This window comes from Dicentrarchus labrax, unplaced genomic scaffold (genome assembly GCF_905237075.1).
Source record: "Dicentrarchus labrax unplaced genomic scaffold, dlabrax2021, whole genome shotgun sequence".
NCBI classification, from domain to species: Eukaryota; Metazoa; Chordata; class Actinopteri; family Moronidae; genus Dicentrarchus; species Dicentrarchus labrax.
The window spans coordinates 3,824,183-3,885,130 of record NW_026136718.1 but is presented as its reverse complement, the minus strand read 5'-3'; the positions used below and the strand labels follow the sequence as shown (position 1 = coordinate 3,885,130).

General features: G+C 41.4%; 2 protein-coding genes and 1 pseudogene across 2 annotated transcripts; all 3 read right to left on the bottom strand.

The window, feature by feature from the left end:
- Positions 1–384: 384 nt before the first annotated feature.
- Positions 385–2,597, bottom strand: LOC127350856 (forkhead box C1-A-like; annotated as a pseudogene).
- Positions 2,598–14,902: 12,305 nt separating this feature from the next.
- On the bottom strand, positions 14,903–19,389 carry LOC127350858 (forkhead box protein F2-like). The gene is made up of 2 exons (XM_051377882.1): positions 17,923–19,389; positions 14,903–16,039 (listed from the first exon to the last, which is right to left on the bottom strand). Exons 1-2 carry the CDS (start codon positions 18,896–18,898, stop codon positions 15,867–15,869), a joined length of 1,149 nt encoding a protein of 382 aa, XP_051233842.1. The 5' UTR covers positions 18,899–19,389; the 3' UTR covers positions 14,903–15,866.
- Positions 19,390–24,016: 4,627 nt separating this feature from the next.
- foxq1b (forkhead box Q1b) lies at positions 24,017–25,724 on the bottom strand. Its single transcript, XM_051377884.1, has one exon. The coding sequence runs from the start codon at positions 25,515–25,517 to the stop codon at positions 24,621–24,623; it is 897 nt and encodes a 298-aa protein (XP_051233844.1). The 5' UTR covers positions 25,518–25,724; the 3' UTR covers positions 24,017–24,620.
- Between the last annotated feature and the right edge of the window lie 35,224 nt (positions 25,725–60,948).

The following is a 60,948-nucleotide window of genomic DNA, read 5'->3' as shown; positions in this document are numbered from 1 at the left end:
GGCAGCCTCGGCTGTGCAGCTGAGTGTGGCCTCTGCAGCGCAAAGCAGGGCCGCAGACCTCCTGCTGACTTTTAATAAAATATCCCTTTAATCAAACAGATAATCTGTTTCATTGGGCCTATTTTTCTTCTTTCATATGTGAGAAAATCCAAATTAATGTGGCTTCACTGAAACGCACAACAAATCTACACACTCCCTGGATATTTTCTTTTTTTTTTTTTTTTAAATCCTATTTTTTAGTGGCCACCATTTTAGAGCATTTAGCAAATTGAAATAAAATATTTTACACCCCAAACACAGTTTGACCTCAACCTGCTCCTCTAGCTCTTGATTTAAAAAATGCTCTCACCCATTAGCATTACCACCGCTAATAAATCACTCAAGTTAAAATCAAATAGACGGCACTTTATTAAACAAACAAAATGTAATGCCTTCAAAATAGTTTTTAACAAATAAGACAAAATGAATAAAATAATCAGTATAGACTACAAAGTCCCCCCTCTATTTCTATACAAGAAATGGGACAAATAAAGGCAGCAATAAGAAAACTGGAAAAACTTTTAAGTGTTTGGTCCTCGATAATCCATCCACTCCCTTTTCCTAAAAAATAAATTACTATATTAGGCTATAATTTACAGTCTACACTCATAAAAGCTGGTACTTGAGCCATCTTTATAAACAATTCTCAAAGTGAGAGGGAAGGAAACTTACGTGTTTTTGGTGTTACACACGCCTCGACAAAAAAAAAAGTCTCTGAATCTCTCATGTCCATTCGGAGTGTGAATAAAAGACCAAAAGTACAAAAAAATATAGAAAACATATATTAGAGTTATTAATTTAAATGGCACACTTTGGCTTTCAGAACTTGCTGCAGTCATAAACAAAAGCTCCTGAGGTGCGGTAGATGGACTGGCCGGATGGGAAAGCCATCTGACAGCTATTATTCCCGTTGACCGGGGAGCCGTTCAGCCCGATCCGCTGGGACTCGAACATCTCCCGCACAGAGTGGAAGTTCTGCTGCTGCGCCGGGTAACCCGGGCTCAAGTGGCTCAGGTCCCCGTACCAGGACGCGATCCGTCCCTGGTGCGCGTGGTGGCCGTCCTGGCCCGCCTGGCTCAGGTTGCCGTGTCCGAGCGGGGACGCGGTGGTCGTGGTGATGCAATAGTCGGGCAGAGCCTCCTCCACCGTGGTGGACGGCGCCAGGTGGCCCCCGGATGATCTGTCCCCCGCGTACAGGCTCATGGCTTGCATGTTGCAGTGATAGGTCGCGTTGGAGTTCGTGGAGATGACGTTCTGGTTGCAGGTCGGTGAGCTGTACGCGGGTGTCTGGTTGGGGGAGTAGTTGAGCGACAGTGAAGGGGTGATACCTGTCCGAGAGGAGGCGATGAGTGGCGGGGACAGCTCGGCCTGCGGAGACCCCCGCAGGGTGGTCATGATGTTATCCACGCTGAAGCCCTGCGCCGGGGCCTGGCCGTGGTGGTGGTGCTCGGGTCCATCCATGCTGAGTGACCGGGTGGAGGGCACGCTGTGTGGGCTGCCTGTTGACATGCTGCTGCTGCTGTCGGGGCTCTCGATCTTAGGTACGGCGCTCAGGGCCGGGGACGCGGCCTGCGGCGGCGTTGCGGTCCCATTCTCCGTCTTTATATCCTGGATCCGCACCGGCTGAGAGCCCTGCACCGGCGGGTCCTGATCCCTGCCCGGGGTGCGTTCAGAGGGGTCCTTGCCCTGCCTGTCCCGATCATCCTTGTCCCTCTGCACGTCCTTCTTTTTGAACCTCCTCCGGCGCCGTAGGAAGCTGCCGTTTTCAAACATGTTGTAGGAATCTGGGTCCAGAGTCCAGTAGCTGCCCTTACCGGGCTTCTTATCGTCCCGGGGCACTTTAACAAAGCACTCGTTGAGAGACAGATTGTGCCTGATGCTGTTCTGCCAGCCCTGCTTGTTGTCCCGGTAGAAGGGGAACCTCTCCATGATAAACTGATAAATCCCGTTCAGGGTGATCTTTTTCTCCGGTGAATTCTGGATGGCCATGGTGATGAGAGCGATGTAGCTGTAAGGGAGGTTTGACCATGTCCTTCGGCTGGTGCTGAGGGGTGTACGGTCCGTACGCCCTGGCCATAGTAGCCGGGTACTGGTCGTGGGCCGCATGAGAGTACATGCTCATGGGCGCAGGCATCCCGGTGTATCCACCACCGGCCCGGTAGTAGCTCTGGTCACTGCTGATGTACGGTACAACTCCCAAAGAGTTGGGGCTGGAGACGGAGTAGCGCGCCTGCATCCTGCGCAATGCGTAAAAACTCCCCAAACTGCTTCCCCCCAGAAACTCTCCCAACTGCGGCGTGTGCTCCGATTCTGTTGCTGTTTCCTCTTCTTTCTGTGTCGCCTGGAAGTCCTTCTTCTAAGCCACAGCTCGCCACGGTGAACCGGAGAGAGCGCACGCTGCTGCAGTGAACATTTGGGAGACTGAGAAGGCTAAAAGGAAGGCTGGAGGAGCATGAGCCTAAAGAAGTTTTTTTTTTTACCCGTCACATTTTTTCCTCCCTTTTGGCTACTCAGGCTGCTCCTCCCCGAATGTGTGCTCCATCATCCAATTGGAGGACGAAATGAACCTGTGGAAAAGCTGCTTGGCGACAAAAGTTACTACCCCCCTCCCCCTCCCCCTCTCCCTCCTTCCCTCTCTCCTCAGCTCAGACATGGAGTTATTAAAATGCTGTTAAGGGTGTGCCCAAAATGTTGAAAAATTCACTTAATGACCCAAATTGCGAGACATTTATATTTTTTCATTAATTTATCATATTGCGAACCATAAAATAACTTCTTATTATTCTATTTTGAAAAAGAGAAAGTGGGGTTATTGTGGGGAAACGAGCCTTAAAGCTTCTGAGCAAATTGGCTCACCCTCCTCTTCATCTCCGAAATATCAAAACTCTGCGTAAAAGTGGAAATGATCCACAATAGAGCTCCCGAAATGTACCAAAACCGCCATCCACAAGTATATTCTGTGTTAATTAGCCCATTAGGCCCGGAAATGACAGGCCTTCTCCTAAATGAACAGTTCACACTTATATTAGCCGATTTTAAGATATTTTTGGATGCGTAAACCTCCAATTAGAGCGAAGGTATCAGCGATTAAGAACGCAAAATGAGCGACTACTCATCAGCTGCCGTGTGTGAGAAACTCTCTATCAGCTGCGGCTGAGCCTCTGAATAAACACACGGACATGAAAGAGTGTGGATGCCTGCCTCCTGCTCCCCGACAGCGCCGGTGGGCGGTGTGTGGAAACTAATTAAAGGTTAAATGAAGATCATTTGGTCGGGATGGGTGAGAAAAGGTCCCCTGGGTGCGAGCGGCTGCTCAGACTGAGGTGGGATTTTTAAGACCGAGACCTCCAAATGTCATTCACACTGAACGGGTGTTAACAGAGCCATCAAAATGCCCCCACGACCCCCAGAAAGTTATGCTTCGTTGTGTGGATTGCAAAGGGATAAAAATAACACGAGTGTGTTTTCAGCCTGATGGAAATAATCGATTGAAAACATCACAAAGATGGAAGGAGTGAATCCCTCGTTTTAGGCGGGCAGAGAATATAAATTAATATTCTATAATCGAAGTCTGTTATCAGTTTATTATCAAACTGAGAAAATTCGCATAAAATGTCAGAATTAAAAGTCCTAAAATCTGTTTTGTCTGATTGTTTTGAAGATGATTTTTCATCAGGAGGACGTTTACTGCTCATATTTTTTTAAGATAAATGTATTTTTACACATATTCTGTTAATTCCTAACAGCATTTGTTGAGAAACATGTCTTCATATTTGTTTTAAATTTACATTATTGTGTGTAAAATGTTTTAGAGGCTCATGTGCTCTTAGTGGAGCACTGAGTGTGTAAATGAAATCCTTTAAATGGTGTGAAGCAGCCCTGCGAGCGGAATAAAGGGCTTTAATTTCTGCTTTTGAATTCAGGCTCATACAGCTGCTGTCAGCCAGGATTTATAGTCTATTATAATTGATGATGATAAAATAGTATAATGTTTTTCTGTGCATTCAACACAGTGTAAGCAAGTTAAACAAATAAACCTGAATATTCCTCAAATTCCATAAATGTATCCAAAACGAAAATATTTCCTAAATCTCTTTATTTGCAGATTGGAGCCGAGCTGAAGATGGTTGGAGTCTCATTGTCTGAAGCTGTGAGGGCTTCACTGTGCATATTATGGAGAGTTCAAACTTTTCTTTTTAACCTAACATCCTGTTTGGAAATTTAGTTTTAAATTAATGAGAAATAGCAAAGGCCATTTAATCAGAGAGTACAATCAGCTCCTTTATCTCATCTTTATCTTTGGATCTGACCTGACTGACACATTTTCAGAGAACAACTCTTTCAGAGTTTTCATTTAACTTACAACAGAAGAGAAAACAGAAAAAACAGCAAACTGTTAAAACGGTGATAATCTCTGAGAGGAGTTCATTTCTCACTTGTGTGTTTTCATTGGTTCTTTGTTCTGTGATTAGCATGTGTTGTCTCATAGGGAAGCAAATGCAGAGCGGACTGTCACCTGCGGGGTCCAGGCGGCGGTGCGTCCTCTGTGCCGGCCGTGACTGACCAGTGACCCCTGCTGACAACACCGAGGGTCGGCCGCCCTCCGCAGCCCCTGTCGGCCTGTGTGGATGGAAAACCCGGCCTGCAGGCATCTGCACCAGCAGCCCACAGACAGGTGGATGCATGGCCAGGGCTGCAGCTGTGGACTCCCAGTGGGTAAAATACTTGTGCAACGTTAAATAGACTTTATTCTATTAATCAGTCATTGTTAGGAATTGTTATTAACAGGATAAATCCGTTCATATCTGCAGCACAAATCCCTCCATCTGTCACCACTGAGACCTCAATGAAAACCAACCACATCCGGAGATAACATTAAACATTTCTGACCTAAAATGTAAAAGTCTTCATAGCCTATGTAAACATTCTGGGAATATTAGTGATTTTGTTAGCTATAAATTAATTAAGAGAAATTCCTGCTGAGAGAAATCTGAAGGCTTCTGTATATTGTAGTAATTGTTCTCTTAATAGACGACACACCCCTGCCCCCCAGTGGTCAGTATGTGGAAGTGCATGATGGCTGAGTTTTTACCAGAGCTTGAAGAAGTACTACTGAGATCTTTAAACTCATCCTGACTATATTTAGTATGTTAAGGAAAATCCTCACAGAATATGTTTTGTTAGAGGTGGAAACACAGAATCTACACATGACTAAATCCAAATGTTTGACTCCACATCAAACTTTAACTGGTAGACAAAGCTGATTTTCTTTTAAAAAGCAAAAACCAACAGCACAAAAATAAGTTTAACATTAATTTGATATTTGATATTTTAATGTTAAATATCAGATTTACACTGGGTCAAACCACATATTATTGAAATTAAAGTTGTTCTGAGTCCAATGGTACCAAACATCCTCAATGTTTCTTAGGTCTGCAAAAGGCAATAGTGGACCAAGAAAAAGCAGCACTATCTAATCTATATTGAAACCATCCACAATATGTGTATATCAGAAATGATGAAGATCAACACATTGTTCTAGAGGTATTTTCCTGGAAAAGGAAAAAAGAAAGAAAAGGAAAAGACGCAGCCCCTTGTGACTACGAAAAGTAATTTGTTGAGCTCAATTTTACTAAGGACATTAATTGGTCAAGTAGAAGTAGAAATACTGTTAAAAGTTACACATTCAACATTTTACTTAAGTACAAAACTGTTAACATCGAAATATATGCTGACTCATCATGCAGAATGTCCCATATCAGAATAATCCACATTGTTATAATTATTGATGAATTAATACTTTATTGTTGCAGTTGGTGATGTTAGAGCTCATTTTACTGACTTTATATATTGATGGGTATCTTGTGAATTCCCCCTGTGGATCAATAAAGTCTTAGAATAATAGATTCTAATTTATTTGTTGACTATATTTTCAGATATGAATCTGCAAAGAAAGTAAAGTTATGAATGTAATATGTATAAAATATATAATTTTTTATACATATATATAATTTATATTAAAAACTAAGTAAAAAGTACAAGTACAAGTACCTCAAAATTGTAGTTAAGTACAGTACTTGACTAAATGTACTAAGTTACTAAGTTCCACAATTTGTTTTTGCCAAAGATAATTCTATGTTCATGCTTTACCAGCTGTGTGACAGAACATCTGGATTTCATATGTAATTTATTTCAACAGTGACAGTTTCCTCAGTTTGTGGAACGGGTTGTATTATTACAACTTATGCATGGTGAACAATACAATCCTGTTATTTTCTATTATGAACAGAGAATCTGACACTCTATTGATGATGTGACGGAGCATTTTAAGTTTCTTATAGATGCTTTTGGGACTCCAGATACAACAAATGAGTTGAGTTTCACCACCTAAAGACTGATGACGACTGGCTGTTCATCAGGTGGGACGAAGAGAGTGAATACAGGATCTGTGCAGTAAAGGTTTATGAATATTCCCCACGATGCACAGACTTTTATTTTGATGCTTTTATTGTTGTCAGGTTGAACATATTTGTGGACATTTGTATCAAAAGACATGTTGATGAAGCCTATATTGTCCTTTCTACTCACATAGGAATAGGATGGTGAACTTTGTTTTAGCTCAGACACTGATTTATGGGTTACAGATACCTTGGTTAAAGCACACATAACTAACAACTTGCAGTAGATTGTATGCATGCACACAGTTTAATGCATGCTTTCCCTTCAGTCTAGTGGCTGTGACAGGTTTACTGACCTTAAAATATTCAGTTAAATATATATATAACTAAATAAATACATACTGGCTTTATTTCTAGTTTCCAAACACCACCATCATTATCTTCACTGAGTGTTTGAGTTGCCACTGGTCTCCAACCTTGGAAGTCATGTTATGGCACACAAACTGATATTAAGTAGTAGCACAGCGCCCCCTGCTGCCACATTGATGCACATGCACAATCAGCAGTACAAACATGAAAGTAAAAGAAGGCACCCTTGATTTTATGGGCAAATTTTAGTTCATTAAGCTCCACAATCCTGTAATGTCCAGTGTAAAAAGAAGATTTTAATTCTGTATTTTCACTGGTGACCTTGCATCAGTTTGTGGTCCTTTCATAAGAAGTCTCCCTCCTGAGGGACTGAGTATGAAGCTTCACCATGTCATCGACAGTGTTTATATTAAGTGCCTAATTAAACACAGACAGATTTCCAAAATATCCCAGGACCTCAAAGTCGTGCACCCAAAGAGCACATTGGAATTGGTTTTCAAATAAATAGCTGCCAATCATCCATGTGCAAAACATTAATCTTCTGTTTGGTGCTCCGGCTGTGACTGGTTTGACGAGGGTAAAGCTGCTCTCAAGGCCACAAAGCGCCTCACAGTATGGCAGATTTTCCCTTTTTTACCCCAAAACTCGACATTTAAGACCAGACAGACGAACGAGAAGTTTCCCTGAAAATCCAAATAAGGCCATGAGAAACAACTGAAGAAAACTTTTCCTAAAGATTGAGCTGTTTCTGATTTATTTGCCCTGATGAACGGTATAAATTTCTCACACGATGACACACGAACAGTCTCATCTAGCTTTATTCGCACGCCATTTCAGATCAAATCAAGATTAGCATAGAAACTGAGCCGAGGAAATATTTCGATTAGTTTATGTTCAGTAAACTGCCTGAAAGATGTCTCCTTGGAACTTCATACTATATGTGTCCATACAACAACAGACTGTGGGATTAAGTTCCCTGGTGCTTTGTACAGTGAACTGCGTCTGACTGGGGTTTTTGACCTGAACAATATGTGTCATCAGGATTTTGTATCATGGAAATAGGAATATAATTAAAAATATCAATATTATTGTGATATCTATAGAACATTTTTTTGGGGAAAAAGCAATTAATCTTTAACTTTTATTGTGTGTTTTGTCTCTTTTTTTGCCAGATGAATTACTGCCACCTACTGTGTTGGAGTGTGAACCACAAAGTGACTGATTTCAGAGGCATTTCATTATTTACACCAGGGTTTCCCAAACTGTTTCATAACAAGAACCCCCACAATAGATGCACATTAGATGGCGGACCGGGGGTGTTAACATTATAAAGTCTTAAAGTCCATCAATATTCAAACCATAAAAGCCACAAGTTATAATCAAAACTGACAACCCTATTCCTTCTGTTGTGGTTCCAACTTCCTGAAATGTGGTAAAAGTTAAAATACTCTATTCCTGTTATCTATTACAACAGGCAAGCTGAGCCTTTAGCCATGGTGATTTTGGAGTGACTGGAAAGATGCAGCCTCCCCCTTGTCCTCTTGTTCAAAATAAATCAGGAGATCAATGTAAGTTTGAATGCTGGACAGCTTTTTCAAGTCAGGTTGTGAGGATATTGACGATTATCCTGATTCAAGATTATCACATAATGCAAATTCACCAAGATAAATGGATGTTTTTTTAATTTTTACTATACATGATACATAATAATATCGTATATTGTCCCATCCCTAATTTCTCCTTTTGCTGGGGACCAGCAAGGGCCCTTTTTGGTCCCCGGACCCCAGTTTGAAAAACACAGATTTACACAACATTACTTTTTTTATCATATGAATGCTATTAACACAATATTAGTATTTCACTATCATCAATATCAGTATATTGCATGCAACATCATAAAATCCTCTAGATAATTAAATAAGGGACAAAGCAAAACTTTACCTTGATATCACTTTTGTTTGTCTGTGGCTTTATTCATGTTGCTGTTTTTCACATAAAAGGATCATCTGCGGAAACAACTTGTGTGTTAAGCTTATCAGAGAGGAGTCTGATTTAACATGAATGTACTGTATGAGTTAAAAACAAGCTTTACTGCAGTATGTGGATCAGGAGGTAGAGTGGACTGTCCACTAATGAGTGTGTGAATGAGATCTGATGAGCAGTTGGCCCCTTGCATGCCATCAGTGTATGAATGAATGCATGAATAAAGGAGTCCAAAACTTTGCTGCTAAACTCTGCCCCCTAGTGGATTACTTGCAACCACCACCACCTTCCTCTTCAGGGGTGGTCTCGATTTGTTTTTCTGTTCCTTTCTTTATTATCTCTTCTGTAAAGCAGCCTCATCTCTCAGAAGAGACACATTTGCACTGCTGTCAGCTCATTTCTAACCGGTATTTATCAAGCATTGGCTCACTGAGCACAAATGCTCTTTTGTGGCAAAGCTCTGCCATTCACACTGTGAAAGTAACACCTGGGTGCTGCCTACTTTAACTAAAGCCTGTATCTGAAGCAGCTGGAGATGCTTTAGCCTTGCTTAAAGGCCTCTCAGTGGTTGGTAATGATAAGCAAACAGAAGTATCCATCCCCCTAACCAGATTTTTTTTCTTGCCAGTTTAGGTGAGCTTTAACTAACAAACCCTCAAGAGCAACCGTCCTTTTCTTATCCCTCATGGAGCCACAGTAGCCGACTATCACTATCACTGTCCACTTCATCTGTCCTTCATCTGACCCATCATCCGTTAAGACACTATTTCACTGTAGCTGCAGGATGCTTGAGGGAGCTCGGGAAACTTTCCAAGAAGAAGGTTAGCCGAGTCATTTCAATAACTTCTGCAGATTAAAACCTGGAACCCTTTTTAAAAATATATATATATATATTTACATTTTTTTTACACCAGTCCCAGTGTCCAGATCTGCAGAGCTTCCGGGTTTTACTGAGCATATTTTCCAGATAAGTCAGTAAACCTGCTTCTTGGAAAAAGCTGCTGCTGCCGTAAGAACACAGGATCACAGGATTTAAAGCTTAATGTCTGTGAACTGGAAAAGGAGATACTTCAGCAAGCTCTGATGCAAATGCTCTGAGTACTCAGGCTTCAGAGAGCCAGAGTCTTGAACCTAATAAGGAGCTGCGGAAGAGGAGGTTCTCCTTAAATGAGGAAGCTTTTTAGAAGTCAACTGGGTGGCCCTGAAGGCTCTGGAGAAGAGTCTGGCCTCCCAGCAGCCAGCTCAGAAGAAGGAGCCCATGATGCAGGCTGAGCAGCAGTTGTAGAGCCACGTCATCCAGCAGCAGGAGGACAAGAGGCTCTGAAGCAAAAGTTGCAAACGTGGGTGACAGCATGATCTTCATGATCATCAAATCTGTGCGATCTGGAGACCAGAGATGAGACAGATGTTGGAGAAAAGGCCAGGAAGTCTCCTGTCATGCATGGAAAGAGTCTTTAAACTCCTGGCCCCGCCACTGATGGAGAAGGGGAGGAGAAAGGAGGGGAGGGCTTCATCAGTTCTGTAAGTGAAGAAAACAAACGCACAACTGTGGTACACTGACATGCACAGACGCAGGCCCACACACACACACACACAGACACGTGCGCGCCTTAATGGTCCAGTTTGTAGTGTTCAGTGGCCTCTAGTGGTGAAGTTGCAGATTGCAACCATTTGAATACAGCTCAGCTTTCCAAGTGTGTAGGAGAAATTACGGTGGCAGCGAAACTCACAGAAAACACAAAAGGCCAAATATACAGCCAGTGTTGGGTTTGTCCATTCTGGGCTACTGTAGAAACATGGTGGTTCAACATGGCGGGCTCTGTAGAAGACGACCTGCTCCCTCTGTAGATAAGAACAGAAACACAACTTTTTTTATTTTAAGGTGAATTATACACTAATAAATACCTATGGATATTATATTCCATTTCTGACAATAGACCCTCATAAATATGACACACTGGACCTTTAAGAACAATTTTCAGATAAATGTTGCAGCTCGGTCAGGTTACCAACCCACAATGTTTCTGGCCCGTAATCAGCAGCGTTCCAGTTGAACACTTATAGTGAAACATTTACCACAACTTGAATGGATTACCAGGTAATATAATAACAGCTATTCATGATCTCCTCATGTTAACATGCTAACTCTGGCATGCTAAAATACTACATGCTGTGAATGTCTTGTAAACATGCTAACTTTATTGTTAGGATGCTGGTTGTAATGTTAGCATTGACATCAGCAGTTGAGCTCAGAGCACTGAGATACCACTTAGTAAAAATACATAAAGTGTCTCCTGTGACTTTTATTCAGTTATATATACATCATTATGTTATTATGACTCATGCAATCAGGGAAAAGCTGTATTTATTGTTGTAAGAGCTAATTTCATATAGGACTGCAATTAATTATCATTTTCTCTATGGATTCATCTGCAGATTATTTTCTACATGAACGGGTGGATTTTTTTAAAATTCTGAAATGAATACACACCCCAAATCTCAAGATTATAAAAAATAAACATTATCAAAACAATTAAAAGGAAAAGCAGCAAATCTTCACATTTGAGAAGCTGAAACCATGAAATGTTTTTAAATGAAGTGAAACGACTTAAACAATTAAAGTTGCCATTAGGTTTCAGTGAGTGGACTAATTAATGAATGATTAATTATTATATATTATATATATTATATAATTATTATTACCAATCGTTGCACCTGCTTGTATTAACTGTTGGGTAGTTTTATTTATAACAAAACCTTCTTTATTTGTTTTACATGCAACACTTAACTAACTAGCAAGTAAAGTTGTCAGAACAGAGGTAAAAAGTAAGTAAAAAGTGCAATATTTCCCTCTGAAATGTTGTTGAGTGGAAGGATAAAGGAAAGGAAAGTACAGTGCTACAGTAAATGTACTCGACTGCTTGTTGTTGATGTAATGAGCATTACAGCCTCACAGGGCTGCTAGCAGCTTTAAACTGTGACTCTGAAAGAACAACACAGTGGCAGAATCAGATCAGTTTATTCTCATTCCTAACTTCAATCTGTTTACACAGTTACTGAGTAGTGAACTGTTCTGCACATACGTTGTTATGACACATTTTATTCAGTGATACAGTGAACAAAACGGGTTCCTCTACGGTGGCCCAATGTGCAAAACAGCAATAGCAAACTAATCATTAAATAATTATTAATTACAGCTCAGACTGGATCATTAAATGTTGCTGATGTTGCTCCGAGGCAATTGTTGTTGTTTTATGTTGGCGCGTATAGTTCAAGGAAGAAAAATCTGGTCCTGCATCACCTTCCTCCATGTGGTTGCCACAGTTACCAAAGGTTCAACCATCATCAACTCAGGGACCAGAGTGCCCTTTATTAACTGTCAGGTGTTTTCTGGGAATTTGATAAATTGCAATATTTGTGTGTGAATACACACCACTAAAGTCCTGAAGGGCCCTGTGTCCTCTTTCTGAATACAAATGTCTTTATCTATATTGCCGGGGATGAAGGGGTCCCACCGGTCACTTTTATTCTTTGGCCCTCTCGTGGGTTAAACCGGCCGTGGCTCTAAATAATGTGTTTACATGGGAAAAGTATACTGTGAGCGTAAATCACCGGCTCAGTTGTCAGTTTACACTCACCTTAAAGCCTGTTGAAACATCAAAGTGCTCATCATTCAAATAGATAAATCAGAGCTCGATCTGGATCAGTAGCACTACAATGCATATGATATATACATATGTGTATTAAATTAAATAGGATATAGCAGGTGGCTGAGGTCCCATTTTACTGTCACTGCAATATTTGCTTTTAGTGATTTATCTGTGCTCTCTCAGAGTTCTGTTCATGTTAAATGGGCCAGTATGTGTGTGTGAATGCCTCATATTATTGTCCTGCTACAGAAATGATCTCTCTGTGATGGTGCCAGCCACTAGATGGCGCTGTACTCCACCATATTGAATGTTCAGCACTCCTCGAAAACCTTGTCATGGAAAATCCAGCTGCTGCAGGGCCACTCTGTGTGACTTCTCATCGTGGAGGGTTGAATTCAGGAAGTTAGAAAGGACTTTGTTGTCCAGTTAAAGATACTTTTCTTTTTGTTATGTGACTGCTTTACTCTCCCTGTGACCTGTCCCATATAATATTTGTTGAACCCCAAAGGGTTTGAAACACCAGAGGGAGGCCACTTTAGTAAGACCAACAGGATTCAGTCAGCCGCTGTGTTATTCTGACACTGATTCTGGATCTGAAACCAGATTAAAAGCAGATTATATTCAGCTAAATGATGTTGTATGAAGGTTTCCTGTATACTGTAATCTTTCCTTATTTTCTGCATCAAAGCGTAGGATTGATTGATGAATTGATCCACATGTGAACTTTGAATTCATGTGGCTTTTTGGCCATTTCAAATGTGGAGAAACATGAATTTCACATGTGATTTTCATTTATAAATACCTTTACCTTCATGTCTAAAGCAGGTTTTGTTCGATCTTCCTACGCTGTTACTTTATGAAAAAAGTAATTTAGAAAGTACTGAGCCCCAGAGAAAAAGTCTGAAAACCACAGTGCACTATAACAAACTCTGACAAATAAACACTGAGGTAACAGATATTAAACATCCTGGCAAAAACATTTTCTCAGACGTTGCATTTAGTGACTCCACAGAGCATTTTAAGAAACTGTGATTATGTCAGTGACCTAATAAGGAGCTGCCAAATCCTATCTGCATACGTGTGACGGTCATGAGGGATGCTGCATTTGATTCATGACAAACAGCCGTGTAGACAGAGTAGCAGCACAAGTGCAGCCGCCCAAGTCTGCTTTCTGTTTGTGTGGCGAGGCAGCTCTTTTCAGTCTGATCTGTTTACCGCACTCTAAAAATACCACTTTGTTGCATTTCCATAGACTCTGGCCCTGTCGTTTCATTTGTTTATATGGCGTCTTCAGATGTTGGCAACCCTGGATGTCCACATGGAAAGGAGCAGCAGCCTCAGGATTCAAAAGGCTTTCAGCTGCGTTAGACAGGCTGGAGGTGGCTGTGAAACATGCAAAATGTGGAAATGTTCAAGCTAAGAATGATCAGATTTTCTAAGAAGTGGCCCCTTCATTACAAAATCATTGTAACCTTCTGAGGACGTTCATCTTTTGATCCTCACACCTCATATCTTCAGCCTGCAACAGCTTTAATAATCAGCATGTGTGGTTCTTTCTATATTGCGTTAAAGTAATCCTGTTTCTTAGCTATCAGCAGTGGTGGAACGTACATTTACTCAAGCACTCTACCTAAGTCAGTTTTGAGGTACATGTACTTTACTTAAGTTTAAAAGTATATTTTATGCTTCTTTATAACTCAACTCCACTGTGTTTATTTGGCAGCTGTAGCTACTTTTAATATGATTTTACCTACAAAACAAAGTGTTAATATATGATTCCTTGATTTAGCTTAAACTAACAGGATATACATTAACTCCACTTTGACATTATACAGCATTCAAATTCTGTTTACATGTTAATCAGTAATGATAATCAAATCATATCAAATATATAATAACAGGAGCCATTCCGCTGTATAACAAGTACATTTACTTTTGACCCTTTAAGTACAATTTGCTGGCAAGAATTCTCTACTTTTACTAAGGAAATGTTTAAAAATGATGGAATTTTAATTACTGAACTAGAATGTAAATAGTTCTTCCACCACTGCAACACCCCCATTACAACTGCAGCTGCACAACAAAACGGAAACACTTGAAATAATAACATTTTCACATTTAAATCACTCTGAAAATAAAGATTATTAACTGAATGATTAAAGGTTTCTATAAATGAAAAATAAGATTAAAGAGAGATCATTTTTGAGGTGGCTATATGTTGCACATTAGGTTGTCATAATGTAGGTGTCCTGGTTATTGAACGTCATTAATTTTGACCATCAGCAGTGAAAGCCATACTCAGATTCTTTACTTAAAAGTAGAAATAGCAATACTACAATATAAAACTGCTCCGTAATAAGTAAAAGTCCTGCATTCAATCCCTTAATTTAGTACAAAAGTATTAACAGCAAAATATAAATAGCATCAAAAGTAAAAGTACTCATTATGCAGTAGAATCTCTCCTGTCTGTTGTATTAGTTTATTATAATTACGGATGTGTTAACATGTAAGCTGAATTTTAAAGCTGTAGCTGTTTGCAAAGGGAGATCATTTCAACGATTCTGTAGTTGAATCCATAATCAATCTTAAAATATTCTAAACTGATTACAGGTTTTTCATGTTGAATCTTAATCTGCAAATAAACTCCAGCTGCCAACTATAGGAGTATAAAGTATAAAGTAGCAGAAAATGCAAAAACTCAATTAAAGTGCCTCAAATATGGTTAATGTTACTTTCCATCCCTGCTGACCATTCTGGAAACGTGTAACCGGCCAGAAAGCCATATTTAAAATGTAATATGAAATGTTTCTGCTGTATGCAAATTCCCTCTGATGCAAATGAATGAAGTTTTTTTACATTGAATGTGCATGGAAAGACAGAAGTCTTTAGGGATGTAGCCTAAAATATATATCAGCTTTATTGAAACCTTTTACAAGACACAAAGTTGGCAAAGGGTTATACAATAAGTGCAAGGTTTGTTGCAGTTCATGTTAGCCTAAAGCGTCACGTGTGTAGTTACTCTAATAGGATAGAACATAGTTACATAGAATATAGTTTGTTTGCACGGTTTACAGGAGCAAACACATTAAAAGTCGTGTTTCTGAAACTTCTTTTGAAGAAGAAAACGCTTGTCAGGGTTCATATAGGCGAAGTGGTTTTTCTAAAGGCCTCTGGGGGGGGGTTTCTTCATTCATTTCCTTCAATGCATAGTTTTCTCAAGTCCCAACCAAAAAAGCTACTTTGGCTGCAGGTAGGAGGCAAACATGTGAGTACGGACGCCACGATACATCCTGGTATGAATCCTCCAAAAATAAAAAAAATAAGAGAGTTAAAAAAATGTCCTCTTTGTTTGCTGTCATGTGACGGAGCTGCAGTTTGACTGGCCGTCGCTGCCACTCTGGTTTGGAGTCCGCAGTGACAGCAGAGCTCACATCACGCACGGTTTGATGTCCTGACACACGCTCTGGGGGTGGTGGTGGTGGTGATGGTGATAGTAGGATCCGCCAGCCGAGGGGTGGAAGGAGGAGATGCCGTTAAAGTTTAACACGAAATCTTTCCTGTCGCACACCGAGGAGTGGCTCTGATAGCGTGGAATCCCCACTGCGGAGGGGACAGAGAGCACAATATATTCAGTGTACATCCATATTCAGTATGCGTTATCAATAGCCTTATATTTTTTTTTATTTGGGGGGTTTTTCGATTAGTATGCACAATAAAACAGTTTGGCAGGTAAATGTACTTTGTTTAGACCTGATATTAATGTTTTACATGTCAAGTATTTTCAAAATAAAATATAAAATAGCCTAAGATGTTTCGTAAAGCGCAAACTTTGTATTTCACTTTGGTTCTGGTGTAAAATGTGGATTGGTGGATGTAAAATATGAGGCAATCATTTTTAAAACTGCAACAAATGTCGCCCTGAAGCTGCCATAATGGCTTTAAAATGAAAACCTGACTACTGAGGCCCTGATTTACTGATTATTATTTATAAAATATATAACATTCTACCTTAGACACTCACATCTTTACGGATTTACAGTTACATTAATGTGTTATTTCTTTACATAAATAGAAAAAACGTATTTTCTTAAATAATACTTTTTTAACATTTGCCTTTGGTACACTTCCCATAAGATGACAGCGCAATATTTCCCCCGTTAATTTGTATTTAAAAGGCATCGTCTTCCTTCAGCTATTCAAAAAAAAAAAAAAATCAAGTCAATTCTTTTATTTTGATTAATAACCAATAACAGTAATCTATGTGAGCAAAAATCCCCCAGACTTGCAAGAATATTTAAATCAGACTCGGTGGCCGTCATTTTGTGCCTGTAAGTGAGCCTCTATTTCCAGAAACAGAAAAATAAATGGGGAGGCTGTGGCTTCAAGGTCATAAGGACTCCAGATGTGACTGTGTTTTTCAGAGGAAGACAGCAGGCTTTATCCTCCGGGCCACAGCTCGCTGCCCGGCGCCCGTTTTCACAGACAACACATGAGCCCCTCTGACTGACAGTACAGTCCCCGACCCTGTTACAGTGCAGTCCAGCACATTTATCCTCCGCACAGCCTCAATTAGGGCGCTGCGTAAAGTTTAACAAGGCCTTTCGTCTCTTGTGGATACGCGGCGGTTGAAATCCTCCGCCGGTGTGGTCCGACCTGCACAGTCTTTGTTTGGTTAACCTCTGGGACCCTTTCGGGCTCCAGCATGGGTTACTCGCCTCGGTGAAATCCCCAGACTTTAGTAAAGCCTCAGTGTGTTGTGTTAAAGTAAATGAGCGTGAACTGGGCAGGGGGAATTAACAACGATCACAAAATAGCTGTTTTCCCTAAATCTATTTACTGAAGAAAATATCCCGTGAAGACTGGTGCAGATGTGGTTTAGAAAGTCCAGCAGGATGTGGATTACAGAGACATATCACACATTAGCAGCTCTTAGAATCAGATGTATTTATTTATTAAAATCATTTAGATTTTACTGACCCGAGCTCAGGCCAGTGGATGGCACTGGGTTGGTTTTTATTAACCAATTAACATTCAGTGCAACTTTATTATTCTATAAAATGAGTTACAACAATTGTTGAATTATTTTGACACCCACAACTGTTGATCTTAGTAAACGCTTAGACGGCGATAATGAGGGGAAAATACAGTTCAACTAATTGAAATGACTATAAATATACATGAATGTATTTTTTATTACTCGGACATATAAACTAACATTTGGTATTATTTTGCCTGTCAAATAAGCACAACCATCCTGATTTTTAAATATTAGTTATTTATGAAATATATCATTTCATAATTGAATTTGGACTCGCCACAGGCCTCTGCTGCAGATAGAAACTAAATGTTCCATATCGCAGTCTGTCGTTCAGATGAGGTTTTTTGAGGATTATTATCATGCGTTTTTATTTATTTATTTTAATAATAAACCCCCACAGATATTAGACGGGGTTCATCATTCCCAGTTTGAGCCATTGTGGTACCTGATATGTCGCTGGTGTGGCTGTCCCTGCCGTTCTGGTGAAGATAGCTCTGCTCCAGGGAGTAAGGCGACATGCCGGAGTGTAAACCAGAGGATGCGGGGCTGCTGGAGGCTAGAGGCTGCTGTTTGATGTAGGGGGACCCGCCGGAGGACGCCCAGTGTGCGGATGTACTGGCGTACGGGGAGTGGCCGTCCAGCGCGCTGGCCATGGCTGGAGAGGACGGTACCGGGCTGCTGCTGCTGTCCGGTCCGTACTCCCCGTTCGACGGCACAGGACAGCTCGCCATGTATGTGGAGCCGGGGCTCGGGGACATGTGGGGTACATGGTGTCCGCCGCTCAGCCCGTCGTACCCCCCGGCCATTGAATTGCTCATCATGTCCAAGTTGTAGCTGTTGCTGTGACAGGCAAGGGAGGCGGATGGAGCTTGAAAGTCAAAACTCTGCGGCAGAATGGAGGTGCCGAAGCCAATGCCGTTCATCATCCGATACATGGGTTTCAGAGCTTGACATTTTCTTCTGAAGCCTCTGGGTCTGCGACGAAACGAGCCCTCCTCAAACATGAACTCACTGCCCGGGTCGATGGTCCAGTAGTGGCCTTTCCCCGGCCTGCCCAGCCCTTTGGGCAGCTTGATGAAGCACTCGTTCAGCGACAGATTATGCCGGACCGAGTTCTTCCAGCCCTGATATGAGCCCCTAAAGAATGGGAAGCGAGCCTGGAGGAACTGGTAGATCTCGCTCAGTGTCAGTCGTTTGGTGGGGGAGCTCTGTATTGCCATAACGATGAGAGCGATGTAGGAGTAAGGAGGCTTTTCCGGTCGCCGTAAACCGGAGCTCGTCTTCTTTCCTTTAATGGCGGTGGACGAACTTTCTGTAGCGGCTTGTGGGCTCAGCATGGCGGGGTGCAGGACGCCGGACGCCGGGCTGGATCTCAGAGGAGGCGGAGGGTCCAGCTGCTGCTGAGGGGTCTCGGTCGTCATCTCAGCTCTGACGTACGACTGGCGTAGAGTGAAGAGAGGGAGGGAGAAAAGACCAGCCGGGAGATGTTTCAGAAGAGAAATATGTCGGATCTGGCGGTCAGTGTCCTCGCAAGTGAGCGTTACTCCGCCAGTGGTCCTCAGAATCCCAGCGCAAAATGGAGTGAAATCTGTCTCCAGTTACGCACGACTCTCCCGTTACGCACGGTGCTCCCTTGACGCATGCAGAACGCACGGCGGGTACGCACTGACACAGAGAGGAAGAGGAAGAGAGAGTGGGGGGAGCTGGTTATCCACTGGAGACTGAGTGTCCAGGACTTCAGCTCGACACAGAGGCTCCACTGGGTGTCACAGCGGCGCTAAGTGGTGCTGTGTGGCGCGCCCGGTGGCCATCGACCGCCTTAATAGTCCCTCAAGTGGAGGAAACACGAAAACCCTTCGACTTATTGCGCGCAACAGTCCAGCCAAACAAAGCCCGACCACCTATCATTTCATAAATCTTTCTTCCCTCTGCGAGACCCCCCCCACCCCACCCCACCCCCACCCATTCTCCTCATCCGCACTCCGCGCCTGCAAATCTCCCTGAAATCAGTGACGAATAGAGCCACCCCCCCCTCCACCCTCTTGCCAAATCTGGCCCAAGTCCACTTACCGTTCTCAGCAGCGTTAAAGCCCCTCATTCTCTCCTCGTCTTCTCTCTCCCCCCTCCCTCCCACCTCCTCTCTCCAAGTTCGGACTACACGCAATTAAGCAATCTATCAAACCTCCCCCAGACATCCCAATCAACAGCGCCACACGCCAGACGCACAAGTTAAAAACGAGCTTTTTCCCCCTCCTGGTCCTGCATGTATGAAGTTGTGATCTCAGCCCAATGTGCAACACATCATACATTTTCCTGACACGAATAAACCACCACAATATGTGCAAAAGGTCCAGCTTGCAATTGAAACCATGATGCCCAAAACATTCACATGGGCCTGCAGATAATACCCAAACGCATCGCTGTGGAGCAATAAAAAAACGCACCATCTTGTATTATTTGTATTATTTTGCTCATAATTTCCTCCCAAACTGGTCCAGAGGATAACAAAAACAAACTGTCGCGGTGCCGGGCTGGGGCGAGGAGTGTGAGAGATGGAGAGGTGGTGGTCTTTACCGTGCGTGTGTAAGCGGGGGGTTGCTCTGAGTAAATGACTTTGACATGAGTGGAAGCAGGCTTTTTCCATCAAGCCCGGCCCTGGATACCACACACAGCGCGCCAGTGTCAGCTTACCGCCCCGGGCCAGAGCCGGTCCCATGGGCCCCACGTTCATTAGAGAGAGAAAAGCGAAATTAGGCGAGCGGGCGTCGACAGTTTCCTCCCCTATGGAGACATCACACACAGATTTGTCCAACATGATGGAGTTATATATCCCATAAAGGTAATATCAACATCCGTGCTGCGTCGGAGCGGAGATCCTTGGGCTTTGAAGGGGGGGAAAAAGCATAAAGTTCTGTGGCTGTCGCTAAAAGCAGAGCTCTTTGGTTGTGTTGTGCATGTTTGTCACGATTTATTTTTACGTTTATTAATTTATAGTCATGCATAAATGATATTTCAGAGCAATTTTAGGTACATTTTATTTCGTCCTTTGTTTCCTACAGGCCAATTGTGCGGGTTGTAGGAGATAAAACGCCATCAGCGAAAACTCTGCAGAAAAAATATGTTAAATAAATATATTAACATTTTATTTCACACACTGTAATCTGTGTCTGTGCACGTGCGCGCCGACACAACCGTTTAAAGTTTAGATATAGCCCGGAGGATTTTTCCAAACAATAACCAGCAAACAATAACCTTTGCACTTTGCACAACAAAGGATGTGCGGATAAAATCGTTTTCCACCGTGACACACAGAGCAGTTTGGAGGATCTTAACGGCCCCAGAAATTTCCTGCGACATCAAAACTTATGACCCCCGCCGAGATCAGGATGCCTCGGCTTGCAGAGGGGATCTTTGTTCTGGGAGCGCTTTGAAGACGGCGATCCGGCTGCTTTTTACGCACTGAGATTATATGAGCTCCTAATTTAGCCTTTTGGAAATATCAAGTGGTCAGCGGCCTCCACGAAAGCTATTCAGAGGTGTTTTTGATAGAACAGTTTGTATTTGGAATACAGTCACGGCTGGAGGCCCATATGAGCCTGGGCCGACACAATAAGGCCTTCTGTTTGTTTTCATGTTTAGGCTGAAATACATCGTTTATTCCCCATAAAATTTTAGATTTTTAGAGAATGTCTGTCGGGTTGTCTGACCTCAGGTAACCTTTTTCAATCTATTTTGAAATAAAAAGCTCAGGTCTTACAATTATACTATATTTAAATGCAGTGTATTACATAAACACCTTAATAAGGCTCCTATATTTCTCACTAAAAATAACCCCAAACAAATTTTTAGAATCAAGTTTCTCCCAAATATTACACAAAGAAAACAATTGTTTATTATATAACAACAATAACTATGGTTGTCTTAAATGTACAATGTTTTTTTGTTTTTTTTTACTGTAAAATAGGCCTGTAATGCACAAAATCCGGCAAATAAAGCATTAAGAAATACTGAGTAACGGTAATCTAATATTCTTTCGGCTGCTCGGCTTTTCTTCCTCCGCCTGCGTTTCCTGTGGCGGTGCCGGGAGCTTTGGAGCTGCCTCTCCGGGACTCTGGGAGGTCAGGCGCGGTTCAGTTTGCCGGAGTGACAGACTGTTTGGACTTCCTAACATTGTGCCTGACTAAAAGTTTGGTTTCATAACACTGCAGGGCCTTATTCGGGGGCAGTGAGCCCCTGGAAGAGGCCCGAGTTCCTCCTCAGGCAGTCTGATGTGGATCGGATCCGGTTGGAATAAATGCAGAGAGGAGCTGTTTACAAATATGAAGGATGAGCGTCATGACAACAAGGATGTAACAGTGCAGGGATACTGAGAGGACTCGGAGCCACGTGACAGCCCCGCAGACAGGTATGCTGTTCCGGCGTTTCACCTGCAGGTTGCAGCATTGTCCCTGAAAACAGGAGCGAGTCTCACCTGTCACCTGTCAGACCTTCTCCGTGCGCACTGAGAACAGACCTCAGTCCGGGCTGCCTCTGGGTTAAAGCCACAACATGTGTGTGCATCGTGATCAGTGGGGGCATGTGAGGCCTTGCTCGGTGTAAAGCCACTGCAAGGGTCTTATCAAAACACGGTCAACTGTTCAGATGACTGCAGCGGCTGTTTAGTTTGGAAATGTGCAGATTCGTTTAGATAATCCACCTGCATCACCAGTGCATCAAGAGTTCGTGTCCAAAACTACAACATCACGTTTGAAAAGCTCACTTGAATTATGGGATTTATTATGTTTTACGTCTGGAGGATTTTGATAATCTTTAATGAAAGTAATAAACTCGCTTTCCAATAATAATCAAAAATGTGTTGTAATGCTGTGGCACTGGTAGGTTGAGAAACAGTTTACAATCTTATAATATAAAATATCATCTAAATTTTGTGCCATTATTCTTTTATTTTGTGATTGCATTTAGTAAAAAATATATCTCATAATTTAACAGGCGTAGGGTTGAAGAAAACTCTCAGACTGAAAGCTTTTTATTGATGCTACAAATACAAAACAGTGCACACTAAACACATTCACAAGGATTATTGGAACCGAGGAAATTTGATATCAGAATAATCGGGAGATCATTAAGAAAACAACAGGAACACTGTTTTACCTTTAAGGAATCTGTGTGTGTGTGTGTGTGTGTGTGTGTGTGTGTGTGTGTGTGTGTGTGTGTGTGTGTGTGTGTGTGTGTGTGTGTGTGTGTGTGTGTGTGTGTGGAGTCAATATATTGCCAATAAATTACATTTGGACGAATCATTCCTTAAGAACCATAACTCTGAGATTGTACATGGACAGTGTCCGGTCACTGGACCCGCGGCTGATGAGTCGGGGGTCTGTTTCAGGACCGCGGAGAGCAACTGCAGCCTCCGGGACACGACCTGTAAACAGTGTGTGTGTGTGTGTGTGTGTGTGTGTGTGTGTGTGTGTGTGTGTGTGTGTGTGTGTGTGTGTGTGTGTGTGTGTGTGTGTGTGTAAATCTGAACATCTGGACAACATTAATAATCAAACTGATAGTTGTGTTTTGATGATGGAACAAAAATAGTTTCATTAACACACGATGAGAGCGGTGCGGACACATTTACCATATTTATCCTTGTTGTTTATTTATATTGATTGTGTACTGATCATTATCTCTGGTTTATTATTATTATTATTGATCATAATGTAGAAATGATTGAAAGCACCAAATCATTTAAATATTTTTGTAAACCTTGTCATATTTTATATTATTTTAATAAAAACGTATAACAGTAAATGTATTAATATTAATAGTAGTGGGCTGCTCATATAAAAGAAGAGAGCAATAATAATAATAGCTGTGTTAGTGTCTTCTTCTGGACATACAACTGTTTAATTTGTGTTTGGAAGGAAACCTTTTTTTTGTGGCAGATTTTATTTGTAGAACCTGAGAGAAATTTCTTTGTATGAAATGTAAAATTATATGTGAGGAATTGAGGGCAACAGTATATTTGGTGTCTTATGAATCCGTGTGTGCACGTGTCGGTGCATGGCACAATAAATAACATCACAATATAACATAATAATTATAACAATAGTATTTTTTAATCTTTATTCTTTGATCTGCTATCCTGTTTGTTTACTGTGGTTTTTGTCTTGATTGCAATATATTAACGTACGTTTTACTAGTTTAATAAGCCCCATACAGACCAATATACACAGAATATAATAATAATAATAATAATAATAATAATAATAATAATAATGCCAGTACTATAGATATTATTAAGAGTAGCCCTGAGGCACTATGCTGGACTTTAAGTGTATTATTTTGACTTTAATTGTTATTAGGAGTTCATTATTAAGAGATGAGACCAACAGTTCCCTCCTTCCTTTTTTGCCTTTACAGTAAAATCTGAGTGAATCTGTCCTGTTGAACAGGTGTAAGGCCCGTTCACTCCCGCCCCCACTGATCTGCACACCTGCTTCTGATCTGACAACCTTTCATGTCTGTAGTGAATAACTCAGTGAACATCAGGGTCCCATTGTTTCACGTTTTTTATTCACAAAAATACCAGGCATGCATAAATCCATCTCAGGAAAACATCGGGCATTTTCATGCGTTTCTAGTGCAGCCGCGTGATTTCTCCTTTAACCGCAGCTCAGTCAATATTTTTTATATATATATACAACAATATTTTATACAGCAGGTCATACAAAACATGAAAATATAAATAGATGAATAGTTTTATGTTTCAACGTGGCACTTGGTTGCCGTCATACAGTAGAAATGACCAATGAACCATGGATACAGGAATACAAACACACTCTCTAAACATATCTAACACACACACACACACACTCACACACACTCTCTCTCTCTCTCTCTCGCTCTCTCTCTCTCACAAACACGCACAGTGGAATGTCCTGGGTTGACAGCAACTATTTGCTTGCTCACCACACAGTAAGATCTACATTATCAACACGCCATGTTTGTTTTTTGTCACTGCAGAATGACAGTGGTCATTATGAGACAGACAAGAGTCCCAAACAGTTAAACAGCTAAAGCACTGAAAGCTAAGAGCGCCCACAAAAGTGCACATCATGGGTCAAAACACACAAGTCTGAGAGCAGCCCGGGTGCTTTATGACAGCAAAGAGTCTATATGGAAACCTCGCGCCTTGCTGGGCATCTTGAGCGCGTGGAAAGTGGCCTCGGGTGCGGCCATGCCCGCTGCTGTCTGCTGGAGGTATGTGAGTGCATCCCTGCTGGGCTCTGTGCTGCTGTACCCCCCCTCTGAAAGGTACGTGTGCTGTGCCGGGTAGCTCAGAGCGTAAGGCAGTATGTGGGCCCCTGGGGACCAGTAGAGCCGGGGGGCGTGGGTTTCTGCATCAACGTGGCTGTCCTCCCTCCGTTTGAAGGGTGTGCTGAGGATGCTGTCGATGGCGAAGGAGCTGGAGAACTTGGCCCCCACCCTCTCCTCCGGGGCGGGGAGGCGGGTGTCCTCGCTGAGGATGTCCGGGCTCTCCTGCTCCTTGGCGGACCTCTTGGCGATGCGCTTCCTCCTGCGGCGGAACACCCCGTCAGCAAAGGTGTACTCGCTTTGCGGGTTGAGCATCCAGTAGTTGTCCTTGCCCCAGGGCCTGGACGGGTCCCGCAGCACTTTGAGGAAGCAGTCATTGAGTGACAGGTTGTGGCGCACCGAGTTCCTCCAGCCGGTGTAGCTGCCCCGGAAAAACGGGAACTTCTTCATCAGGTAGTCGTTGATCTCTGCCAGTGTGAGGCGGCCGCTGCTGGACTCCCGGATGGCCATGGCGATGAGCGCGATGTAGGAGTAAGGGGGCTTAGGTCTGCGGGTGTAGGGCTTCCCCTTGCTGCCGTCGCCGCTCTGGGTGACAGGTGCCGGGCTGTTGGCCACGCAGTCCCCGTCCGACCCCAGCTCGTCTCCGGATAGAGGAGACGGGACTCCCCCCTCTGCGTCCATGCACAACTCCAGCGGCTTCTGCGCGAAGTGGTGCGCAGAGAAAACTTCAAGTTTCATTTCCCCCAAAAAGAACGAAGATCTTCTCCCTTAAGTGTCTCTCCTCCGTTAGAGTCTAGTCTCAGCGGAGCAGGTGCAGCAGTCCTGACAGCACAAATGTCTCTGAGTGTTTGTGTGTTGTAAAGACTCGTCTGAAGCGCTGGAGGCACCCTGAGCCTCAGTCTGGAGCAGCAGAATACAGATCTGTCTCCGGAGACACGCTTGTCTTGCTATAATATAATGCCTCGGCAAGGGACGGCCCACAGGCGGGGTTTGCAGCCCGAATCCATTGAAGCGATTGAGTGATATAATATATGTGTGTTTACAATTGGACGCTACCGTGCCACGCCAGTGAAGGAAAAAAACAGTGAGGGAGTGAGGCGAGAGAGGGCAGGTATGAAAAATAATTAGTCTAAAGTGCAACCAGAAGTCGTTTATGAAACAGATGATGAGAGACACAACAGCATCAACTCATCAGCTGTTTGCTCACATCCAAACACTTTTACTGAACTCAAGTTGGCGCTTTATAACCATTAAAAGGACAAAACGGGTTTCTGTCTGGATTCCAGATTCAGTGAAAGAGCATTACAATTCTCGAAAACGTCAAAATTAGTTCAAATGCATTTATTAAATTGTAGTCTTTGTCCGGTTTTAATGTTTTTTTTTTCTCTTCACTAGCTGCGGTCCTTTAAGGTGACAGAGCCAATTAGATTTTAGATTGTTCCATGTGGAGAAATACACATTTTTACGCACAACACCAAAGCCTCCAAAGAGTATGAAAAGTTCAATGTTGAGCTATATTAGTCAGGAAAAAAACGCCGCATTGGCAGAAAGAAGAGAACAGAATAAATGGAAAAATAATAGAATAGACAAGACTGTTCACTTCAACCTGTTCCTCCACCGGCACTCCGGTGGAACGGGGAAGTAACGCGGGAGAAAAATTGAATTAAAAGAGATGTTTTTGGATGAGTTCCACGGAACGCACAATGAATGACATCTAAGCTCTCAGGTTAAGCAACAAGGTTGGACGAGAGAAAAAAAAAACAACAGAAAAATAAAGATTGCCTGAGAGTTCATGTAAAGTTCAGACAACCATTGCACCTGCATGGAAAGAAACAGCAGCCAGGAAAACAGGCGATTCACTCTGCGTCTGAACCGCTGTGGCACATAGGCAGTGAGAGGGAGACAGGCTCTGTCCCTCAAAGCAGTTGTGAAAATCTCTTTGTTTAATGTAAAGGGGAACCCTGATGGCTTTAAGTTAGATTATGTTTTGGATGTTGTTGAAAAGTCTGCTGTTTTTTTACTTTGTTTAAATTGGTGTTAAACCCCCTTTACCTTTTGTAAAAACCATAAAGCCAGAGTTAATATCTATTACAGATGTAATTGTTTTTTCTCTGATTTTATTGTTTAAAAAACAATAAACTTTTAATATGAGAAGACAGAAGCATTTATTTTTGTACAGGGTAAGGTCAGTCCAAATCTCATAATGTTTAATGAGAGCCAGGGCCGGAACAAGAGATTTTGTGGTCCTATAAGCAGAATTCCTCATCAGTGCAGTAGAAGCTGGTGGTTATTTTCCTGGTGAGTCTTTAGGTCTACAGACAATAAAGCCTCACCAAAAGTGATGACACTAAATATAACCATGAACTGAGAGCTCTTATTCCATCCACACACTTTATTAGGCACCACTGCCTAATACTGACCCGCATTAAATTCAATCAATAAGCTCAATAAGCTCAATAGTCCCAGCTTCTTTGAATTGAATTGAAGTTTCATATTGTAACATGTTATGTTACATATTATGTTCACATCAAAATACTTAAAAACTGAAAAGTAATGTAAAAAACTTTGACCATTTCAATCATTGGCGCCTCCTAGTGAGTGGGATGCATGATCGCATCGTTTTTTTTACTGTATTTTCAAAAACTTATTCCATCAAAATAATTTAAAAACAATTATACAGTTCTGTATAATATATAATTCTATTTACAGTTCTGTTCCCTGCTGGAACTGTGGTGTAGTTACAGCGAGCTCAAAGATATGCAAATATCTAGCAAAATATAGAGGAGAATTCAGGACCATTTGTTTTAAACTTTGCATATTGTTGCAGCACATGTTTTGGGCATGACCATTTTGACCCTGATGACAAATGAAATGTATGAGCCATAAATCTCATAACGCACATCACGTCAAGCTATATTCAGTAAACTAGTGTTTGTAGGGACTGTAGCCACCCTAACTGGTTTTACGTAAACTGATGTCCCATGTTTGTCCCACCAATCATTCTCCTGTCAACGCCTTTCAGCCAGATGACGATGCAGAGGGAGGCTTGAGAGGTAAACATGAGTTATGAGCTTGGCCTCGGGCCAGTAATAATCATTAAACTGTCTTCTCCGGCACTCCTCCTATTTGAGCTGCTCGGACTTCGCTGGGACCTGAACAACTTTAGTGTAAGTTCAACTCTGAACACCATCATTTTCATGTGTGTGCACCTACAGAAGCCTTATGAAAAGATTTATAGTGATCCTATGATAAATTATGCTCAACAAAAGCCACATGAGGAATCCCGTAGGAGTAAAAATATTAAGAACTTCATAATGATACCATAGGATATAAGATAAGGTCAATATAAACTACCTGCTGCCAACCAGTCTGCTCCTTACAGCACTGAGATATGAATCTATGTTTGGATTCCCGAGCCGTGTGTGTCTACATGTTTAAATTTTATCACCTAATTATAACCGAGTGTACATGACAAGCATGATTAAAGATCTCATACTACAGATCTGTTTGTGTGTGTGAGTGTGTGAAAGCCGCAGAATTCGGAGGGTAAGTAGGTTAATTACGTGTACATGTACTTGAAGTCTGTGTCTGTTTTTCCAGTCATGTCAGTGAAAGGCCTGATGACAGCCCCTTTTTTTGAAACAAAGTTTATCTGTCGGCCGTTCATCTCTAATGCTGGAGTAGAAATGGAGCAGATATGTGTTTCGTGAAGTCCAGGCAACTCAAATTTAGCCATAGGGAAAGATTATTTCGATAACTGTTGTTTGGAGAGAGAAAATTAACCTTGGTTTCCAGTGTCAAAGTTAATCATCCATAGCTCTTACCACCTCCCTACTGAAGGCTGTTTGTGGCGCTACATATACATCACACTATTGCTTTGCTGCTCAGTGTAAAGATAGAAAATGTTTATCCTTTTCATCTGTATCTGTTTTCATCTTCAAATATACATTGCTGTCATTTCTCTGTAAATTGAAGGTCTTGGACATATTTTGCCTTCAACATTAAAGGAACACAGATACATCTCAAAATCTGAAGCCTGGAGTCCGTTCCAATATCAGAAACTCTGTAGCGTCAGTTGTGACGGGAGAAAGGATGTCAGGGAATCCAAAGGTCGTCAGACATCCTCTGATCAAATTTAGATTTTGGAAACTGCTTCCTTCTCTCACCGGGACATTGCCGCAGCAGCTGGAGAGTTGAAACCAAAATGTTTTTGTTGAAACTCAGGAGGTCGACCGCTGTGAGCCTAAAACCAGAGCTGAGGAAAGCAGCGGCGTGCGTGCTATCATTATCGCCGCCACCGTACAACACTCTGACAAGGCACAAAGAGAATTTTACACCAGTAGGCTGGTGGTAGGTGTGCCTGCGTGTGTTTTTTTTCTTTGTAGAAGTGTGATGAGGCTGTATTTGATTTCAGGTACTCTGCCAAGACAGCTACACACACCTGTGCTGCAGTGATTTGGTGTGAAAGGCAGCACACCTGTTTTGAGTTTTCATCCTCCACATGGCAATTTGAAATCAGAAGTGGAAAGACAATTTCCCCACAGGGATCAATAAAATACCGCATTATCGGTTTCCTCCGGTGATCTGGATAAAGGCTCATTGCAGAATATTGCATCATTTGAGTAGGTCAGGATCATCTGTGGCTTCAGATTCTAATGGAAAATTATATATGTAATGTAGTAAAATTGCTTTAATTGCAAGGTCATTGAGCATTATAGCAGAGTCGACTGTAATGACAGTCAACTCTGCTATACAGTTATACAAGACTAGAGAAAAACATAATGCTTATACCACCTGTTAACATGTCTCTCCTAAAATTGGCTTGTTGTTATAGCTCACCTATACATGACTTAGAGTGTCTCCTTTGAGCAGGAGGAGAAATCTCTTTTAAGTGCTGACATGAGTGGAATTCCAGTAATGTAAAATCATCGGGTGAATCCTTTTGCAGTTCCAAAAATAGACCCACCTCTGCGGCGGTCTGTGCTCACACGCATACCCTTGTCTACATGTCTCTAGATGACTTCTTACCTGTATCTCATCTTTGTTGTCTTTCTTCTCTGTGAGTGAAGGGTGTCCAGCCCCCATGCCTTTGTATAAACAAAGTAAAGGCTGTGGGTGAGCAGGACAGGGAGGAACGCAACAAGAGGCGCTGCGTAGCTGAGATTCCCAAGATTCCCTGCAGCAGATTTAGTCTCTGACAGAGGCCGCTGATAGTTGACATGCTTCATTTGGGCGCACAGGTAGGTACGGCAATGTGTCTACTGCACAGCCAACCTAAAAATCAGACATTCCACATCAATTCCAGTCATTCCTGCACTCAGCACAGTGGGCACCGGCACAGAGGTTTATGTATGGGGGTGTATAGTGTCTGCAGCTGTGTGTCTGCTCAGGTGTGGGTGTGAGACTGCGCATGTGCTTCAGCAAAATAGAAGTGTAAGACACATACATTCCATCTAGTTTATTCTTCGAGCAGTGATTACTGTAATTACCCAACAATGCAGCCCTCTAAACGTTTGCTGCCTGCTTTGTTGCGCTTCTGTAGAATCATACCTTTGTGTTTTGGAAGATAAATGGTGGGGGGGCACCAGGTCCATATAATCAGAGGCACACCTGAACACTTAACAGTAACAAACAAAAAGTTCCCACGAAGCTGTTGTGATACATAACAGAAGAACTTTCCATATTCAATGCACTCATAAACAACTGCTGCATGTAGCATAAAAAAAATGGTTGGATACCTGATATACACACACACACACCCACACAAACACAAACACAGTACACGCAGTGACTCACAGAGATTTTGTAAGTGTGGTTTGATGAACGTAAATCTCTGCTGCTTCTGTGTCAGCGATTAATAAATGAAATCTGATCAAATAAAGCAGCATATCCTGCAGTCAGTTGGCAGCCACATGTTGCTATTTTGGGTTCTTCTGCATTCTTACCTGAGGTGCTCACACCCTGCCAGACCAACCAAGAGAAAAAAAATAGATACATATAAATAAACGGAGCCAACAAGGGTGTAATTAAAGTAATTAAGGAAAGAGGTGAAGTACAGGTGAAACACGGGTGAAAGGCAGCCTGGCACTGCTAGGACCTGAATTACATGCAAAGGTAGTATAGTGATGTCATTCCAGGTCTCCCCCGCCACCTCTATCTTATTACCTTGATACATGCACTGTTTTTTTAACCAGTAGCATGTAAGCAGGAGAGGTGACCACCACTGCCCTATTTGCTCTGTTCTTTTTTGGGGGGGTTTAAATAAGGATATGTATTCACAGATTGGAAACATCCACAACTTTGGCTCTAATGTCACACCAGAAGAGCATGTGGGTTGCCAAAGTCTGGTCCTCTTACAAGTGCAACACTGGTTGCTGGCCCTATAAGTCCAGAAGCCCCCCTATGGTCAGCTTAAAGGGCTCTGAGGTAGCCATTCTGTGTGCCCTGCTGGTTACCTCAAGTGGAGCCCCAGTTGGCCCAAGTATCAATCTAGTCAGCCATAATACCCCTCAGTGACTCTCCTGACCCTACGTTCCCTACTGGATGATACATGTGACCCTGTAGTCAGCCCAAGTGCAGCTCTTGCTTGTGTAATTTCCCCAATAGTCAACCCATCGGTCCATTTTGTCAACCCAAAAGCCCATCTGGTTAGCTTAAGTGCAGCTCTGATTGGCCCAAGTGCCCCCCTGCTCAGTCTGAGTGCACCTCTGGTTGGCCCAAGTGCCCCCCTGCTCAGTCTGAGTGCACCTCTGGTCGGCATAAGAGCCCCTCTGGTTCCCAAATGACCCTTTGGTTCCCAAGTGACCCTCTGGTTCCCAAGTGCCCCTCTTCAGCCCAAGTTTTGTTTTGTTAAATATAACTGACCTTCCGACCAGTCTGGGTTCTGGCCTCATACCCATGTGCCCTTCTGGTTAACCCAAGAGCAGCTCCAGTTGGCCCACTGGTCCACAAAAGAGCTTCTCTCGTTCTCTTTTCGACCCCAATTTTGCTTCCGGTTGACCAAAATGCATCTTTGCTCAGCCAAACTGTCCATTTAGTCTATTTATGTTCACTATTGGTCCTCCAGTGGTCTGTTAAACCCCAAGTCACCTGCGCTCTAACAGTATTTTCCTCAGATTGACCCAAAGTACCCCATCTGGTGAGCTCATTTACCACACTGGTACCTGACCTCAGAGCAGAAATGAATCCTAACACTAACAGAGGAGGAGCCCCATGGATGGTTACTGCACTTCTTCTAAGCAATTTTTAAACTCTGCATATGAGTGTTTTGTGAGCAAATGTCTAGTGTACATACTCTATGTGCACATACTTATGCTTACTTTTATCCATTGCACAGCCCAAAGTCTGCACCATCACCTGAAAACCTCAGGTGTCTTTGAACAGGCTTTAAAAGACCTGAGATCAGATGGGGGTCTGCAGTCAAGGGGAACTCGAAAAACAGCCCCATCAAGGTAGAAGAAGACCTGAGTGCACCGCTTAATCCTGCCTTAAAAATGTTACTGTTAGTGCTTGTCTTTCAATGAACCCCTGTCATGCGGGAAACACAGGCTCAATGCCTGTCCTATCTGCAGCTATCGTCCATTTCAACTCTTCACACGCTAGAGTCCCGTCGCATGCCGAGCTGGGAGGCATGGAGAGAGATTAGGTGGTGGGGGGTGGATAAAGAAGAAAAAGAAGCAATGATTGATCTTAGCCATAGACACCTCGCTTTATCGCTGCAGCTGATAGGACCTACCTCTATTCAGCAGTGCTGTAGGCTGTTTTTGTGTAAGCATAAACACAGGGCCAAATCAGTACCTGCACTGTACTGTTTACCTGGCAGCCGTTCAGCCCTTTTCTGTCTAAACTTGAAATAGGATCCAAACACTCTACTCACGCATAGTGGTTTGCACGAGATGCTTCGCCTGCCTCTCAACCTACCGCGGGGCTACGTAGAACTATTTTTGCACCGTCTGAACCTTAACCACCCCTCTTATTTCTTTGATTGAGAGGTGGAACATCTAGCTCGGGGGCTTTAACTGCAAACATAGCACTGATTTTTTTGCAGTTACCAAGGAATCATACCACAGACAACCCCAACAAACACCCCGCTGATTGATAACATTAGTCTGTGGAATATATTTAGATCCCCTTTTCCCACCAGCATGTATTACCACAATTAACTGTTTTAAAAAATGACTACCACAGGCCTATATCCCGGACTTTTTAGCTTCTTTATAGTTTATGGCCTTTTGCTTGTCATTCACCACATTGTAGAGTACATAACTGTGAGTGTAGCATGGAGCTGTAAATTAAAAATATTCCATATAGTCAATAACTAACGTTTTAATCTAAATTTAGTTTTGGGGGATTTTTCTAAATGTTTTTAAATTTATTAGAAAAGGCAGATGTTTTGTTTTAATACGTGAAGCCTGTACTGTATTCAATCTAATATTATGCGGGCTTAAAGAGAATATTCTAGTATCCGGAGATATTTTAGTAGTACAGAAGTTTAAAGGGGAAATCCACCAACATGTATATATTAAGTTAAGTTTACCCATCACAGAGAGTATTATTCAGCCTGTAAAAACTGTTGTACTATAATTAGCCTGATGATTTAATCAAGGCTTGGACATTTTTTTTATTTTTTTAGAAGAAAGCTGGTCTTACAAACTGGGGCCATGGAAAGAAGTTACTAAGTTACTACTAAGTTGCAATATTGGAAATGTATGATTGGCGTTTTGACCTGTACTTAAGGATAGTACGGCTTATAGTTTGGCCTTTACTGCTTTGATTTTGCACATTCTTTCTTCTATCCCTTGCAACCCCACCAGCGTTATGGAACTGCAATACTAAATAGCTCGAGTGACATTTAAATTTTTCCAAGACCCATTTCTGAACCCTTTTTTAAAGGTTTTGATTGAGATCCTCACTACGAAGCTCTCCAGCTGCTAGTTGTAGTTAGTTTGGTGACTATCTTAGCCTGTAGGAAGCACACACACAGATATGAGCTAGAGAAGAGACTGAGGTGGGTACATTTGTAGGCACCTCAGTCATTTCAACACATTTGTCGCAGGATCAGTGTGTGGCTCCAGTGTTTGCTTATACAACAAATATACTGCATGTATGAATGTGTCATTTTCTCAATCTTTTCTGTTCTACAACCCATTTTGGAGGTTGACAGAGTCTCGTGACATCAGCCAGTTTGACAGCTGTCATATTGTCATGTGAATTTGATGAAATTGTTTTAGTATTGTACTGTACTACAGAAAATTAACTCCAAAGAGAAACTCTAGACTAACCTTATTTTTTCCCAACTCAAATATCGTTAAATAGTTAAATGTACTTGTTTAATTTGTAAGAAAGTTTTTTGTAATCTCTGTAGACTTGGCTCACTGCAGGGGTAATTGGAAACCTGGGCAGATGTCAATGTTTGTAGTAAGTGCTATTAGATATTGATCTGGTGATAATTCGTAAATGAATATCATTAAGGATCGGAAGTTTGATTGGGGAAAAAAGGCCTAATCTCCTCCAGCTGGCTGTTATAATGTGTCCTGCCTCCGCTCTTGCATTGATCCACCGGAGCAAACAGCAGCTGCCTGGCTGCACAGCAAACCCCTGCACCCATCTGGTGTAAAGCATAACGGATAATATAAAATGTGAGACAGAAGAACATGTCTGTCTGCGTAGTCTTCAACACATTTTAAACATTATGAATGTGATAGAATAATCAAGGCGAACTGTAATCAATGTTAAAGCACAGACAGTATTTATGTTCCTTCAAAGTTTGGATCCTAGACTTCTCATTATCTCATCATTCACATTTTATTGTATACTAAACAACAAAACTCTTATTTTGTGTTTTTATTGGCATGAGCGGTTCATGCAGCAGCCTGGCTGGTTTTACCCAAGTTCTCCCACAATACACCGCTCGAATCCAATTTGAGACTGAATGGCTCCAGCCCATCCTACATCCAAGACATGGTCAAACCATACACCCCATCCTGTGCACTACGCTCTACTACTGCCAAACGTCTTGTTACTCCCTCAGGAGGAAGAGGACTCAGCTACCACGCAACACAATCCAGGCCGTTGAATATCCTGGATCGAGCTCTACATCGACATCAGGACAGCAGAAACTCACCTGAGACTGAAAACTCACCTGTCAGACTGCACCTTGGACCATACATGAAATATATATGTTATATTTATATATATTTTAGCTACATAGCTTAGCTGTTCATAATCAATATACCTGCACTATTCCTGCCATTTTTGGGTTGTATCCTGGTTGACTGGTTTACTGTAAGTCACTTGCGATAAAAGCATAATGTGAAATGCAATGTTACTGTCTATGGGGGAAATGAATGTGACTTTTACTGTACTTCCAGATCCAGTGGTGGCCAAAATATCCCACTTTGCAACTCTATTGTCACCCAGTGCAAAAGTGTTGCTCTTTTATGTGTTTATGTATGAGTTCTATGGTATGGAGGAATCAGACTGTTGATGAACAGACAATAGTTACATATGGTGTCTTTAGGGGATTTGTTGATGAAAATAAAAAGATAAAATGACACCAGGCTTATCCAGCCAGTTGAACCTTATCACCAGTTAGGATGAATACCATCCACGTCAGCTGCTGATGTTTAGCTGTTTGAGCTGAAGTTTTTTGGTGTGATTTTTGGCACAATCCCCAGCTCTCCTGTTTAATTTGGAAATAGATCCGGCCTTTGAATGTACGTACTCTAAGATTCGTTAACTCCCCCTGCATGCCAGAGAAACAGGTTTGACCATTGGGGCAGCCAGGTGGATGGAGAGGAAGAAAAAAGGGGCAGAAACTGCAGCACCTGCTTGTTGACTGGGATGGGCAGTCATGGGTAAGCGCCATGATAACGGTGGAAATACTGGATTAGCTACTGCAGTGGTGTGATTGTATCCCAAAGCCTTTTCAGTCAAATGACCTTCAGCTGTGCCGCAGTCAGAGTCTCGCTGGGAGAAACTGTTGGTTGCAGCTTCAGTGCTGAGATGAGATGATGTCTTGTTAAGATGCCTTAACAGTTCACTGAGGGGTTAGAAGAGGTATAAATAGAATCATGTGTCAGTGAATCTTGTACACTCCAGTCCAGTGATCTCCAATTATGCTAAAAAAACAAAGAAAAAGAAGAAAACCATAATTGCTGCACTGTTAGGCTGGTTCATGTCAGGAGATGTGTCGCTGCCACACCACTCTAATTGAACTTTCTCTGAAAGGCGTTGTGAGAAAACAGGCGGTAACTATTTATACAGCTACACACCTGACCAGGCATCTATCCAAACAAAAGGTCTTGAACCCAGCCCTTGCGTGCCTATCCAACCCAGACTTCTGATTAATTATAGTGTGGCCGTTAAAGCGAAGAAAAACTAGCTGATGAAAAGTCAGCGAGTCTGCAGGCTCAACCTGCCCAAACAGCATCATGCGTGTTAGCTTGTAAAACTCTCCGTCCCGCCCCCCTCCCCCCTCCCCCGTGTGTTTCCTCCCACACGCCCCCCACCTCCCTCCCCTGCTCCGGGCCCGTTCGTGCAGACGAGGTAAAACATCTCCCTCGCTGTGTCAGAGCCCCGCAGGTGGGCCCCGCGTGCTCAGGTAGATAATATCACTGTTACTATAGACCGTGTTTGGGTTAGCTCAAAAACACTTTTCACGGCATGAGCAAAACAAAGTGCTCTGCAGTGCGTGATAACAGCGGGAGCTGCTCCCTACAAATTAACCTGTGGAAACACTTTGGCCTCGCACGAAACTCACACACGTAATACCTGCTCCTCCTTCCTTTTATATAAATCAAAGTTTACATGATGTTCCTCTGGAAGCCTGGAAACATTTTTATTTAGGATTTAGGAGATTTCTCTTATATGTAATCCACCAAAGGAATAATACTAATCCAAAACAGTGAAATAAGCCTTTAATGTCCTGGTGGTTATGTTATAGGACCAAGATGCCTTATATCCAGATTGAAAGAATTGGACTGATTGGACCAGTCACTCTGTTTCTAATCTGCATACTGCTTGTGCAGTAGACTTTATAAATTGACTTTCTTTAAACAAAAGAGGCATGAATAGCTCGTATGTGCTCAGGGCCAGAAGCCGGGATGGCTTCCATAAACAGATCACCCAGGTGGTCCATGTGTGAGAGAGGGAAAGGAGCGCTGGTTGAGAGGCCTGCTGCTGCAATCACAAACCTGGATCTTCTTATTTCAGGAGCTCCCTCTGTCTCTTTGCAAAAGTCTGAACTTTTGCTAAGGCCATGAGGATCTGATTCAGAGTACAGTAAAAGAGTACGGCACCAATTGATTCTGATTGACTTTTTAGAAATTCTAGCAGGAAAATGTATCTGACAGATCTGTAAATTTCAACTCTGACTTGTGGAATTTATTCAAGGCCAGAACACACACAATGAGCAAACGTGGATGTTTTCAAAAGGATCATAAGAATTTGACTTGCAGTAAAAAAAAAAAAAAAAAAAAAGCCAACTGTGGCATTGTTATTACAGGTGGTAGTAGAACAATGACTTTATCGCCTCAGTACCTCAACAATATCTGTGGTGTTGGGTACAGAGGTCCTGTTTTGAAATAAAAACACATCCAAATGTCTAAGAACCAGAGTTTAATTGATAGATAATAATCACACTTTATATTCCTTTTTGGTCAGAAAAGTTGCAGTTTATTGTTCAAGCCTAATAAAGGTTCAAACCTTTTATGCCATAGACTACTGCTGTCTTCAAACCCACGTTTTTTCACCCTGTTGTCAAATGTAAATAACTATTCAAGGAATACATTTATCATTCTTATTTGTAAAGATTCAATTCTACTGTCACATGTAGCTTTTTTTATCCATCGTATTATCCTCTATTAAAATAAAAGTCCTTCCTCTTATTGAGGGCTATGGAGACCACAGAACTTACATACACATAATGATCCAGCATCAAGTTGTCTCCGCCTCCACTTATGTCACTGGGAGCATGTTCAGACTATAATAGTAGTATCCATTGAGTTCAGCGAAATTACAGTGACCGTATTTTCAAACTCCTAAAAGTGTCTTGCACATGCATGCACCAGAGCGCTTAGCACACTTACTGAGCACACCTCTCAACACCATGAACGCAAGAATTTTTATTGCCAACTTTACGAAAGGAGTAAACCTCCTGGAGCTCTTTAGAAAAGATCGACTTCCTCTTCGGCATGACCGCAGGACCGTTACCATACGGAGAGCCACAAGCAAAGCGACACGTAGCCTACGATGCTCGACACATTGATTGACACACATACAGACAAATCAGTGTTGAATGCAGATGTGCGGTGCATTGTTTGTTTTTATATTGGGTTAGGTAATAATGAGTGGGATAGAACTTGATAAACGTTTATGTGAGTGTTAAAAACAAGTATAACACTGTAGTTATTATTTAAAAAAAACAGCGATGATTTACAGGGACATTTTAGGAGGCTTTCACACCAAGAACCCAGGCCTGGATGTGAGTACATTTAACCCCAAAGTCCAGTTTGTTTAGTGTGAACACTGTGTACACTTGAGAAGGTCATGTTGAGTATGGCTCAAGGGTTCTGATCGCATCGGGTGTAAAAACAACTGTACCAAAACACAGACGTGTACTGCTGTTTATATGATCATTTTACCCTTTGTTAATGATTTCTTGTGATCATCATTCACTGTTTAATTTTCCTCTGACTTCAGCGGGGTGCCCATGTAATAGTTTTGAAATAAAACACAAGTTCCGCCTGGTATCATTGTCTTGCACTAACTTTCTTATAATGTGTAGTCATTTCTGTTATTTTAGTGCCAAAAAGATGAGCATGTTCATGCACACCCTCTGAACTGCACGGCCATGGCTGATAAAGTAGGAAGGCAGGTAAGAGGGTAATTATTGACAAAATATGAATAACAGTGAGCATATGGGCTTGGGATCTTCTGATTGGCAGGCTTTTCCACACTGCAACAACAACAACATAAATATCACGTAGATGGTGACGCAAGTGCACTCAGGTATGGAACAACATTACTAATTGGAAAGCTGAATGAAGGAATATGAAAACACTAGAGACACACTGGATCTGTTGACTGACGTCAACTCGACAGATGCTAATCATTTTCTATGGAGAGGAGATCCGGCTGTGCAGTGCATGATGGATACGCTGCAACGAGTTCACTGACCGTTCGCTGCATCTGAATTTTTAAAAAAGTGACTCGACTTAGTGCAAATAAAGTCTGTTCAGAGCAACGTATTGCTTTAATTTTAATGATAAAATCTTTTGTTTTGTTTTTACTTTTCTTTAAATACACTTTTTTTGTTACATGCTCTATAAATAAATGGACTCGACCTGACTTGAAAGAATAGGAGGGTCAGTGCCAGAAACAACCCAAAACATGGGCAGTTCCAGTTTGAGCCACACCCGAATACAATCAAATGATTCGAATTGTACACAGAAAGGACACAAAGGAAGATCATAGGTCTAAAAGTTTTTCGTCTCAAGGGGCAGGTTTGTCAAACTCAGCAGAATCTTGTATCTCTGAAAGCTCCCTCCTCAGTCCCTTCAGCCTGACTGTAACCGCAGGACTCTGGTCCCGTGCTTGTTTATACCTCATAGTTTATATTGTGAGCTGCTCCAGACAGACGCAGGCCTCTGAGCGCAGGGCCACGCCATAACGGCTCAAGATTTACTAAATGGAAAAATACATTCCTCACACCTACACACACACGTCACGTGACGAGTGTATTCCTCATCTTGAAGACAGGTGAGGGATTACAGCAACAATACCAGACGCCTCTCTGCTTTATGCAATGTTTAGATAGCTTTTTACATAACTATCGTGTTTTTGTGGCCTCTCTTATCGCGGGTCGAGCTTGTTTCTTGAATGACATTGACCTGGCGCTCTGCTGTCCCGTCACCTGGTCTAACACAGCCCCCTATCTTGTAACTTATCATCTTGCCCTGAGTTATGGTGAGGGGTTTGTGTGCACATTTTCTGTGCAGTGAGCGTGACAGATCACCTATCACATGTAGCCTGGTCATTCGCTCAACATGTCCAAACATACTTGCGCTATTAGCCACTCACCCATGTTTGTCTGAAAAAAGGATTAGCATGAAATATGAGGAAACAGTGACTGACAGTATGTGACTCTGAGGGTAACCCAGCTAGTGTTTCACAATGCTTAATAGTGTCAGGTAATAGCTGTGAGTCATTGTTGAGAGTATGCCATCGCGTGTGTGTTGAGCAGTTGAGGTTAGGCCTGTGTGTGTGTGTGTGAGTGTGTAGGTACTATTAAAAAACTGGTTCCACTGAAATGTTGTTTTGACAGATATCAATAGCACAGGGATCACCAGATACAGGGGGTTCCCTCCATGGTCACAAACAAAGCTAATTTTGAATTTCTGGCTTTTATTTAGTCTTGGGTTTGGTTTTTAGGCTTAGCCTGTAATGCCGGGCTGCTGCATCAGGACTGACATTACTCATATGGCTTTGGATTGATGCTAAGGAGTACATGTTTGCTTGTGGCTTAAGTGCTGCAGAAGTTTCTGTTATTGTTTTTGTACTACATGCTAGCTTTCTGACTGCAGCTCTAAAAATAACACAAAGCCCATAATTATGGTTTTAACTTAAAGCCCCCCACCTCCTTCACTCCCTCCTCCTATTTTCCTGTTTAGCACCTGTGCTGATTTATCACGTATGAGTGTCTGTGTGTGTTTTGCAGGTGATTTACGGCATGGCTGCATTCAGTCGGTCAGATTTTGCGCAGGAACGCAGCCGGTGATGTCAGAAACAATTGATTTGATCGCGCAGAAAGCCCAACAGCTTTATGCGTCTATGGAAACTTTGGCTGATGGCATGATGTTTTGGTCCTCAATAACAATGATGAGTTTATTTATAGTGCTACTGGTGTGTTGGCATGTGAGGTGTGGTGGCACTGGAGATAAATTGTAATTTAATGCCTCAGGCCATGTTGACAGTAAATTAGACAACAAAAGTTAGCTTCAGTGTAGACACATTTAAACAAGACTAACGCCCGGGACACACTACCTGCATGAGCAGCGCGCGTGCGTCACAAAACCTCTTACATTTTGCCGCCCATGTTAACAAGTTAGAGCAACCACACAGCTGCAGCGCCGCCTGTTTCTTCCCTGTGTACGTGCACGCTTCTCAGCAAAAACAACATGTGAACATGATCTGTTTGTTCACATCATACCGGCAACAGTACATCTTTCACTACAGTTTAAATCTGCAGAATATACACAAATTAATCATCACCTCCTTTATCCGTTTCAGATTAAAAGCCCTGTAGCATTTCTGCGAAGAAGAAGAATCCATTTATTCATTAACAAGGGTTTCCCTGTATTGTAAAGTGTAGAAATGTAGTACAAGTCAGGTAAGTTAGGCGCTGAGAAAATACATAAATTTGAGATAGTCGTCAGTTGACAGTGACTCAGCAGAAAGTGTGTAGAATCTGTTGATTGGTCGGGTGATAGCTCCTTAAAGGTTTCAGCTGGTTTGGTTTCAAGAGAGAGAAGCATCTCAAAAGTCGCAGTGTTACAGTGCACAATTTATGTCTTCTGGTAAAAACCATTGCCAACGCAGAAAGAATAATGTGCCTGTAATGTAGTGAGATGGTTTGGATGTTAGATTTAGGCATGTGTTGCATCTGATTTGAAGCCATTGGTTAGGATTAGCAAAAGATTATAAATTACATTAAGTAGCAACAAGGAACTTTTTTTAAATTCTGTTGGACCCTGTGTAGAAAAGCGTTAGTGTCTCTAAGGCCTCGTTTCATTAATGTCAGGGCGAGTCCGACTTAATCCGACCCAGTGGCAGGCATTAATTATAGCTTTATTGAAACAGTTAATCTTCTCACTGATTATCTTGTTTTTATATGTAGGTCATATAGAGGCATTAGTTAAAAACTCCTTTAGTACATTAAGTGTAGAAATGCAATAGCCATAATAAGTAAGTTATTCAAAAATGTATGTAATATTGGGTTTGCGGAGTCCTCCAATATCAACATTCGACTATAGGATTGTTTATACCTGTACACAAATCTCCAATAAAAGCATGGAAAAATACTTCTGAGGTTGTCCTCAGTTGACAGTGACTCAGCAGAAAGTGCGTAGAAATCTGCTGATTGGTCCGGTGACAACTCCTTAAAATTTCAACCTTAAGAGAGCAGCTCAAATGTCGCTTCACAGGCAGACGTAGTTCCTGCACAGCGAAAATGAGACATTCGATCATATCGGATTTTACATTGATGCAGTCATCTGACAGAAGAAACAAAACACCTCAATGCCTACAGTGTGATTGGTTATGTGTTGTGCTTTTTAAGCAATCACAGAGAAAGGATTAGCAATAGATCATAAGGCAGCGACAAGGAACTTTCATTTTTGTTGATTCTGGCGACCCCCGTGGACAAAAGCGGTAGTGTTTCCACCGCCTTGTTTCATTGATTTCAAGGTGAGTCAGACTGAATCTGACCTGGTGGCAGGCATTAATTATAGCTATATAGAAACAGTCTGTCTTCTCACTGATGGTCTTGTTTGTTAAAAGGTCCATGTAGTACGTTTACGTGTAGAAATGCAGTAGCCATAAGTAAGAAATGAATGGAATTTTGGGTTTACAGAATCATTCAATATCAACATTAGATCATAGGGTTGTTTATACCTGTACAACAAATCTCCTATCAAAGTCAGGTGCTGAGAAAATACCTTTGAGGTTGACATCAGCTGACAGTGACTCAGCCGAAAGTGCGAAGATTCTGCTGATTGGTTAAAGTCAGGTGACAACTCCTTAAAAGGTCCATCCATCCGCCCCACCACCTCCAAACGCCGACTTTCTTTATACTACACCACTTGACTTCAACGGCATGGATACCTGTAACGTCATATTTTGAAGCAGAGGGCCACTGATGGAGCGGCAGAGAGTGGGTTGGTTCATCAGGTTTGAAGAAGGAACACACAAAGGAAGTAGACTTCTGTGGTAATTCCTGTTATTCAACCCGAGTGTGGATGGTAGCCAGAAAAGTGCAAATGAAAGTGTTTTCAAATGTTTCATTCCATAATCTAATGTGATATATTTACAGAATGTCTCTCTTTGATCAGAGATGGCTGAGTATGATAACTGCACATTAACATGAAAAGAAAAAAAAGAAGCATTTGACAAATGGTCCCGTGGCTCCAATGTTTTCCCCAGCGCCATGTGCTTCACCAGCCGCCAGAGACGGAGATGTAACAACAATCTTATCACATTTCTTCTTCTCACCTCCTCTGCACACTCAGTCAAGCAGCTCCTCCAGTGTCTGGCTGCTGACTATCATTCCTCAGCACCGCTCTGTTTCTTCTGTAACAGATTATCACGCACGCAACAATACCGTGCCAGCGTATACGGGCATCTTCTGTCAGTTCAGAGTGCTGGCACGCTCAGCGAGGCGTGTGACGTCACAGAGGCGAGGCTGTAGATCTGATCTGACTGAGCCAAGGGACTATGGTACACAGCATAGCGTAGCATGACAACACAGTCCACAAAACAATCAGATAGTGTCACTAAGCTTTAAAGAAGCTGTTTTACCTCGCCAAAAATGAGTTTGTCTTTTAAGAGTACATCAAACTCCCTGAGAGGTCTTAACACTTCAAAGACAAGAAAAACTAGATTTCGGTCCTTTTCATCTTCAAAACAAGTTTTGCTTGAAAAAAGGAAATCAACTGAAGATTCTGCTCTTTTTGCCACACAACTTTTTGGTATGCATTAGAATCAGTAAATACAATACACATGCTTGCATATCTAATCTTAGTGTCTAATTTCTATTCCTGTCTGTGCATTCTTGAAAACATGAGAACAATATGAAGACTATAGGGTTCAGCAGCATTTAGTACTCAGGACTACTCTAATCTATGGTGGCCAGTAAGTCTCATCGGGAAAAATTGCAAGAAATTTGTAATTAGTAATTTCTCACTAATAATTTGTGCTCTGGAATAATTGATGCACACAAATGTGACATTAAATGATATTCTTAAAATGTTTACAACTTATTAATCACAAAGAATGAATTGTTTTTAGTTTATAGCCTAAAACGTAAGCCTCCTTACCCACAAGGTTGACTCAAAGGTAAGAGCTGTCACAGTTACTGACACTGCTGACCAATGACACAAACTGCTTATAAAAGAGGACAACTTGTCGATGTCTTCAAGCTTTTTCTAGATTTTCTTTGTGCTAGGTTGCTGTTAGCGTGCTAGCATTGTGTGTGCAGCATGTGTTAAAAATAGTGACGTCACAGGCGTAGAGCTTTTGAAGAGCCGTTGTGCAGCTCAGTGTGGTCGGCTCTGGCCGTCACCATCTGGGCAGTCCTGACTCCATCGCTCCCAGCTAATCTAAAAATGGGCAAAGAGGCGCTACACGGTGGAGCTGAGGCGGGTTGAATGAAACGTGGTTACTGAAAACAGTGACGGCAACCGCCCATCACTCAAAGTGGCCACGCCCTTAATTATCCATAACTTTAACTTAACTCACTTCTGTAGCCAGCCTCAAGTGGCCAATTCGAGGAACTGCATTTTTGTGCATATATATATTTCCTGTAGTTTCATTTCAGTGTTTCAAATGTACACACTAATAGTGCAATCAAACATTTCTACAATGTAAAAATATATATAATTTAGTGTGGATAGCATGGATCTTCGTTCTTGCCAAAAATCCCACAATTCTTAATGACTGTTCTGTGATTATATTAGTCAGCATAAAATCATATGTGCCTGTAATCTCAATTTTCTGCTTACCGTGGAGTGTTTGGAAATAAGAATGAGTGTTTGAAAGAGTGATTGTGGACCAAGTTGTCAGCCAAGAACCTGACAACTTTGTGCAACAAATCTCTGAAGTCTGACTACAGTTCGGCTTGGATCTAACAAATAGTTAGTCTATCTCTGTCAGACAAGCTGATCCTTATCATGGAATTTATTTTGGTGTTTTCCATCAGTGGGAACTGTTGGGTGTCTGTAAATAATTTAAAAACAAGTGCGCCCTAGACCTGCTCTATAGGAAATGTGACCTGAGATAAGTTCTGTTATGATTTGGGGCCCTACAAATAAAATTGAAATGAATTGAATAGGACAACTTTTCAAAAAAGCCAGTGTCACATGTAAAACTGTTCATATCTGCTGTCTAATCCAGGAAATACAAAAGACATGAGATTAACTAACTGGTGCCGCAGGATGGGCTGAGACCTCAAAGCATGCCACCATTATCTTATCATCCTTTGTCACTATAAAACAGCTTACGTTTATTTTGTAATTGACTAATGTTTCCATGTAATCTGTTACTGTTTGTGTTAGTTTATTTGGTACAGGGACAAACACAAGAGCAATCCTGTGTAGAATGAAAACCAGGTGAAGGAATGTTCTGTTGAAGAAAAAACAAGCTTGTGGCGTCATTTTCAAAACAAAGACATAAATATGTTACAGTCATTTTCTGGCTGTCGAAAAATAACACACATTCTTTCTGCAGCACACAGGTGCGTGAGAATTTTTTACACTTGATTTAATGAGCTGTGCTCTCGGATCAGATAAACCTTATCAGATCTGAGCTTGAGTCGTTCTGTATAAACATTCACGCACACACACCACACACACACACACACACACACACACACTCATACAAGTGTGTAGAATATGTGGTTACATGTTTATATAGCACAGATCTCAGAACAGGAGTTTAGGTTTAAACCCAAACGGCAGTAAATCTGAACTGGCAGACTGCCCTGAGGTGACCAGGACTGTGATTGACAGGCTCTCTAAACTCACCTGAGCCTGTCTCCCAGGTGTGATCACACTCTGCTGAACCACATGGTCTAGACCAGGTGCATACCCCACATTGTTGTACCCTGTGTCTTTCCATCAGAGCGCACAGAGCATGTGCTAATCTGGCAGGTATTTGCACTAAATTTTCCCTAAAGGGCAAATATCCTTGAGCTTTTCACTCAAGAGCGCTGCAGAAGATTGATCCAGCAGAATATTCTGGCAGCACGTGGAATCTTAGCAATTTCTGGGGCAAAAACAACACGTCATGTACGTCTACTGTTGTTGTGTTACAACGAGCTGAACCATTGAGTGACAACTTTTGGTCTTAAAATCTTATTTTCTTTAAAGCCTTAAGACGAATCTGCCATCGGGCTGAAATCATTTCACTACAATTTAAAAGATCAAGTGTAATTTTCTCAATATTTGTGCAGGAATCTGGTTCATCCTGTCCTGTTTCGAGATGCAGGCACATTCTGAAACAATGAAAAGTGCACTGGGTATAACTGGACTTATCTTCTGTAAACATTTATCCAATTAGGTATAATCAAAAATAAGCCTTGAAAGCTGAGTGTGAGACCAATTACTTTTTATTGGTGTGTGTGTAGCACATCTGAAAGCCAGAATATGCTTCTTTGTGTGCTCATGTGAATGGCTGTTATTTGGAGACATGGGAGATTTATTTTATAGATAGATTTTGAGTTTGATGTTAAGATTCAAACCCACCCATCAACTTGTAGATCTGCAGCTTTTTGGTTTTCTGATAAAGAGAACGATCATAGATATATATACTGACTAGGTGTCGCCTTGACTACTGCTGTTCATTGAAACAAATGCGTCAATAGAGACGCCATCTTGCAGCGGGGATCCACCCCCCTTTAATTCATTAGCGTCAATCTAGGCAAAGATCTAACAAAAATAAAATCACCACAAAACGTCAAAATCTCTTAGTTTTTGGTTTGTTCCAACTGACAGACATGTATTTATGATTGAGTCCAGAGAAAATTTAAGCTTTTGATATTAATATAATCTACTTAAAAATGTAATGCCTTGTATTAGTAGGCGTAGGTTTATTATTCTTCCACTTAATAGTATGTGTATTTGCTTTTACACCTGTATTGTACTCATATCTAATGACAATCACAAAAAAATCCGACCTAAAGGCTTCACAGCTCAATATTTCATGCAGTACCTTTTTGACGGCCGTGCTTTTATTTTGAAAACATCACCGAACCAACCATAGATATATATATACTGAAACATGAGACTGAAACAATAGAATTTCATCACCAGAAATATACTTTCGTAACATTCAATATCTCACCTGTGAAATATTATCCCTTGCTGTTTGGTTTTTTCATTTCTTTTGTTCGAACATTCATAAGCAGCACAAAAGTTCGGCATCTTTAGAGCTGATCTGAATGCGGGAAAACTAATTTGGCGCTTCAGATCCCCGCTCCAAGATGGCGGCGGTTTTGACGTATGCTTAGAAGCCCAAGGCGACATCTAGTCAGTATATGTATCTATGGAGAACGATGATGGCAACCCTCACCACCGCGTTAGCTTGGTTACTGCACTCTTCTTTTACACCTCACTGCTGCAGTCTGAAGATCACATTTTCTGAACTTTAACCATGTTCACCTAAAAGTGTCAGATGAATTTACAGTTGAAGCTTACACACAGAGAAAGCTTGTCAGAGGCCTGGTTATAATTAATCACATGTACTCATGACTCATCACATTTCCCACTACATTATATTGTGAAGGTGCCCTGCCTGACATGTCCCTGTCAGAAGAAATTCCCAGTTAAAGGTGGAGTCGGTGATTCTGGAAAGTTGATTGTTGAGTCTCGTTTGAGTCAGTATCTGACAACCTGGGATTCGGCAATCAGCTATCTTTCTCCAGAATGACTGACCCCACCTTTTAAAATTTTTTTTGGGAGTTATTCCTCATCCAAATTGTGGCCTAAGGGTAGATGATGTGGAAAGTTATGTATTACGCATTGCTCTTTACTTTTTTCTAAGTGTCTCCCACAGAGTCAGCCCAGGCTGAAGAGCCTTTCCATGGGTGCAATAGACGGTGTGGCTGTGTTGAATTTCATGGATGTTGTGGAGAAATGGGTCAGATCTCTATCTCTGACCCTGACTACAAATATTCAATGACTTCATTGCCAGAGCTGAAGGAAGCTGTATCCTCCTCATCGAAAGCAAAGAAGTCACTTGTTGGCAATTGTTGTGCAAATGTGTTACATGTGTGTGTAATGGCTTACATTATAATGCATTACACCGAACACCCAACCAGTAGTATGCTCAGAAGATAATTGATGATTTGCTTCATGCAAATAACATCACAATGTCTGCAAACACAAAGTTTGGGGCAAAGCAGTGCTTCCTGCCTCTGCTAACGAGTTTCCTGAGGGAATCCCTGTATCAGCATGGAGATGAGGTCTCAGCACTAACACTGTGAGCAACGCAGATGCAGCGACCACTGACAGACAGCGTTACTGCACTCTGTCTTCAGGATCTCATGTAGCCTACAGTGTGTTCCCTCTGATAGTCTAATCTTGTGTTTCATGCCACTGGCCAAACAATAGACCTTAAACCCCACTACAGTTGCCATGTTCCCACACAAACACACACACGCACATCATTATTAACAGCAGCAGTTGTTCCTGCCTCCTGACGTACGCAGGCTCAGGCTGGTATGCAGAGCCAGACATTCCTCCGTCCTGTCGACTGACGGCCCACGTCTGACGCTGCAGCTCCGAGGAGGGAAGCAGAGCTGCAGAGTGACGCACGGCACAAACACTCACCTGTTCTGCTGGTCGTTGTTATTGTTTTCTTTTAGGGCAGAGCATGTTATACAGCCAGCCAAGTACAGAGGGTAGGACAGCATCTGTCCCTTAAAGTAGTAAAAGTAAAAGTACTCAGGAGGAATGGGCTCTTTCAGACTGTTAAATTACTGAGTTTAACTGTAGTCAGACCCATACTGTGTGAACAAAAACACAATATGGGTCTGACTACTCCATACATACTTTATCTGCAAGGTGACAGGTACATAAATGCAGTGGGGGGAAAGTAGAAAGTTGCTTGAATTCGAAATATTCAGCTAAACTAAGTACTTGAGTAAATGTATTTGGTTACTTTTTCCTCTAGTGTGTGTGTGTGTGTGTGTGTGTGTGTGTGTGTGTGTGTGTGTGTGTGTGTGTGTGTGTGTGTGTGTGTTTGTGTACTCAAAGGGAAGATTATCTTATCCTGATCAAGGAAACTGGGGAACACCTGCCAAAAGACTGGTTACTTTGGTACATACCAAAAAGAGTGTGTGTGCACATGTGTGTATGTGTGTTTTTTGTTGTCTGCCAATGTGATAAGCAGATAAGATAAGTAACATGTAAGCAGAGTCATGGCGGTAGCAGGCGAGTCGCACGCCATCAGCTCTACTAGCTTCAAACACATTTCCTTTACCTCCAGTTACTTTTCTACATGCCTCCATATACTGCAGCAGAAATGTGAGTGCATGCATGCATCAGCCCTTCACATAAGTGTGGAGTGTGTGTGTGTGTGTGTGTGTGTGTGTGTGTGCAGGCATGTGGTGTCTAGCATGAGAAACGCAGCAGGAGTTTTGCTCTGTCGCTCTGCAGAGTGACGGAGGGGGGCCAAGCTGTGATAACAAACTCCATTCACTTCAGAAATAACAACACAGCACTTAGAGTGAACCGCGGGCTCTTTTCCTCAGGGAGCCACTGATCTGCCCGAGCAAAGAACTCAACTCATTTACTGTCATTAGCTGTTACATCACAGGATGGAGCCCCGGCTCGGCCTCCGACTGGATGGCTTATCTTCTCATTTGCACTTTGCACACAAGAACACTCCTGCCCGTGCACATGAACACATATTCAGAATGTTTTCAGAGCCTGTGTTTAGCTGGCGAACTTACACCTGGGAATACATTAAAGAGTACAACTACATCAGCGAACTGCTTCTTACCATTTTCTCTTGTACATGTTCAATTTTGTACTCCAAGTGATCAAAATGTGCCTTTAGACAGACCGTGATGTGTTGCAAAATATTTAGGAAATATAGTTTTGAATCAATTTAAATTTTTCCTTTTTCTCCTCGATTCGGATAGGCCAGTGTCCCCGTAGCTGCAGTACTTGATGCTGTTAGTTTCTAGTTTTGCTATATGGAGGCTGTAGTCAGAAGAAAATACTGTAGAGCAGAGATGTCACATTTTATTCAAAATTGAAACAATATTCTGAATATGAAAGAAAATTTAGTATTTGATCTTTGCTGATTTGTTAGAATTCAGTCTAATTTCTACAGCAGGAGGTTTGTATTACTTTGCCTTGTTCCAGGCACACATCTGAAACTGCACCCATCTGTCCATGATCAAATCTTTAACCAAAACTAACCTTTTTATTACTGCTTTTAACATGCGAGTAATGATGTGTATTGTGTAGCTATATTTTATGACTTATGTGAAGTGTCTTTAAAGAACAATGACAAGCACTTTATAAATAAAATGTATTGTTATTATTGTAATTATTATCTATGTCAGTGAGTGATAATTAAAATAAAACTATGGCCGTACTATTTTAGACTCTACACCAGTGGTTCCTAAAGTACACCAATACTGCCATTTCCAACATTATCAAAAATTTGTGTAGTTACTCTTCACCATTGATGGAAAAATTCTGAATAAAGTTCAGGCTGCCAACTTTATTAAGCAACTGCCTCTCTGTGCTGTTACCATGACAGCACCGGAGGAGTCATCTGTTAGCTCGCCAGGCAGCGGAAGCGCCACATGTTGGCGGTCATTTACGCTACGTGGGTTGCAAATTCAACATGTTAGCACGGAGTCATCCAGTGATGCAACAATGATCTCCCACCAAACACTGCTTATTGTGTTCAGTAGGTTCAAACCAGAAGCAGATTTGCTAGATCCCGAGTCTCTGCAGTGACGATGAGTGATTTTCCACATCCAGTTTTTTATAAGCTTAGTGAACAGCTGTACTTTTCCGTCCGGCAAAGTTGGTAAAATTTGGTATTAAAAAATGACTCACCTTTATTAACGGAAAGGTATGCATCTTGTGATGGTCTTATGAGTGCGTTAAGGTGTATATCTGGCCTACTATTCAGAACAAATATCCCTTTTAATCCTATGTTTGACAGTGTTTATGGCTTTAGAATACATGTGGAGTTAGATATGGGTCACATGTGGTCAGACCTCCAACTCTTTGACCCTTCAGCTTCCTGCAGCTCAGATTGTGTCACCAAACACTGGAAGACACAGCAACTGGACTTGGTCACTAAACCCTGACCTGAGTAAGTTGAGATAGATATCTTCCACATATTCTGTTTATTACAAGATACAGCACTTTGTATTTAAGAGGAAAATAGCAGGGGAAGACAACATAAATCAAACTTTTTTATGCATTCTGCCTCCTTCAGGACTATAAAACACAGTATAGAACATGTTACTGTAAAAGTTTTATTGTCCATAAGAGATGTAAAAACATGTAGAAAGCTATAAATACAAGTAGAACAAAATACTAAAAAAACAAAAAGACGTGAAGTGTCTTGACATTTTTGTAGGCTAGCTAGTGAGCTATGACAGCTGTTTGTCTGATACTTTTTGTCATTTCCCATGTCGACATCTACAAAGCAGTTGTACAAATGTACTAGGGGTTAAAATGTTCAGTTGTGTTTTCTTACACAATTCAAGTGTACTCTATTTTAAAAACATTCACCATCCTTCATCTGAGGCCTAAACAAACACTTCTATCTCTTTCTGTCTGCTCATCTTGAACAGTTGACAGAACGAAGTGGGCATTACAGAGCAAACAAGCACACGAGTCAGGGGTCATCACGGGTCATCTTCAGGTCAGAGGTCAGCAGCCAGTCTGAGTTAGAAGAGCAATGTTACTGTCGTGGTAATTGTGATGAGAGATTAGTATCACAAGGACCTTTAAACCTGACTATGATTGCTCAGAGACGTAACCGCTCAGTGGCCCTGTAACCCAAAAAATGTCTGAGAAATTGCATCATTTTGTCCAGTGACCATGGTGTTAGAGGATCGATCTTTTTTGGACCGCATTCATTTCAGTTCTGTTTACATGAAGAGATTTTGCTATTGAAGAGGAAATCTGAGTTTTTTATGTCTCTTATTTGATCATAATTCAATATGTTGGCTCTGTAAAAAACCCATCCCTGATATAAACAAACTTTTAACAGCATAAGTAAACATTCATAAACTAGCTGTAGTAGTTGTCTAGTGTTAGTCACTCTATTAAAATCCAATTGGAAGTGACATTTTGTGTTTTTTTAAATATACATTTGGGTTATGGAAGTCTGAATTTGACTTGTTTACAAACTAAAACCCTTCGGGAAAGTATGAAGGAATTTGATTTGGCCAACCACATTTGCATAACCTTGATAATATAAGTATACTGTATGCTTTGAGATAGGTGATTGTGACTACAACTGTTTAGTTTTTGCCATTATTACTGGAAAATCTAGTATAGGTATTGCTTAAGTTAATGGCACAAACTAATTCTAGCTGCACATATCAACGTTATCCCATATAAACAATGGCTTAAATGACACCTTTTACATGTAGTGTGTTGTTGGTGAGAAACCAACAAAGATGTAGCTGTATGGAGGGTTTTTTTTGCGTCTTTCAGCTCATTGTTTTGGTTTTCAGACTCAGTTTTGGTTCACTCTCGCTGGTCTCATCAACCCTGTTTCCAGCTGGAACTACCTGCCACTTTACTATTACTATTACAGCAGACAGACAAAGTTAGCGTCTAGGTAGCTAGCTACTACAACTACTGCCTTCAGGAGTTGGTGCAGAGCAGAAACACAACTTAAAATGATAATATGCTGAACATGCTAGTTTGGTAACTAGATCTATATCTATACCAACCACAGCCATATCAACGAGGTGATACTATGCTATGTCAGAGGTTGTGTTTACACGGTGTTTCTCTGTCCACAAGTGGTCTTTAAATAAATGAATACAGCTTTAACTAGTTCCCATTGTATTTGAGATTAATGCTAACATAGCATGCTAGATCAAGATCAATATGCCAAATCATCTGGTGCTAAAATGTAGATAGCCTGCTTCTGTCATGTTATTGTTTGTAGGGTTGTGTTATGTATTTGTTTGTTCATAAGATATATTTATGATGTTTTCCTATAATGCAGTTTTTTAAATGTTCAGCCCAGGTTAAGACACATTTTGTGAGATATTTAACACTTAAAACTACATTTGCAAACCTCTCTTCCATGTATAAACATGTCTTGTGTGTTTGAGATTCAGATTTCTTTTTTTCCAGTAAAGTTTAAGTTTTGCAGCTGGCTGCTTGTAATAGCTACATATAATAGTGCATGATGAATACTTCCTTGCACTCCTTCAGCAGTGATGTGATCTGCAGCAGCAGCCTTTTATTTAGGAGAGCTGAACCCTCCAACCTGCCTGCTGTATTTACACAGCATGTCAGGTCCTGAGAGACAGAAGCCTTCTGAGACGTCACTGATTGCCTCACATTCCTTCCAAAGAACCTCTGATGGAGAGTCGAGGGGTTAATGGGACAGGTGAGTATAGCTGTGGTATGTGTCTGCCCATATGCAAGCTATCACATATTCACAAGTACATCGATGTTGCTCAATCAGCTGCTGAAGTGCACACAGACACATTCGTTTGGAATGAACTTATAACACACACTTCACTGCACAGCACACTCCCTTCACCTGTCTTTGCTTTCATAATGGTTTTCATACCATGCAGATGACTTATGACTTGTCTAATTCGAGAATTTGTTTGTGTATGTCTGTGTTGAGAGTGTCTGTGTGCATGATTGCGTGTTTGTGTGCGTCACGACCTACCAAAAATAGTGTTGATTTGGATGATTCAGAAGGCGTTTCGACTTTTTATGAAAGTTCAACTGCAATGTTATTTGAAAACTGCTTATTTCTACAATAACCAATAACTACAGTATAATTATGTCATGATTAAAGCTTGAATCCACGTTGGCGAGAAGTGTTTGAAATGATAAAACCACGATTATAGTGTATTGTTGTGTTAATTACTAAAATGATAAAATTACACACTGAACTAGCACACTAGGAAGGTGTTTTTTTTTACGTTATATCTAACTTACAGGTTGCATCACTTTGTGAACGACAGCTCTGGTTTGAACTGATTTTGGTCTGATTTTTAAACTGTCAAAACAAGGAGATAAAAGAAGCTAAAATGTTCAGTAGCAGTGCAGAATCGTGATACTGTAATTCTCTCTGGCTCACTGTGAGTGACTCCTGGTGATTTAATTCATTATTAATACAAAAACAAAACAGTGAATCTTTAAGATGATCAACTAAAACACTGGGGGAAGTTTACGTTCATGGTTTGAATGAGAAGAAACAACAACATTATTGGTCTGAGACAAAACCCAAATCCCAGTTACTGGTGTCAAACTCACAAGTTACATGCCCACCCATTGCCCCGACCTAGACACCTTTACCACATTGCTTCCTTTCATCGTTACTGAATGAACATTGGCCTTGACACAAGTAATTAAGCAGAATCGTCCGACGTGAATGTATTCCTGTTGAGAGAGTGGGAATGCTCTGATACTTTTGAGGTCATGTGTTGACATTGCTGAAACTCATGAGCGCCTCAGATACCTCCCAGGCTGTATCAATCATCTGGCAGGGTCAGCCATGTGACAAGGGTAAAGGTCAAAGGTCTGTGATGTTCGATGGCCTGACCGGCCGCCGGCGCAGTCGGTTTCCTCGGGGAACCACAGTGACCCAAATGAACCTTGACTGCTCAGTGGATGAATGGCACCAGCGGTAGGCAACATAACATAACACAAATCACCCAAACAAGCCCTCAGATACATGCCCTTAAAAGTACACACACCCACTGCACACACACACACACACACACAAAGCTTGACAGATCTGCGTCAGCTCATCAGAGGTTGTTTGGCTCTAACCTCTGTGTGTCTCAGTAAACAGTGTTTTGAATTTGGAGTATGAAAGAAGAAGTTTATGCTCCTGTCGCTTGTTCTTTTAAGCTCAACACTTTTCAATACATATTTATCTAACAGCAAAAGACACCGAGAAACACAAAAACAGCCACATGCACACACACAATCTATACACACATACCATGAGAGGCTCGAAATGAGTCAACCGTGCACAGATTACCTCTCATCTCTGTCAATGGAAGGTTTTCCCCTCTGATTTCGGGACCTTTTTTTGGGCTTTTAAGTAAACTAATCTTTGAGCAAATACCACAGGCTGTTTCTGAAGTCTGCACATAATGGAAAGTCTTAATATATCTGAATAAGAGCTAACAGACCCAACAAGAGGCTCGCTGGAAGTTTGGGATCAAAGCTTCGGGGCACAAAGGCAGAGATTTAGCATGTTAGAGTGATCGTCACTCTTTCACAGCCAAGTATTGTCTCTGTGTTTCTCTTCTCAAGTTCTTTGAATTCCTGCTCAGTGTAAAACGCTTATTGTTATCCGTGGCTTTTACCGCCGCAAACCGTGTTCTTAACCATCTCTACTCTGCCTTTCAGACTCCCCTCTATTGAAGGAAAGATTAAAAAAAAGAAGGGGGAAAAAAGAGCCGGGGAACATCAAACAGACTAACATTGTGGGTTCATGTTTTGCTGTTCAGTTATTGTTGACAGACTGGACCGGGTGTAGTGAATCCCAGCGGCTTGGAAACACCTCTTTTCTGTGGTTGTGTTTTAAGTGGTTGTTGGGCCCAGTTGCCATGTATACTGGGCGTGTTCCAGGTGTATTTGTACAAGATGCAGAGTTTCTGTGAGCATAAGCAGGTTCTCTCCTCATCTCAGATCCATTTTTAGTCATAAAAACTGTTTGATGGTTTTGGCATAGGTGACCCCTGACTTTGAATCAGAGATCCTGATGCAGAGACAAGGCATTATGCAACAAAATTATTTTGTTTCCAAGGCAGCAGCTCTGGAGTCATCACCTCCCACATTACACTTAAACAAACAGGCTTCATTGTTGTGTGGGCTGATCTGTTCAAGCCCTGCGGTTAATTTGATTTAGTTCGATTCATTAGAGACTATTACACACTGCTTCCATCTGATTGTAACTGATAAGCGCCTGCACTCTAGATTGTCCGTTCATTTATCTTCAGAAATCTCTCCCTCCATCTTCCCGTCACAGCGTGTGGGAGGATTAAACCACTGTGATGTTTGTACAGCACACCTGTGCAAAGCGGGTTACGTATCACCACTGTAAGTTTGTGTTGAGCTTATTTGAGTCACAGCCTTCACTAATTGTTAATACTTATACATGTTTGACATGATGAGTGTTGATCCAGCACAAAAAAAACAATGTTTTGATCAACATGTCATTTGACTGAAATGAAGATTTTATCAAGTTCATATGGCTCCACTTAAAAGTCCAGTGTATGATAGTGATAGTCACGTTATTTGTAAATTAGGGAGTTGCAATCTGTCAGTGTACAGTATAAAAAAATGAATGCGGTTCTTGAACATTAAAGCATATAAACATATTCTAGTAAACCTGATGAACAGGGAAAAGTGCATTATATAGCCTCTTTATATATTATTACTCTGTTGTAAAATGACATTATTTTTGGTGAAGAGCACATTCTGACTTGTTTAGGACCCAGACTCAAAGCTTAGGACTCAGGACTTAACAATAGCTGTAAGCAGCTGTAAGGATACTTTTATGTTGGTCGGCAAAGCCCACAAAAAGAGCAAAACCAGCAATGAACTAATTCTGCTAACAAGTATCGTCTGTGTTGTCTTTCTATTACAAACACAATAATGAGCCACACTGTTGCACTGGGTGACATGTTCCTTCATTAGCATGGACACATGCGCTGTAATTTATTTCCCATAGAGCACCAAACCATCTGCAGCTGGAACTAATGCACTAGCTCCTCCAGTCTGAGTAACGTTTGTTAAACAACTACATTGACCAGCTGATTTTAAAAATTACTGAGCCTTTTTTTTTATTAAATGAAACTATATATTTGTGAGCTATTTTTAAAGATGTATGTCTTCATTAGGAAGTAATTGGGCTTGAGGCTGAGAACGATATAGAATAATGGCAGCTTTATCCTGTAAAATGTAGACAGGAGCTGCGACTGCACATATAAGAATTTAAATTTACTTTAAATGAAACCCAGAAGCCTCAGAAATGTCTCACTTTTCCATCAAACTGAAAAGTGAATTTGTTTACTAGAAATTGTTCCTCCCTCTTTCTTTAGAAGCTGTTTCTGTATTTGTTCATCTTCTTTTTCTTTCAGCAGTACTTCACTAATCAACTCTTTTTGGTAAACAGGGCCTGATTATGTATCAACAGATTACACCAGAGCCTTTGCTTCCTCTTTTGATGGGATTAGTGGAAGATTTCAACAATAAGAGTGGCAAACCTTTTATTTGCCTCTCCTCCACATCTCCACATTCAGCTTTGAAGATCTTTTGTGCCACCACCTGCATCTCTTTAAATTCACAACTTTCACCAGAGCTTGGCAGAGCGGATGGTGCTTCCTGGCACATGATAACTTGTTATTTTTCAAAGGTCAGGGTAAAGGATGCAGAGTAAAGTATGACTTGGCTGTGATTGTTGCAGCATGCCACTGAAGGTCATGAACCGTGTTTGGAAAGTTTTAGTCTGTTTCACCTGTCTGTTGTTATGTCAGGGATACTGTGTGTTATTCCAGCTTGTCAAACAACATGTGCGACAGGAACTAAGAGACATTTTGAACTTTCCCCAAAAGGTGACTGACATATTCAGGTACTTCACCTACATTTTGACCAAGGGTCAAATTTTTCTTTCTATGCCATGGTTTCTGCTCCTAATGTGTTGTTTTCTCCTTCAAACATTATATCTCAAGCAAAGCATTTTAATCACTTATTAGTTTAATTTGACGTATCAGAATCAGAATCAGGTTTATTGCCATATAGGTTTTCACATACAAGGAACTTGCCTTGGTTAATTGGTGTATAACAATGAACATAGAAAAATTTAAGATAAAAAAGACAATATTTACAGTCTGACCGTTATTTAAATAAATGAATGAATAGTTGCACCGTTGGCAGGAACCATCCCCACAGTAGTATAGATGCTGTGGACATAGAAACATAAATGCACAAGTCTTGATTTTTAAATTTTACAGTTCCAGGGACCACTGGGTCAAACAGGTCTCCACAGTACAGATGTGTGATGGAGGAATATAGTAGCTTTCTTACAGAGGTGAAGGATCGGACAGAAGCTTTATAATACCAACCGGCTTCCACAGGAATTTAGAAAATGATATATAGGCCATATATTCTGTAAACCTTTTTGTGAATTCAGCAGTAATAACTTTGACAGCAAGAATGACTAAATATAACTATTTTAAGTGCATATATAAAAGCAAAACAACGAGTGGGGTGGGAAAGTTAGTAGAAATTAATGTGTCATACTACATAAGATAAACCTTATATGTATAGTTACATATCAAGTGTTGGCATTTCATAATATCTGCCTTGAAGCATAGTGCACAAGCAGGCACCTGTTGCACATACAATGTTAAATGCAGTGGTAGTTGTAGTATAATAATAATATATATTGCTAATTATAGCTTGGCATTGTATGCACATATCTATGGGTGTATGTTTGTTTGTATATTGTATTCTTTTTCTCTCCGCCCAAAACCTTTTGGTTTCCACTCTATAGGCAAGCAGAGATTGTATTTTTAACCCTGAAAAATGTATATGATGATGTCTCTGAAAGACAATCAATCTCATGCTGTCAGGGCTATTACGGTCATATTGCATCATTATCTGAGATTTCTGATTTTAAAACGACTTACAATTTTAGGCATATTACCACTGACTCCTGGCCTTGGATATAAGTCATTGGCCAGAATAATCAGATATGAACATAATCTCTATTGTGTTACCCTGTCCATTAGAACAAACAATACAAGCTGTCAGACAGGTTTAAACAAGTTTTCAGTTTAAGTATATTATTATTAGACCAGTTATTTGGAAATGAAAACAAAACTGAATGTACGAAAGAGCTATTACACAAACTGTCCTCTGTAAACATCCATTGGATGGTTCAACTACAGTTACATAGCAGTGAGCATACTCAACAGTGTTATTACAGTGGACATCAAATAATCAGTTAATTTTCAAAAGAGCAACACATTCTCACTCTCAGCTTGTCAAATACTGCCGCTTGGTCAGTGGCCCTGCGTTTCAAAGTAGGACGCCACTAATATAAATTCTGGACGCATAGGTCTCCCCGGTCAAGTTAGCAATAATAACTATTCAAGGTCTGTTAGACTTTCGAAATAAAGCTTACATGGTTAACGTTGTGAAATTTAGGCACAAAAACTACATAATTGAGTTTGGGAAAAGATCATAAGTTACGTGATGCACCTGATGTAACTCAAGTACATAACATCCCTAGGGTATTGTAAGTGTGTTACCTTAGTAAACTTAAGTAAGTATGTAAGTAAAGTTACGTACGTTATTTGCGAGAAATTGTTAACTTTTGGTTTCACACCACACATGAACAGCAGTCTGCTGGGTTAAAGTCCTGTGTTTGTTTGAGCCATCTATCCACCCGACCTCCTCCATATGCGGACTGTCTCACTCTTTATCCCACGTCACCTGACTTTGATGGTGGGTGTGTCCAGATTCGATGCTAGAGGGATACCAACAGCGTCATGTTTTGAAGCAGACCACGCTGCTGCATTTGACGACTTGGGACTTGAGACCAGGTTGAGAGACATTAGAGAGTCAGAATATTTGAAAAAGCTACATGGACGTGAACTGAAAGGGATTTCCTGCTTTGTGAAACCAAGGTGTTTGTTTGTGTCTGTTTATGTTTTGTTTCACTTAAATAGCTGCTGCTTAATTTCCTTGAACATTAATTTTCTTGCTTCCCCGTGGCGGTCGGTTGCCACCTCTAAAAGGCATGTTGCCCTCTGTTTGCACCTGAGCTGCCAGGTTACATCAGACAGACAGACAAACACACAAACACACACTCACATTGGCAAGAATGCACCTCGGCTGGCATTCAGTGATGGGTTACGGCATGCCTGTGTTTTATAGTTGCGTTTATTTGCCACGGAAGACTCAGAGTTTCACCCTCATGCAGAGTGAGAACTCTCTCAGGGGTTCACAAAGGGTTCGCCAGCCTACGACTTAGTGTGTGTGTGTGTGTGTGTGTGTGTGTGTGTGTGTGTGAGCATGCGTGTGTGTGAGTGTGTATAGCAGCCAGCATGTGTGAGCGTGAGTGTGAGTTTGCGCAAATAAACAGGTGAGCCACAGGGTGATTATGCTGTCAACTGTTGCTGAGTCATACACATCTCCACCAAGTTAATTAGAGGTGGCAGAGCATACCTGGGTTTTCACACACACATAAATTCACACATACACAACCATGTACAACACAAAAAAATTACAGAGAGGTAGACAAATGATATATATAAATAAACTTGCGTGCCATCCGTCGGTATACACGCAACACCTTGATGGAGTTTGACACCGTCATCCGAGGTGCATGTACATGCACACCTGCAGCACTGCATGACTGGGTGTCACTGTTCAAGGAAAGCCCCATGACTTCTCATTCAATTGATTTCTAGTTAAAGCAGCGACATTCTGAGAAATAGACAGCTGTGTATTGTGCCGCCATGTCATGCTGTATATTAAACAGATCCACCTATAAAGTCAAGTTGAGATTAAGCTCAGCAAACAGTGCTGTGTTAACACTGTACTTACAGTGGCTTGTATTAACATGAACTTGGTGTTTAAAAGCATTAAGAAGTTTTTGTAGCAAGGCAAATATAATTGACATAACATGGTTCTGCAAAATATAATCTGATCTACTTAAAAAGAGAAATTGTAGTGTACTACATTAAAATGGGATTATTCTATATTTTTCCTTTTGCACCAAAGACATTATCAATATAAAACATGACACAAAAATCAATAATGCGTCTGTCCATTTCTAAATTCTTTCTGACTTCCCAACTGTGGCCACATAAGTTCCTAATGAAGAACATAAAACTTAAAAAATTGCTATGACTATTTTCAGTGGTGGATTTATTTACATTGGCAACCCTGTCTCCTAGAAATTACGTTTGTATATTACTAAATTCTTTTCACAATTAAGTGGTGGTAACAACTTATACCTGCCAGGATTCTGTTCACAGACAACGTTTTTTGAAACACTACATTTATGTTATGCAGTGGAGTTGCAATGGAGGTGGATTGCGTGGATGGTGGGTAGTGCAGGACTGTCACTCTGGGGTTGGCATCCAGACTCCTGCAATAAAAGAATTTTGGTTAAGGTGAGGAAA

Coding starts and splice junctions, on each gene's coding strand:
- LOC127350858 (XM_051377882.1), bottom strand. CDS start 18,898: ATGACGACCGAGACCCCTCAGCAGCAGCTGGACCCTCCGCCTCCTCTG. Junction 16,040..17,922: donor CCACACCAGCGACATATCAG/GTACCACAATGG, acceptor TCCCCTCCGCAG/TGGGGATTCCACGCTATCAG.
- foxq1b (XM_051377884.1), bottom strand. CDS start 25,517: ATGAAACTTGAAGTTTTCTCTGCGCACCACTTCGCGCAGAAGCCGCTG.